This window comes from Vicia villosa, unplaced genomic scaffold (assembly GCF_029867415.1).
Source record: "Vicia villosa cultivar HV-30 ecotype Madison, WI unplaced genomic scaffold, Vvil1.0 ctg.003107F_1_1, whole genome shotgun sequence".
Lineage (NCBI taxonomy): Eukaryota > Viridiplantae > Streptophyta > Magnoliopsida > Fabales > Fabaceae > Vicia > Vicia villosa.
The window spans coordinates 51,545-123,633 of NW_026706115.1; the positions used below are offsets into that span (position 1 = coordinate 51,545).

Consider the following 72,089-nt stretch of genomic DNA (forward strand, 5'->3'; position numbering starts at 1 on the left):
TGTACATACTTGTTGGTGATAACTATATTGAGTTATGTGAGACGATGTGGTTCATCGGATCGGTGATGTGTAAGTATATCATATGTTTGTGCATTCATTCATACCTCATTTAATAACTGAATCCCGGTGACGTATGGATTAGTGGTGGAAATAATTCCCATTGTGTTGAATTTGTGTCGGTAGGGTCGTATCTCGGTGATGTTTAGATCGGTCGGGTGGATTAAGTCCACGGTTTATTGGTACCACATGCATAGTGTCAATTGGTCCATATGCATATTGATATAACATGGTTGAATGAGTTTCAGTGTTATATTTTGGTGATGTAATTATTGGTATGGTTACTTGATGATTGTATGAAAATCGGAATATAATGCAATTTGGGTGAATGGTATGCTATGATGTTATGTTGCTTATGAATGCATAATATTTATTAATCGTGAATGAGACTCACCCTTACTTGTTGGCATTTTTCAGATTGAGGAGTAGCGGCATTAGTGCTCGGTGAGGATGACTCGTAGAGTTTATCAGTTATTTTGGATTGTGTCGGTCATGCTATGATCTTGTAACACTAGGGGAACGCTAGTATAGAGGCTTGATTATAACCCTATCTATTTATTTTGGATTTATTTTGAGGGATATTCATAGATGATGTTATGCTTATCCGTTAAAGAATGTTCCGCTGTGTAGAAACATGATTATGCCAATTTAATGATTTGTTCATAAGTGTGGCATGACCATTGAGTTATGATCAATTGATTTATTTTAATTGTGGCACCCTGGTTTAAATGTTTTACTCTGATTTTTATATAATTGTCGCGGGATTTAGAAGGGTGTTACACATGTGAATTATCAGATCTGGACTTTAATTTGAAAACCAAAGCCTTGATACACACACAAGCACTTGGCAATGCTAGCAGCTTCCCTCCACATTGAATGTAAAAGAAAGGGCTTCATCTCTTACTGGAGGCCACCCTTTTTATTTTCAGAAATATCCATTACATCGTTTACTAAACTCGATAGCACGTTGCCGACTTTCAACATTGTGTCACCAATAATATTTTTTCAGGCATCATGTTACCTTCTTGAAACAACGAAAGCTTACCGACAATGGAATGTATAGGCCTCCTCGCTCCATGGCTCATCACCGTCAGAAATGACTTCCTAGGCTGGCTTGCCATCATAGCATTCTTTTGAGACTAATTATTACAATGGTTGGTTTTTCTCTTCGAGTTTCTGTCTCATTAAGTGAGCCTCTTCGAGAACTGACGCATGAGAAAGTGCTACAACCACCTGATCAGTAACTACCATAACTATATTCATCTCTGAACCCGTCCAAATCCGACCGTTCGAAGTCAGAAGAACCAAAACAAGTATCACATAACATGTATCGACCAACTCCGGCATTCCACCTTTGAAATTCGAAACATTAAGCATCGACATACGAATATCCGCGACAACACCAACTCCTCAACACCACAGCCACTACTCGCAGATCCTAACTTAGATCCCGACCTCAAAATCCTAACCCCCCTTTAGTTTTTCTAATCTCTTACACATCAAGATCATTCACAGGAATATAATTATGATGAAAACTCTTACTAGAATCCGGTTTTAATTCACGAGCCAAATACATCTCTCTTCTATCATTATTCGGCACCCAAACAGCAGAATTATGCAAATCCAATGGAAAGCTCAAAAAGAGTACTATACAAAATAGTATGTTTATCAAGAGACTTCCTAATCTCCCTAGTAAGCATCCTAACATGCCAACTAGCTTCATAATCCCAACCTCTTGACCCAACTCAATCATATTCTGCCTCAGAAATAGTAATGGAAAGCAACAAAGGAAAAGAAGAAGGACCGTGATAAGAATAAGCATTGAGTAAATGAGTCAAACCACATAAAACTATGAATTGAAGAAACAACAACTTGAAAGGAACATTTGAATGACTAACAAAGTAAATAAGTTCAGTTTTATTGAAAAATAAGCAACTGCAATTAAAAAATCGCTGACTTTTTAACCAACAAAGATAGTGTGTATACCGATAACCGTTTCTTCATCATCATAGTTACAGTGATCATATTCCAAATCGGTAGCAGAAGGATAAAACGTAAGATTCAAAATCGATAGCAACAAAATAAAAGTTTTCAAAGAAAAACAGAACCTTATTAGAAAATGATCCAAATCCAATGAAGTAGATCGCACACAAAGCTAGAGATGAATCCTTCACAAACCCAATTATGCAAATATTGAATTGTTCTTGGGTTTGAACAAAAGTTTTAAACTTTTTAATTACCATGTGGCATACTGCACACGAGAGAGAGAGAGAGAGAGAGAGAGAGAGAGAGAGAGAGATGAAAGACAGGAAAAAAATATAAATGAAAAGTGGGACCCATATAGTTGCAGATTTTACTACCTCGTATTGTTCAAGGTTTCTGTGAATGAATAATGCTTTTACTTTTTATTATAAATCTAAGGAATTGTTTTCTAAATTTTACTTTTACAGATATTAAATAAAATCAAATAATAAAAAAAACAAGGCATATAAATACATAAGTGAAATTATTTAATTAACCTAAATTATTTAAGTTACTTAACAATTTTTAAATATAAGATAATAAAAATTTTTAAGTTGTGTTGGGATTGACGATTGACATAATTGATTTTAATCGACTTAAGATTATCAGAATTGATTTATATTTGAATATATTTATGTATAATTTAGTTGAAAAATAAATTTTAATATAAAATTTCGTGTTTTGGACATAGAAGCTACAAATTCTAACGAATAAATTCTAATTATGAAAAATCAAATATTTATTAAATAATACAATTGTTTAGTTTTAGGTGTAATTTGAAAATTATTAAATTTCAAACAAAAATTTTTGTTGAAATAATTTTAAATTATCTCAAAACTTATACAACCAATCATTTATTTTTTTATTTAATTAAAATTAAATAAAATTCTATTGCTATTTTGTCCGTTATCGATTTTTTTTAGGAGGTAAAAGCCACTTTAAACTTGCTCAATTATAATTCATTTAAACGTTTGTTCTATCTTTCAAGAAGCAGTAAAAAATTCAATACCAAAAGTCTCACTTCTATGATCAATAAACAATCGTGGAATATTTAACCAAGAATTTCATTTCAAGAGTCTTCTCAACTCCGAATGATATGGGGAAGCCCATCCTTTTGATTGTTAATGTCAGAAAAATGCACGATGATACTATGCTCTACCTTTGGGATGGAACAGATGTTTGCAATGCTTGCCTTCGTTCTTCACATTTCACAGCAACTCTTAGAAGATGTGATGTACTACATTTGTTATTCTTCAAAGTAATCGATACTACATGCAGCTGAGTCTCCAAGAATCAAGAACCTTAATGTTTTTTATTAAACCACGAGCGTAAGGAACGATCAAAACTACAACAGAGTCGCCACCAATCTTTTTGTCTGCCGATTGTTGTGTCTCAACCCTGTCACGGTCGGCCAAAAATCAAACCACGAGCGTAAAGAACGATCAAAGAACCCACTAGAAAAAAGAGAATGGATAAGATTGTTATCGGAACCAAATTAGGGTTCAGAAGTCGGTTATGCAAGTGGATGTGTTAGCATACTTCACATCCATCGTAGTTTATGAGATCCATTTAGTTAGCTTTGTGAATGGGTGTTAGTGTGTTTGTTCGAGTTCTTCTAATTATTATGAGAAAAGAGAAAGAAAGGGTTTTTTTTTATTATGCTCTCCAAGACATTGTATCTTGTGCCTACGTATTCCCTCGTGCAATGGAAAAGTCAGAACAATCGTAGTTCGAGGTATTAAGAACCACGAAAATTTGGTGATTGATTTTAGAAGGGATGTTTAGAGAACATTTTAAGCATAGTTGTACTCCTAGCCCCCAAGATATTCAAAAGGATGTGCTTTCAATTGCCACTTGTTATCCAAATTGATAAAAATGATATTTGCAAACTGAAGCGAGTTCAATTGTCACTTGTTGTACTTGTTTAATTAATGTGTTTTAATTCAAAAGATCAAGGTATTCAAGAGGTGTGCTCCAATTGTCACTTGATATTTTGATTTAATTAAGAAAAAAGTTTTTGTGAAAGGATTTGAAATGCACTCGATATTGGATTGAATATTGAGTATTTGATTAGATATGATAAGAAAGTAAATAAATAAAAGAAGAGCAATAAAAATTATTACATCACGATAAGGATGGGGTTACAAATGTTCAAAAGAAGATAATGGTAAGCAATAAACACACAAGCTCATACAAGGTGGCGTGATGGCATGAAAAAAATTGAAGTTCTAAATATACATCTAGATGAGAAAATATTTATAGATTTTTAATTATCAAAATAAAATAAAAATGAAAATATTAATTAAGTTAAATATAATATTTAAAGAAATTAATTAATAATAAAATTAATTTAATCAAATAAAAATATTAAAAATAAGTAACAAAATATTTTTTTTTTCTTTTTTCTTGACAATATTTTTTCACTCTAGAAAAAAAAAACTAATTTACAAAATACTATATTCTTTATAAGAAAAGATATTTTATATTGGAGATAAGTTTACCTAACTTTTTAAATTTGGTAGATAAGAATTCACCATTTTTTTAGTTTACCTAATTTTTAAAATTTGGTAGATAAGAATTCACCATTTTTTAGTTTACCTAACTTTTTAAATTTGGTAGATAAGAATTCACCATTTTCTTATTTACAACCACTAGACAAGTGTTAGGCAAAGAAAAATATCATGTCTCATTCAGGGCCGGTCCTTTGAATTTGGGTGCCTTGGGCGAATAAAAAAGTGGTGCCCCTATAATTTGTTTTAACAATAAATACGTAAGGATAAAAGAAATAATTGGATAAAAAACACATTTTCATTTGACATTGTGTAAAAAGAATACAAGTATGAATCTTTGAATCAATGTTTATACTACATTAAAACATAAACCACTATAAAGAGAGTTATTCTTCTTCTTCTTGACCTGGTCTTTTTTCCTATAAAAAAATTGACCAAACCTTTAAAATTATTTAAATATCATCCTCTTAGCATTTTGTTGTTCCAAAATTATTAATAATTTGGTCATAATCAAGGTTCTTCAAAAAAAAATTAATTGAAATCAACGCAAGACTATTTAATCTATCTTGTGACATAATAGATCTCAAATAAGATTTTAATAATTTTAATTTAGAAAAACTTCTTTCAACAGATGCATCACTGACAGGAATTGTCAATATTATTCTATAAGCTATGCATGCATTTGGAAAACAATTAAAAGTCTTTAAAAAACTCAATTTCATATAGCTTGATTTTGATTCAACTATTAAAATTTCTCTAATAACTTTCAATTCTTCAAACAAAATTTCACCATCAAGATCAACAGCTTAATCAAGATTTGACACAGATAGAAGATTTCTAATCTATCAAATAACATTATAAATAATATAAAATATTCTCTATATCATTATTTTAATTTTAGTGCCTCAATTAAATTCTTTAGTTGTTAAAATTATGGATTTATTAATTGATTTTATTTTAGGAGAATTAATTGATTTTATTCTACTCTATATTTGATTAATGGAAAATTACATTCTTTTATTAATTTTGATTTTGTAGTACTTCTATAATTTTGTTAACCAATATATATTTTTTAATATATATATATATATATATATTTGAATAAAAAAAATTTTTGGTGCCCCTGAAATTATGGGGCCCTGGGCTCCCGCCCCGCGAGCCCATGCTCAGGGCCACCCCTGGTCTCATTTTTCACACCTACTTCTTCATTTCTCAATGAGCCTGTTTGAATTACTTTTCAAAAACTGTTTTTTAGTTTTAAAAATTAAAAAACTAAAAACTTGTTTGATTATGAAGTTTTGTAAATCTATTTTCAAAAATTGTTTGTAGTTTTATTGTTTTAAAAACTAAAATACTGAAATAGCTATAATGAGTTTTGATTTTCAATTTTTTAATTTTAGTTTTTGTAAAAGATATGGAAAAACATTTTTCATTAACTACATAATCGTAATATTCCTCCATTTGAAAATAGTAAAATACATTTTCTTGCAGTAGTTTTAAAGAAATTTAGTGCATGCTTTATTCCCAATGGCAATGCTTCATAGTTTTTTAAAAAATAGAACGACTTCAGATTTTTAAATAATAATACAATAATATTCTCTTTTTTTAAGAAGAATAATATTCGTTCATACAAAAAGTATTATATAGTATTATTATTCAAAAAAATTAAGACAATACTATATTAAAAATCAAATTGTATTATGTAGTGAAAAATATTTGCTAAATTATTTTTATCTTTTTTCTTTAACATAATGAACAATTTATTAAAAATATATGTAATCATAATCAAATTAAAAAAATCAAGGCTTTATTATAAAACATATTTTAAAAACATTCTTATCAAACAAGTTTTTTTTATTTTTCATCTCTAAAATAGTTTTCCAAAACACAATCACCAAACATGTTTTTTTTTCCTTTTCTTAAAAACAATTTTTTAAAACAGTTTCTTAAACTAATTTTAAAAATTAAAAACGAAAACTCTTTCAAACGAGCTGATCATGTCTCATTTCTCACACGTACTTCTTCATTGAACATACATAAATTTGAAACTTCTCTAAAATCTCATCCTAACTATCTCATTCTTTCTCTCTTAGGCTATATGCTACAAACAATACTGAGTAGACAAAGCAAAATAATGAGATAACAACATAACACATGGTGCAAGCTAACCTGTGGTGACGAATCTAGGCGTTGTTTTTAATGGTTGAAATGGTGAGATATTATGGTGAAGTTGGAATTTTTTAGACAAGCGTTTGATTTTATTGGAGTTATTCTGAGTATTGGTAAAAGAGTAAAACATGTTGGGTGCAATCGACTTCCAATGGTTCTTGCGGATAGTACCGGACATGTAAGGCTCATGTTATGGCATGAATTTTCAGATTTAAGTCTTCAAGTTTATGATGTTTTGGTGTGTCAGATAGTTAGGGTGTCTGAAGACATAAAAATGCTATGTCTAACTATTGTTCCCATTAGCCAGATTTGGGTTAATGAACCCTCTGACGAAGCAAAAAACTTGGGTCAATGGAATGATCTAAATGTATGTTTGATTTACTTTTTTTATTTTATGAATACATGTTGTTTGTTTTACTTGGTTTGTGATATTGAGCAAATTGTCAAGGGTTGATCCTCCTAGGTTTAAAAGTGTTTGTATGGCTTGCTCAACTTATCATAGTATTCTAAATAGAAATGTTCATTATTCACCTTGTTTGGGTTTCAATTACATCTATTAGATTTTCTTCTTAATTCTTTGATAAGATCCACAAAATAAAGTAGTGTATTATAGTTCTAAATTTTGAACCTGTCACAAAACAGTAACATTTGAATATTTGATTGTGATTATGATGATAACGGTTATAGTTGCAATCACATTGTATTGTGACTGCAGACACCAAACACAGTTAAATTGTATCTGAATCACAACCGTAATGCATCAATCACATTCATGGTCGCAACACAATCACAAGTCAAAACTTGCACAGTCAAAAGACTCAATCACAGCTACAACTACAAAACAAACCGAAGTTCTCTATACCATTTTAAGGAATTTAAGAAGTTTGAGGCATTACAAACTATATTAACAGTTTTTCACCTGCACGATGCAGGACTGTCTAAGTTCGTTTACTATCTGATCCTTCATTTGGTCTTCTGCATTTGCTATAAGAGTTATGATCAAAGGCCAGTTAGGCCCATTGAACTTCTTGATCCTAGTCGTGACTTCGAAACCATCCATTTCAGGCATGTGAATATTCAATATAATTATTTTGAAAGCGTTACCGCTAGAGCTAGTTACAACACTCAGGCCCTCAAATCCTGACGAAACAAAAGTTACTTGACAACCAAGCTTCTAGAGTAGCTTCTTCGTTTCGATCTTGTTTAAACCGTCTTAATCTGCTCACAAAATCTTGAGGCCTCAAAACTGTGAATTTGAATAATCTTTAGGTGCAAGCACGTATCTTTCGAATGATGGTCCTGTCTGAAACTTTAGAAAAAGTGACACGCCTTGTGTCAAACCCTGAGAGTCTGTTAATATCAATATATTTCCTTGCATTATCTCCATAATATTCCACGACGTACCAACTTCCTGCAAATGTTGAAGCTCAGACCCTCCTTAGATTCACTGTTTTGATCAGCCTCCTACCTTTCGTCAAAGTTTATCCGCCAGACTGAGAACTACCAGTAATGTGAAAATCAAATTTTATGTTTACATACTCGACAGGGCTGCTTGATCTCCACACACCAAATTTTTTGTCATCCTTAGGACAACCTTCATTTTCAAGATAAACCCGAAAAATGAAATTCCCTCTGTCACATGTCTTTAACAAATATCCAATAATATGCATGATTACTTGAAAAGTCCTTGCTTTCTGATCCTAGTCGCGACTTCAAAACCATCCAGTTCAGGCATGTGAATTACCAGATTTGGAGTTTAATTTGAAAACCAAAGCCTTGATACACACACAAGCACTTGGCAATGCTAGCAGCTTCCCTCAACATTGAATTTAGAAGGAAACTCATTTTGAAAGTCAATTTTTAATTATTCATGCATCATTTCATTTAAGTTCATTCGATTTTAAAAAAACAATAAAGTCAAAGTTTCAAAAGTCCAAATACTTGAAAATGCAATTTCAATTTAGTCCTTTTGTTTTTTTTTTTATTTTATTTCATTTAAATATCACATATGAAATATATTTTTAATTCAAAATTGACATTCAAATAGATTGATTTTCAAGTTTATTTCAATATGATTCAAAGTATTTGTAATCCAAATTTCATGTGCCAATTTTAAGCTTCTTGAGCCATATTGAAAATCAATTTCAAGAGTTCTCAAGACATTTTCAAGTCTTTTAAAAGCAAATTCAACTGTTATTTTTTTAAGCACTTCCAAGCCATATTTTACAAGTCAAATTTGAGCCATATTTTTAGGACCACATACACACCATAGTCCGCGTTTTTCACTATACAGTAAAACACAAATTGCATTCCAAATTCTTAACAAAATTTCAGTAAAACTCAAATTTAAACATTACACTCAAAATTAAAATTGCAATTCATTTCTCATTACAACAAAACTGTTGGTTCTATATTTTATGATTGGCAAATTTTTGTAAAACAAATAATATGAAAGAAAAGATAGGACATATTTGCTATTGAACAGGTACAGAAGATGTCCTACAAGATGTCATAACATGTTGAGTTAAAGATCTTCAACATCTGGAACAACATGTCGTTTGAAGAAGCGCGGGACAACATGCCTGCTAAGTTGGAAGATTCAATCTGTTTTGAATAATGCAGAATATTGAAAGGCATAAAATTAAAGGTCGAAAGAATCAAGAAGAATATTGAAGAATAAATACTTTCTATAATTGGATGCAATTTAGAAAGATTTGATTGAAGACCTATTTTTTAGCAGTAGTTGTTACTAATTTGTAACAACAATTTTGTTGCAATTAGAAGCTCAAATCCAGTTGAGAATATGTTATAAATAGAAGAATTGTAACCTAGAAATTTAGGCCATCAGAGAATAGAGACGATGTAATCATTAGGGCTAGGTCAGGTAAACCTCCCAGTCAGTGGGAAGGTTACCATTGTGATCCTTGAAGCCTGTAGGCAAGAGGAGTATTGTTCTTGAAGGAAGCTTTAAAGCAACTTCAAGATAGGAATCTGAAGAATGAAAATAATAGGAGGAGAGAAGGATATTAAGTCGTTGATATAGCTCCTGGGACTGGAAACTGTACAACACCACTGCGATGGTTGGGAGTTAACAGAGGTTCTCATGTCTTAGATGGGGAATTCTAAGATAAAGATGTCATTGGATAGGTACTAGGTAGACCGGAGGTTGTTTACATAAAATAGTACTATTGATAGTGAATCTTCTTCCTGGCTTGGTATGCCCCCAGAGTAGGTGTGATTTCACCGAACTTGGTTAACAATTTTTGCGTTGTTTGTTTATTTTCCGATTACAACATCTATACATTGTTGCCTGAATGTTGGATCAAATGTCCTGGCATCCTGTGTGACATCTGAAGTCTGACTTACCAGAATTTGGTATCAGAGCAGACATCTTATTCTATCTTTCATACCCCAATTTTTGCCCCGCGCATTTCATTCACTTTTGACTTGTCCCATTTTATTTCATGTGTATTCATCGTTTAAACATCGCATCGTTGCATATTATAAAAAAATTGAATTCTATTAAAGCTAGCGAAAATAGCTTGTTTTTTGTATCTTTGCATATTTCTTAATTCTCATTTCTCTTTTATACAAAAATCTCAAAAATATAGTCTTCATTTGATTTTTTTTATTATTCTTTTTTTAATTTTATGTCTTTTATTTCAATATTTATTCTTTGTCTGAATTTTAATCTTAATTCAATTTGAAAGAATCTTTTTAGTTGTCTTTCATTTTTACATTTTTTATGTCACTAACCAATATTTTTTAGTTTTCTTAATTAAAATCTCAAAAGAATCATTAATTAGTTGTCTTAATTAAAATTCAATTCCTTTTTTAGTTTTCTTAATTAAAATCTCAAAAGAATCATTAATTAGTTGTCTTAATTAAAATTCAATTCCTTTTTTAGTTTTCTTAATTAAAATCTCAAAAGAATCATTAATTAGTTGTCTTAATTAAAATTCAATTCCTTTTTTAGTTTTCTTTCATTTTTACATTTTTTATGTCACTAACCAATATTTTTTTTACTATTATTATTATTATTATTATTATTATTATTATTATTATTATTATTATTATTATTATTATTATTATTATTATTATTATTATTATTATTATTATTATTATTATTATTATTATTATTAGTTTTTTTTTCTAATGCCCAAATAACTTTCAAATCAAAAAAACTAATAAGATTGAATCTTAATTTCAAGTCCATAGAATAAGTACAAATATTTGTACACTCAAAACCGTGACCCTGCAACCTCCATACTCATTCAACCACCTTCACATCCACCCTCAAATCTTCACTCATCAACGACCCTTCAAATCTTCACAAACCCAACGCTTCAGCACAATTCTCTCACGCAACAATCACACAACAGACATCATTCAAGCCCATTGCCAAGACTCACAGGGGAAAAGACGAAGGGAATCGAAGAAGAGAAGTTTGTAACGTATCTGATTCTCTTTTCGTGTTTGTGTTCAATTTCTGCACTTAATTACCTTCTTGTAACTGTAATCGCATGACATATTGAATTGGGGCTTTAGGGTTCATGTGGGGTTCGGTTTACTCTGTTTGATTGCTTAGTTTACGATTAATTGTTGATTGTTTTCCCCCTTATCTGTGCTTGCTGAACGTGTTTTGTCGGACGAGATTGAGAGATGTAGAACCGAGTGAGAGCAAGAACAAGAGTGCAATGATTTCTTTTTTTTTTTTTTTCAGATTTAGGGTTCTTCACTAAACCCATTTTTGGGAAGTGGTCATGGGTCGACCCAGTTTCGGCCCAGCTGGCCTTTATTTATATTTTCTGGTATTTTTCTTTATTCTGATTCTTGGGCCTCACACTCCAAATTTGGACTACACCCCCACTGGCCCAATTCAGTTTTCTTTTTTAGGTTCTTTATTTTAACATGTTAGTTTTCTTTTAGGAGTAAAATGATTTAAATTTATTTTTAAGGAGTCATTTAAATGTCAGTATATACATTTTCTTATAAAAAGACCAAAAATATTTTTTTCTTTAGATGTATGTTTAGGTTTTCTAATCAAAAATAGCTTTTTAATCGAATCGAGTTTTTGAGTTTTAATGGATGAAGAAGGGTTTGTACGTACTTGTATAAATTGTTCTAAAACGTTTAGGCGATGGCTGTTAAGCCATTGTTTGAATGTTTATACTCCATTAAAAAACTCCTCAAGCTCGACTTAGCTCACCTTTTTTACAAAACGCTTTTAATAATCGAATTGAGTTTTGTCTATAATGGATGAAGAAGGGTTTTTACGTACTTGTACAAATTGTTCTAAAACATTTAGGCGATGGTCGTTGAGCCTTTGTTTAGATGTTTGGATTCCATTAAAGACTCCTCAAAACTTGATTTGTCTCACCTTCTTTTATAAAAAATATCTTTTGATAATTGAATCAAGTTAGTTGATAATGGATGAAGAAGGGTTTGTACGTACTTTTACTAGTTGTTCTTTAAGCATTTAGGCGATGGCCATTAAGCCATTGTTCAAATTTTTAGACTTCATTAAAGACTTCTTGAACTTGATTTAGTTCACCTTTCTTTACAAAACGCTTTCTTTTTACAATCGAATTAAAATTAGTCTATAATGGATAATAAAGAAGGGTTTGTACGTACTTGTACAAGTTGTTCTTTAAGAGTTTAGGCGATGGTCGTTAAGCCATTGTTTGAATGCGTAGACTCCATTAAAGATTCCATAAAACTCGATTTAGCAGATACTCTTTCAAGTATTTTAAGCAATAGCCGTCAAGATTTTGTTTAAATGCTTGAATCCAATTAAAGATCTTTCAAACTTAACTTGTCTTACCCTTTTACAAAACAATTTCAATCCATTAAATCATTTCTTTTTCTCGCCCAAGTGCGAATCTATTCCATCACCAAGAGGGGTTTGTACGTACTTGTACAAGTTTCTCTTTAAAAAGCATTTAGGCGTTGGCCGTTAAGCCTTTGTTTGAATGCTTGTATTCTCTTAATAAACAATTTCATTAACACCTTTTGTCATCATTTCCAAATCCTTTTTTCATAAACGAGACACTTAGTCAATTTCAAATGCAATTATACTTCCACATGTGAAGATCAAATGTTTTCCACTCGAATGCGATGATGGCCAAAATCTCGTCTTACTCTTGATTTAGTTATCCATTCTTGTAGTGATGCAAACAAACTCTTATCCATGTGCGCGTAGTATTGTTTGAATGCGATCGAGTACCTCTCGCTAAAATCAACCAACAAACTTCCGTGGTTCTTTACCTCGAACTACGATTGCTCTGACTTTCCCATTGCACGAGAGAATACGTAGGCACAAGATACAAATGTCTTGGCAAGCACAATAATAAAATAAAAAAATTTGTTCGTTTCTTTTTTCCAACCTAATAAAGAACGCAAGTAGATATTAAGCTAACAATCGATCTCAAGATTAACTAAATGGGTCCCATTGAGTACGATGGAGGTAAGGGGTGCTAATACCTTCCCCTTGCTTAACCGATTCCCAAACCCTAATTTGGTTGCGATGACCATCTTATCCATTTCTTTTTATTTGTGGGTTTTATCAATATTTCCCCTTTTACTTTGGAATAAATAAATTTGGTGGTGACTCTGTTCTTTTTGCGCCCATCAAAGTGCGAATTTTTTAGGCCGGCCGCTACACTATCTCTGGATGAGATCCCGGGAAGATACTTTTTGGTTAGATCAAGATATTGATACATGGTACCTTGAAGAGGAGGATGGAATATGTTGTGTAAGGCGAGTGGTAGCCTTACTCTGTTAGTGATTGATTTATTTTCAAACCTAATTTGGTATTCCTGGAATGATGTGTATGTGCAAGGGCTGAGGACTACTAAGGAGATAATGAGATGTGTAGTTCCGCTGTATTGTATCTGATGTAAGCCTAGGTGTTCTGTGATGATGACGGTTGTTCAAGACTATTTCAGCTAACTCAGTGAAGTGGCCAAAGATACTTGAGGATCATCTCTCAAGTTTCTTCTTGAAGAACCAACTCAATTCTTGAAAAATGATATGTCTACAAGTATCCATGTTACTCATATTAGCAAAGATAGAACAAAAGGTTCTACCTTGTGTGAGAAGGTAAATTTGTTGTCATAAGGATAAATACTTTGACGAGAGACTTAGTTCTTGTCTGGAGCTTCTTTGAAATTCAAATATCTGTGTTCAGAAAAGTGCTATAACGAAACTTCATATGGGGTTACTCATGTCCTAAAAAATGACTTGACATCATAATGGGTGGTTGATTCTTGAAGATTCTGACCATTAGGATGGTGATCTGGCATTTTACGACTATATGAGTGTCAGAACAATTCCGAAATTGACATGCTATTTGGTGACATTGTAAGTTGTCTACCACTTAGCTTGGTTTATTTCTGATTCAAGCTGGAACATAATTTTTGAATATGAAGGTCAGGTTCATATCTCAAAGAACATTATGTCAGGTGGAAGTTGACCTGGTCATAATGAATGATTAGTTGTGAGTGAGCTTTTATGTCCCTAGCAAGGGGTTAGGCACAAATTACTATGGAGGCTCCTCCAAAGCCATAGTATAGACCATCCACAAGATTTTGAGAGTGATGTCGAATTTGAGGTTGGAGCATCATTTCAAATATGTATCTCTGTTTTCATCCAGGAAAGTATAAGTGTCTCCTAGGGAAGCTTAAGATCAAAGGAGATCAACATTTAGAAAGCATGTCTATGATGAATTTATGTGTAACAAGGTGATCGACCTACAGAGGATGTGAGACTCTAAAAGGTAATGTTTCAAATATTGTTATAACATCAAGGATGGAGTTGTCTGGGAATAAAAAGGAGATCTTGGCACTTGGTAGTACCAGAAGTGGCAGTTCTGATGATAGTGGCAGTTTGGATCTTGTGTAGCAAGTTAGCTAGGAGCATTTATTATGGAATATGTGAAAAGTTCCTAATCAAGTGTATCTGGTGTGGAGGTTATTTTGTATATATTTTTTGTCCGTTTAGAGTCATTTTTTTGGAAACCTAGACTTACTCTTAGCTTTCTAGGATTTTTTTAGGAGAAAACTTAGACTTCCTCTTAGTTTCTTAGGGTTTGCTTGTTCTTGTTTTAAGTTTTTTTTTTGTCTTTTTATTTTTCTCTTATTACCTTGTGTCATGTTTAGACTAAAGAGGGGGAGAAAAGAATGTTACTGAGGCTAGTTTTGTGTTGACATACAGTTGACATTAGACTTGTATTTTGTTTGTTATTCGAGTCTGTCGTTTTTTCATCTTGCAATACTGGTTGAGTATGGCATTATGAAATTCCATAATTTTGGAGTCCATCGTTGTAGTTGGTTTGTGAGAATGTTCCAACTTTATGAATTTGTGCTATCCAAAGGATTGTGGGAGGTTGTTGCAAGAGTTTCCAATCCGCATGTTTGTTATTCAGAGTTATGAAGTTGTTACGAGAGTTTTGAGAGAATCATGCTTCGTGTCTCATCATATCGACTGGAGATGGTTAAATCTTGAAAAAAAAAACTTAATAGGAGGCAACGTCTGACCAGATGTCAGGTCATGTTTGAGGACATGTCTCTCTGAGTCAAGTTCAAGCAGAGAATAGGAATCTTGGAAAGGAACATTTTCGAAGATAATCTTAAAGCCTAATCAGGAGGGAGTTGTAACACCCCATTTCTACCCGGCAAATATAATGCGGAAAATATCAAAGTATTTAAAAATTTCTTGACAAACAAATGAGGCGTCACATATTCATTTAACAACAAATCACATCATCGCATTTAGCGGATACATAGCACTTTCTTTGATCAATAAAACAAATACTCAACATATAATACTCTTCACAACAAGGTAACTTCTCACAAAATCTGCTTCGATGAGACACCAACGTCCAAGCATATTACAAAATCTGCTTCGTAGTCACTTAGCATCACACAATTGTCAAATGTCTTTCCATCTCCAAAATTACTTCTATAATCGTACTTCACAATTCATCTCATTATATTTCCGACGCTTTTCGACAGCATACCAGACTATCTCTTACAACAGAAACCCCTTCGAGAAGCAAGACTTCTCCCCCACTTATCGTCAAACCAATTCCTAAAATCAAGACAAACAAGTACCGACAGTGTTCACACACTTGTCGCGTACCAAGGGATAGACAACAATTAGACAAGATTGGCCAGAAAGACCGACCTGCTCTGATACCACTAATGTAACACCCCATTTCTAGCCGGCAAATATAATGCGGAAAATATCAGAGTATTTAAAAATTTCTTGACAAACAAATGAGGCGTCACATATTCATTTAACAACAAATCACATCATCGCATTTAGCAGATACATAACACTTTCTTTGATCAATAAAACAAATACTCAACATATAATACTCTTCACAACAAGGTAACTTCTTTTATTTGAATATAAAGGAATCATAGTTCTCAATCTTTGAATCAAATAACATCTTATTCAACTAAGATAAAACAATAAACAACAACAGTCGTAAACATCATAAATCCCCCCCCCCCCCCGAGTGCTACGTAACGGAGCGACAACCGACTCGGTTAACGACAACTAAATCTTCATACTCGAACACCTGCACGTTACCAATATAAAGGCAACGACGGACAAGAGAAAAGGGTGAGATATCAAATCATATAAGTGAGTGCATGATAAATTGTATATTAGGATCCATGCATATATAGTCATCACATCTCAAGTATTAATATTGCTATACACTTCATGCTTTCACTAATTCACAAATATCACATACTTTACATCTCACAACAAGTCACCATAGATCATATTCACATCAATTACATATAAATCTCATTCATTTACTTTGCAAGCTAATTCACCATACATCACATATAAGTCACACAAGACATGTTCAGTTAATCGCATTCGCAAGTATTGATATCCTCATACTATTCATAAAATCATCAATCCACATTCTCACATACATTCATCATTTAACAAGTCACAGAATACATTCGCGATATAGTCACAAATATGAATCATATAAGACACATGGGACATGACTCATGTATATGCACGTGGTACCAATCGGAGCTTCAGCCCCCGTCACCAATTGCCATTTGGCCCGTCATGTTTGCCATAGTTTTCAGGCCGTCATGTTTGCCATAGTTTTCAGGCCGTCATGTTTGCCATAGTTTTCAGGCCGTCACAGAGTATGCATATGGAATGTGACTCGATAAACAAGACAACACAACATACTCATCAAAATCGCATATCGTCACGAGGCATAAGCCTATATCACAATCACATTACCATTTATTCGAGGTAATTCACGTCACCATAATATTCCACCTTCATTTAGTCACAAAATCATCATCACAAATATATATAACATCACGTATTACAATTCATCACAAACATTGTCATGTTTCGACACATCGACACAATTACTCCGTTTCACGAATTAACGAAGTCATCACAACAAATGGACACATTAAGCCAATTCAAGGATAGTCTTATAACCCTATATAAATTAGTCTTTGGTTTAATCACTAATCTATTATAACTAACCGGGATTATTCACATAGTATCAATTAATTAATCGGATATATTTCGCGTCGCTGCCGGTTATCTAATCTCCGGTTAAATCCTTAATATTCACGACTTTACGAATTTTCGGGTTATACTCCCAAGTCACAAAACATAACTCAACTGATTAGTTCGGATACAATTCTATTCTTTACCGGTTATTCGATTCGTTCGGTTAAATTCTCAAGATACCGTTATTTACCGACAAACCGAATAATTAATCTAAGTCTAAGTGTTTTTCAATTAAAGAAACTAATTGAGATTAATCCAACCATTAATTTAATCAACCGACTAATATCGCAATTCTGACAAAATAACACCACCACGTTAATGTACTAATTTAACTTAGCTACCACGTCAATTTTTATCAAATTTCGGATAACTAATTATACCGCTTAATTCGGCTATTTCGATCAAATGAGACTGTTTTGTATTTTATTATAACTACCCTACTGTTGTTACTAACCAATGGTTCCATTGTTATCATGTACTGCTAGTGTTAATATATAATAATTCTATCTAACATTTATTACCATATATACATCACACTAAGTAAAAGAAACTAGTGTAGTTAGTGCATATGTGAATATGCCAAGAAAGTAACATACAGCACACGAGGATTGCATCAAAACGAAATGATGGAGTAGCCTAATGACCGGCACCTTACTACTAGCGTCATGGACAAACCCCTTTGCCTACGGTCGTGGTCTATAAACCCCAATATCCAGTCACGGTTTTATAACACAAGATTAAGCATCATTCAATTATCCAACAAGCAATAACAATTAACAAACAGCAATGAATAGAATTTAAGTTTCGGTACATAACAACACAGCAAAATATTAACCTAATCCTTAATCCCCAACATACAATTGTTCATAAGCCCCATTATAGGAAGAGAACACCACCCTTACCTTATCAATGGAAACAACTCAATGGGTCTCTATTTGCATCTTCAATTTGGCACCATGGATGAAAATCCCTAAGCTTCTTCTTCTTCTCCATAGTTTTGCCTCTTTCTCCTCTATTCTTGTTTCTTCATTATGACAACTCCCCTCTTTCCAAATCTCTAAAACCCTAATATAAAACCAATTGGGCTTAGTGTTTAAACTTTCTCTTTATTTAATATTCTCCAAAATTAATTTAGGCCCAATGAGATATACAACTCAAATAATCAATTATATCACCTTTAATAATATTCCATCAATATAATAATTCCAACTTATAAATAATATTATTCTTAATATTATTTTCCGACTTCAATTTAATAATTCCAAATGTGCTCTTAAATAACACCGACAATCTAAATTCGACCAATATATCATATTTCCGGTCTAATCTTAATTAATCAGAAAATTCCCAAAACTTCAAATATTATTCCAATAATATTTCTAATACTGAAAATATTAAAACTCTTGATTAAATATCGATCCGCTATCCCGAACTAATACCGACTAAATCGTCTCAAAATACGAAAACTTCACTAAACACTCTGAACATCTAGATTAAGTGAATAATCAAATTTCCGGGCGTTACAGGAGTTCCCAAGACTATGCATGCACTATCTTAGGAAATTGATTCTTCCAGAAGAATTGGTCCACAATCAGAAAAAGGTAGTAACAAAGGAATCTTGGAATTGGAATAATTTTCAGATTGACTATGCACGTGGATGTGTTATCTGGTCTAAAGAAACAGTTCAATTGTGTTAAAAACTTTCAATGATATTGGACGATACACATTGGGTTGTACGGTTTTGTTCATTGAATAACGCCTTCTTTGACCGCTTAAAGTGTCATGCTTACAAGGATCGTTACTTCCTAAGCCTACAATCAGCCTATTTATAGAGTCTTCGACATTCATCTGTTCAAAATGTGCCGAAGTGTGAATCTCTATGAGGTTCTTATGTGTCTAGGAAACCTGTTCTTAGGTTTGGTTTGGTGATGGCCTTAGTTATCAATTTTTGGCCAAAAAGGGGGAGAATGGGTGTGTTACTCAGATACTCATTCAGGTGTTGGTACTTACATCTGATATCCAAACATGTCAGAAAACAATGCTTTACCTTAAGACTGTATGGTATCTGATTGTGACTTGTGATCTAAGTTATGAATAATTCTTGTGACCTGTTATATGAGTTACATCATTTATGTACTCAGTATTACATATCATGCAAGTAGTTCTTCGATTAAGGGGGGATAGTTGTGTATCTTCTTCCTCATGTACACCAAATGACTTCAGGAGTTTCTATCTAACAATCTTGAGGTTGTTGTTCCTTGCTGTTCAAGATCTGGAGCAGATGAAGCTGAATCAGAGTGCTTGTTCAAGATGTCGAACAAGATGTTTTGACAACACAGGAGTTGAAGATGCTTCTGGTTCCAAACTGGACCTTTCTTTCCGTAATATAAAAGAAGTGGTCTTGAAAGGTGAAGCTGCTACTGATGACATTCTTGAAAGTTGAAGCTGTTGCTAATGACATTGTCGGGTGTTATTTGTTTTAGCCAAAAATATGCCAAAGGGGAGATTGTTGGTTCTGTATTTTATGATTGGCAGATTTTTGTAAAACAAATAATATGAAAGAAAATATATGACATATTTTCTATTGAACAGGTGAAGAAGATGTCCGACAAGATGTCATAACATGTTGAGTTGAAGATCTTCAACATTTGGAACAACATGTCATTTGAAGAAGCGCAAGACATCATGCCTGCTGAGTTGGAAGATTCAGTCTGTTTTGATTAATGCATTATATTCAGAGAATATTATACATTCTTTGAAAGGCGTAAAATTAAAGGTCGAAAGAACAATAAGAATATTGAAGAATAAATACTTTCTTTAATTGGATGCAATTTAGAAAGATTTGATTGAAGACCTGTTTTTTAGCAGTAGTTGTTACTGATTTGTAACAGTAATTATGCTGCAGTTAGAAGCCCAAATCCAGTTGGGAATATGTTATAAATAGAAGCATTGTAACCAAGAAATTTAGGTCAACCGTGAATAGAAACAATGTAATCATTAGGGCTAGGTCAGGTAAACCTCCCAGCTTGTGGAAAGGTTACCATTGTGATCCTCGAAGCCTATAGGCAAGAGGAGTATTGTTATTGAAGGAAGCTTTGAAGCAACTTCAAGATAGGAATATGAAGAATGAAAAGAATATAAGGACAGAAGGAGATTAATTCGTTGATATAGTTCCTGGGACTAGAAACTATACAACACCATTGCGATGGTTGGGAGTGAGCAGAAGTTCTCATGTCTTAGATGGGGGATTCTAAGATAAAGATGTCATTGGGTAGGGACTAGGTAGACCAGAGGTTGTTTACCTGTAAACTGGAGGTTGTTTACATAAAATAGTACTACTGATAGTGAATCTCCTTCCTGACTTGGTATGTCTCCAGAGTAGGTGTGATTTCACCGAACTGGGCTAACAATTATTGCGTTGTTAATTGTTTTTTTATTACTACATATATACCTTGCTTCCTGAGTGTTGGATCATATGTCCTGGCATCCTGTGTGACATCTGAAGTCTGACTTACCAGAATTTCAAAAATAATTCTGACAATCCATTTCATCTCAACCTCTCTTTCAACTGCAAATGCAGTATCACTTGGATTTAAATGCAAAGCACAATGATGACCATCCCACACTAGAGAAACTACCTGTAACACAAACACAATGCCTTGCACAAAGGTTGACAAAGGCACATCAAACACACTATCATTTTTACATACTCTGTAAGATTTTCGATTACGATTTTTTTTAATAATATCATTAACTTTATTTATACCAAAAAACGTTTCAAAACGAGTAGATCCACAAATCCAGGAAAAATTCAAAGTTTTCTAATTAATACATTTTTTTCATAACATTGACATGTTTTCTAATCTTCCGATGCATAATGCCTCTCATTACAATGTTATATTGAATTCTCTCCTTAAGATCAACATCTATCGAATTTTGAGAGAAGATTTTACCATTTTTGTTCGTCCATATCTCGTACATGGTCTCCACTATAGGAATCTTAAGCAGGTGACTTTTCCCACCTTTCTTCACAGTTTCCCTAATCAACCACAAACATTCTTTGCTCCATGCTTCTGGTTTCCTCTTAATATGCATGCAAACAAGAGTCTCACCCCAAATTTGACTTGTCAGCTTACACTCGAAAAAAAGGTGTTCCATAGATTCCTCTTTGTCACAGAAGCAACATGTTGTTTCATTGATAAATCCTAACCTTACCAGCCTATCTTTAGTTAGAAGTTTTCCATTCAAAGCCATCCCAAGGTTGAAAGTTGCTCTTATACAATCTAATAGTCACGGTTAATTGATCTTTAGAAAAACCAGCAAGTCCCCTCATTCTGTCTTGTTCCTCAACCTGCACACCTCCAAAAAATAGTTTACACTTGTCAGGATTGGATTTTAGACCAATGGCCTCAGAGAATCAATGGAACTCCCTCGTCATAACCTCCACTGAAGTAGTATCACTATCACCCCTAGCAAACAACATTAAATCATCACCAAATGAAATGTTACTATGTTAGTAATATGGAGTTTTCCACATTTTGGATGAAAGTTAAAGTCAGGGATGTCCTTTAGCCTATTAAGACACCTATGAAGGTATACCATGATTAGAACAAAGAGAAAATGGGAGACAGAGTCTCCTTGTCTTAACCCCTTCTTTGCCTTTACTAATTCAGTGTATTGGCCATTGATAGAGAATTTATAAGAGACTGAGGTAACACATATCATAATCCATTGGGTGAATTTTTTAGGGAAAAATTTCCAATTTTAGAGAGGAGGCAAGAAAAAAAGAGATTTTGACCTACCTGAGTTGCAGAAGTCACCGAAGAAGGTGACCGGCACCGGACTAGCTCCGGCGAGGTTAGTTTCTTCCGTTTTCGCATATTTCGTGATACCAATTTGTTCTTCTTGCTGTAAGGAACGAAAGTCCTAACACAATTGCATGAAATTCCTCAAGATTTCCATTTAATTCCATTTTAAAGCTCTAGGGTTTCTCTATAAAAACTAAAATTAAATGCTGGTTGTTGAGATTTTGTGAGTTTGAGACATGGATTCGAATTTAGTGAATGAAAATCGACATGATGGTAACTTGATTGATCGTTGTTGTTTGAATTTCGTATGGTTGAGTTTTTCTATGGAAGCGGTTATGGCGATAGAGAGTGAGAGAAAAAGATGATGAGGATTTGGGAGAGAGAGAGAGAGAGCTGAATTTGTTTTTTTTTTCTTTTCTTTTTTCCATTCATTTAGTAGTAGAACTAACTGATTTGCTAATTAAAATTAATCAATTTGATTAATCATTGGAATTAATTTTTAAATCGATTAATCTTGATAATTAGTCCTAATTAATTGATTTGATCAATTTAATTTTTCTATTTATCATCCACTTATCTAATTGTTACTCCCTCTGGTCTCATTTATAAGCAAAAATTTAATTTTTAGATTCATTCAACAATCAATGTATTTAGTCTATTATTAGACTAAATACATTGATTGTTGAATGAATCTAAAAATTAAATGTTTGCTTATAATTGAGACCGGAGGGAGTATGTGCTTCATTTTTCTATTTAGTTTTAGTTTTTAATAAGTTTGTTAGCTTAATTGAATTACTTAACAATTTGACATCCTAAAGTTAATCTTTTCAAAACTATTTTTCTTTTTTTTTTTTTGACAAAACTATTTTTCTTTTCAAAACTATTTTTCTAAATCAAACTCAATCGAACTTAATGCAAATGCTTGATTCGACGTCAGTTATCTTTTTCTTCATTTATTCAAGGTGAATTCTTATCTACCCAACTCAAAAAGTTGGGTAAGGTTATCTCCTTTGTAAAATGCATTGAAAACAACAAACATTTGTAGTATTTTAATAAATAATTAAATATATTAAATGAAATTGAATCATATGATTGGTTGGAGGTAGACTACCCAACTTTTTGTGATGAGTAGAGAAGTTGTCCCCTTTATTCAAATCTTTTCATAACTAATTAGCACTTGATATTTATTACTAATCACTATTTTACATTTTCAGTAAACTGATACAACAAGAAGCAGGGTGTAAATTTGAGTGGTGGACTTAATGACTTACTAAATATAACCGTCCATTTAATTGTTTGTAACGTAATTAATAAGTACTTGTAATTGCTTTATGATATTTGACTATTCAATTTATATAACATAATAAATTGTTGGTTTATCATTAGACGATAGTATTTATTTTACCATGTCAATGCATGTCTAGTAGACTCTGGAAAAAGAGAATCTTTGATAATTAATTTATATGAAAACAATTAGTGCAAAACCAACTAGTGCAAAACAAAAACAAAGGAAAAACCGCAATGCTAAAAAAATATCAATCTCCAAACAAGTCACGAGAACTTCAAAGCACCACCCAACAAAAAATCAACTTTATAGTTCCGACCGTCAGACCCATCAACAACAGATCACATACCCAAATTAAGAGCAATGAAATCTTTGGAACACGTCAAAACTCTTGAACCGCTAGTAGGTAATAACACATGTTTCAATTCACAATGATTTAGTTGCATTCATGTGAATTCTTGTCCACAATTGTTGAATCACATATTACGTACACCTTTTCCATTCTGCATGCTTTAGTAGTAACCAAAAATGTTGCGAGCATCACTCCTTGTTAAATGTTTAAACTCCTGCATTAGACCCATAGTAAGTGCAACAAAATATATAATCCTTAATCAATCAAAATACAAATAACACAAACTTATAAACTTTCAAGATAAGTTAATCAATGATCATAATATTTATGTGCATACATAAATATCATAATAAAATAGAATTGAACAAACTTACACAAACATATCGTTGCAATATTCAAGAATATACATTGTTTTAAGGGTGTCCGAATGATCAAATGCTTTGCCAGTAGAACCGAAAGACCGAAGATTATTAGAGTAAATTCTAAGACTTTTTGGAGGACACTGTAAAGAATCAATCACAACATCTTGAAGCTCCTCAACATTAACAACTATCTCTTTAAAGTGCAACACAATAAGTTCCAAACTTTTAAGAGATTTATTCTCAATCTTGTGCAATTAATCCCTCCCATCCACGATAAACCAAACTTTTCCAAACCAACACAAATTTTCAAAAATTTATTGATGGTATTTTCAATTTCGTGCAACTTTCAAAAGCATGTAATATTGAATCTTCGAGTCGGTAATTATTTAACACAAGTGAATTCAAATTCGAAAATAGGTTCGGCTTGAAATAATCCTTCTTAATTTTATCTTGCTTAATACAATGTAAACTTAAAGAGATTAAATTTTTTCTCTCCACACAAAACTCTATCCAAGTGCTCAAAACTCCACAACCAAGACACCAAGGAACATGTCTGAAAGAACAACTAATCAAATCACCTTTGTGTTGTTGCAATGTATTGTCACTATTACATTTTTGGTCTACGGCCACGCTAAAATTTTCCACAACTCAGAAACTGTGGCCATATATATGATATGGCCAGGGTTTTCAAAGCGTAGAATTATGTTATAAAATATTGAATCCAGAGTGTGAAACTGTGGCCTTTACTTCAATTGTCACGGTTAGACAACTGCAGATATTTTTAGCCGCAAAGAAAAATCGCGACCTTATAATTTTGACTACAAACTGTGGCCCAAGTCCAAAAAATTAAACCCGCCAGATTTTCCGTCTTTTTTTTTTTAATTTCCTTCTTCTTAATTAATTTCTTTTATAATTTTTTTAATTAAAAAACATTAAAAATGTAAATACAAGTTCTCATTTGTCTAACCTAATTTTTCCGCTCCCTCAGCCGTCTCCTTCCTCAACCGAATTACGCTCTCTCCTTCCTCAAATCGGTCCTCTCTCTCACGATCTCTGCGTCGTCTCCTTCCTCAACCGAATTACGCTCTCTCCTTCTTCAAATCGGTCCTCTCTCTCACGATCTCTGCGCCGTCTCCTTCCTCAACCGAATCCTCTCTTTCCTTCCTCACGCTCTCTGCGCCGTTTCCTTCTCAGAACATTGTAATCTCTCCATCTTCAAGTATGTGCTTCCATTCACCGACAAGATTTCTATGCTTTATCACAGAAATAAAAAAAGGTTTGGAATTAGTTTATGTCATTTCTACAAATTTTTGATCTAGAGTTAGGATTTGTTTTAAGATTTGTGTTTCTGTTAAAATGATGAAGATTTAGAATTTGTTTAAGATTTGTGTTAAAATTAAAATGATATAGGGTTTAAATATTTTGAACTATGAGGTTTGTGTTTTAGAGTTTTAGTGTTTGTTTCAGGATGGTGTTTTTAACTAATTTTTCCAATTGATGAATCTGAAGGTATTAAACAAGAGCTGCAAACTGAATGTATCTAGAAGGTTCCAATTGATTGTTCTTTGATTTTTGCAGGACACTTCAACCAAGTGTTGGTGGGAAGTTCTTGATATGAGAACTATCTAGTTAAGCAATTTTTCTTAAGTTTTCCTGGTATATTGTTGGCTCTTGTTATTTCTAAAGTGACAAATTTTGTTTTATTGATCTTTGACTATGAACTTCATGTGTCAATTCTTATGTTAATAAATAAATAACAGTGATTAATCTCTCTATCTCTGTTCAGAAACAAAAAATTGAGCGGTTATTTAACCAGGAGGCACAGTGGGACCCACAAAAAGGCTCCTTCTATGTCCAAAAGGATCGAAAATGGAACCGCCAGCGAACCTTCCAGCAAACCTTCTCCTCCTCCTTCCTTCGAGTAATCACTTTCTCCTCATTTCAATCTTCTTCAATTTATTATTTTCATCGTTATTAGCAGATTTAGTTTTAATTTTATTGTAGTTTTTGTTTTTGTTAATTTGTTTTTTCAATCTAGAGCTTTGTCAGTAAAATTGGCTTGATACCTTTCTCATTATTATTTCTTGTATAAATAGAGTTTACAGGGCTATACAAGTAATTAAACTAAATAATTACATTTAACCTAATTCCTATTCACATCCCCCCTCAAATTGATGCTGCTTGTCAATGAGCATCAATTTGCTAACAAGAAACTGATGACGCGGATGCGGAACAGCCTTTGTAAGAATATCAGCAACCTGCAACTGAGTACTGACATGAGGAAGTGATATTATTCGGTCATCATACGCGTCACGGATGGAGTGACAATCAACTTCGATATGTTTGGTGCGTTCATGAAAAACAGGATTCACAACGATTTGGATGGCACTTGTATTGTCGGCATAAAGTGAAGTTGGCTCTATTTGAGGGAATCCAAGTTCAGCCAAAAGACCACGAAGTCAAATTATTTCAGAACAAGCAGCAGACATGGCACGATACTCAGATTCAGTAGAAGATTTAGAGACTCTCGCTTGTTTCTTACTTTCCCATGAGATCAATGAAGAGCCAAGAAACATGCACCAACCAGTGACAGATCGTCAAGTATCAGGACACCCTGCCCAATCAGCATCACTATAAGCACTCAATTTAGGAGCAACTCCAGTAGGAAAGAATACACCACGATGAGAGCTTCCCTTCAAGTAACGAATTATACGACGAACCGCAACTAAGTGAAGATGGCGAGGAGAATGCATGAATTGACTTACTTGTTGAACATCAAAAGCTATGTCAGGGCGAGTAATAGTCAAGTAGTTGAGGCTACCCACGAGTTGTCGATACAATAAGGGATCAGGCAAAAGATCACCATCATCACGATGATATTTAACATTAACCTCAAGAGGAGTATCTACTGGATTAGCTGATTCGAGACCAGCCATAGAAATCAAATCTGTAGCATACTTGTGTTGATGGAGAAATATGCCCTTGGATGTAGAGTGAACCTCAAGACCAAGAAAATAATGTAGATTACCCAGATCTTTCATGTGAAAGGAAGCTTGTAATTGTTGCTTAAGTCGTTGAATGGACGCATGATCAGAACCAGTAATAACCATATCATCAACATACAAAATAAGCAGAACAATACCCGCAGATGTGCTATGAATAAATAAAGAGGAATCATACTGACTCTGAGTAAAGGCGAATCCAAGTAGAGTGGAGCGAAATTTCTCGTACCATGCTCTAGGTGCTTGTTTCAAACCATATAAAGAGCGTTTGAGCTTGCACACGCCTTTAGATGAAGAGAATAAACCTTGAGGTGGAGTCATATAAATATCTTCTGTCAGGTCACCATGAAGAAAAGCATTTTTCACATCCATTTGGTGAAGAGACCACCCACTAGAAGCAGCTATAGAGATGATCGTCCGAACAGTTGTCATTTTGGCAACCGGTGCAAATGTTTCATCATAATCAATTCCATATTCCTGCTTGTTTCCTAAAGCAACCAAACGAGCCTTGTAACGGTTGAGGGACCCATCAGAATTCAATTTCACAGAATATACCCATTTGCAACCTATAGGTTTGACGTCAGGAGGACAAGAGACAATATCCCATGTGAAATTCTCTTGAAGAGCTTGAAGCTCTTCATTCATGGCTTTTATCCATCGTACATCTTTAACAGCCTGTGAATAACAAGTAGGAATAGATATGCTAGAGAGTGAGGCAGTCAGAGATGTATGTGAGGAATCATACCTGTCTGGTGAATATCTATCTGGTGCACGAGATATTCGACCAGAACGCCGTGGTTCAACTGGTACAGGATCAGGTGGCGGTTCAGCATCGGAAAGGGGTGTGGGAACCTGTTGTCTGTGTTTTCTGACATATACATGACCTGGTTTATAACGTTCTATAGATTGAGGCATAATAGAAAACTTAGGAAGAGTAACAATATCATTAATGGCGGGAGAAACACACGGAAACATAAACTGATTATCAAAAAATGTCACATTCCTGGAAATGCGAAAACGATGGTTAGTGACATCATAACACACAAATCCCTTATGAGAATGACTATACCCCATAAATGCACATTGAACAGACTGCGCTCCAAGCTTATGCCTTTCAAATGGAGGTAAGTGAACAAAACACACACACCCAAAGGTATGTAAAGCACTATAATCAGGATGAATTTTAAAAAGACGAAAGAAAGGAGAATCAAGATCAATAACCGTAGAAGGAAGACGATTTATCAAGAAGACAGCCGTGGAAAGAGCCTCCACCCAAAATCGGGATGGCACAGAAGCTTGGAGAAGTAAGGTGCGAGTTACATCAAGTAAATGATGATTCTTACGTTCTGCCATACCATTTTGTTGAGGGGTATTGGGACAAGACCGTTGAGACAAGATGCCTTTTTGTTGTAGGTATTCCTGAAACTCATTAGACATGTACTCACCACCAGAGTCAGAGCGAAAAATTTTAACACTTGCTTGAAATTGAGTTTCAACATATGTCAAATATTTCTTAAACATAGAAAAGACTTCAGATTTAGAGCGGAGAAAATATATCCAAGTAAAACGACTATAATCATCTATAAATGTGACAAAATATTTATAGTGAGCATGAGAAACTACAGGAGACATTCCCCATACATCACTATGGATCATCTCTAAACAATTTGAAGCACGGTGAGCACTAGACGGAAAAGGAAGTGTTTTACTTTTAGCCAATTTGCAAACAGAACATGAAATAGAGGCATTAGAAATAACATTTTTATTTCCCAATAAACCAGTTTTACATAAATGAGACAAGACAGAAGAGTTTGGATGACCCAATTTTCTATGCCAATCCTCATAAGAATTCAAAACATTATTAGAAGCAAGAGATAATTGATTAGAAATAAACTGGAGTGGAAACAATCTTCCCACTTTAGGCCCCTTCGCGATCACCTTCCCCGACACCTTCTCCTGCACAAGACAACCAACACGAGAAAAGTTAACATTACAATTGTTATCCACCAATTGACCAACCGACAATAAGTTGGAAGCAAGTCCGGGTGATACAAGCACTTCACGAAAGTTAGAGTTTAAGTCACCAACATCAGTGATAGAGAGTTTATGACCATTAGCAATTTGAATTTGCTGATTACCATTATAGGAATGTAAATTATGCAAGTATTCAGAGGAACCCGTCATGTGATTGGATGCACCAGAATCAAGAAACCATGGTTGAGAATCATTAGAAGACTTACCATGAATTCCCAAGGCTGAAAGAGCAGAAAGTACCATTTGTTGAATCATTTCAGGTTGCAGAACACCCCCATTAGATTCATTAGTAACAGAAGGGCCAGCTGTAGAATATGTATTTGCATGAAGTGCCTGCACTGAACGTTGTGTTGGTCGTGGAGGACGTGTGGAACAATCAGATATAATATAACCTTGCTGCTTGCAATAATTGCAGAACTTTTTATTGCAACTCCGGGAAATGTAGCCAAATTGTTTACAAGAGAAGCATTGAACCTGTCTCATATCACGACCTTTACTTCTATTCTGAGCAGCAAATGCAACCACTGTAGGCTCAGAAACAACAACTTCATGAGACATGGTTCCTTGAGTAGCAAGTCGTTGTTCCTCTCGGAGAAGTTCACCAACACATGTATCTAAAGAAGGAACGGGATTCCTGTTCAGCAAAGCGCCTCTAACCACTTCAAATTCTGGACGAAGTTTCATAAGAAATTGATCTCGCCTACTAGTGTTGTAGACCTCTTGGACATCCGCAAGAGAACTCTTGGGAACATTCACATGTATAATCGCAGAGTGTTCTGTCCACAAATTCAAAAAACCAGAGTATTATTCTTGAACTGACATATTACCTTGTTTGTAATTGGCTATTTCGAGCTCTAATTGGAAACGCTTGGCCGCATTGTCCTGATTGTAAATACGCTTTAAATAGTTCCACATTTCTTGAGCAGTGGAAAAAGATTGCAAATTATTAATCATCTGGGGATCAATAGTACCGAGAATCCAAGTGATAATTTGAGCATCTTTGGTTTCCCAGGCATCTAAATTAGTTGTCTCTAACGGTGCCATAGAGATATCATCCAAGTGATTCCATAATCCCTTCCCTTTGACATACATTCTCAACTGAAATTCCCAAGCGGAATAATTTTTGCCGGTAAAACGAACACAAAAACTATCTTTTTCTTTTTGTGAAGCCATGATATAAGACTAAATAAAACTTTCAAAATATATTTCTATGACTGAAAACAATAGAAGTATTTGTTTAACGTGAACAGAATGAAGGAAAAAAAAAGAGGCTGAAGCTTGCTAAAGTGGCTGAATAGTAACCCTTGCCTAGTAGCACCGAATTGAACAGTATAGCAATAGGTAACCTTGTCGCTAGCACCGAACCGAAACCGTTGAATCTTCAATATGCTAGTACCAAGAATACCAACAACAGACAATCGACAGTCGACAATCACATTAACCGATTGCGATAATCATAAGACCAAGATCGCAAGGTATCAAGGGAAATCGCAAAGACAAAATCACGGGACGGCAAAAACGCAAAATCAAAAGCAGTTACAGGTTTGATTTCCAAAGAACTGTTTCGAAAAACCAACGACGAACAAGATTTCGAGAGCGAGGAACGAGATTTCAAGAGCGACCCAGTGGGGTGTCGCTGTTTAGCCAAGGTAACAAGATTTAGGTTTGATCGAACCTTCTGATACCATGTCAGTAAAATTGGCTTGATACCTTTCTCATTATTATTTCTTGTATAAATAGAGTTTACAGGGCTATACAAGTAATTACACTAAATAATTACATTTAACCTAATTCCTATTCACAGGCTTTTGAATTTTGATGAACAGTTTGTTAATTAAGTTTAGTTAATTGTTTTGGTGTAATTGTTGTTGTTAATGGAATGATTTAGGTCAGTGATAACACGAAAACGTATCGTATATTTAGCTTAATTTACATGCATTATTATTCTATTTTATTTCGGTTTTATTATTTTATTTTGTATTATGCCGGTATTTCTATTTTTTTTCAGGAATTTATTTAATCGGAGCTCCCAAAAGAAATAGTCGGAAAAAGGACTTAAAATGGAAGAGAAATTGCTTAAAAGGACATTTAAATAAGGAGGTGCAAATAGAAGAAGGAAAGAGGCCCAAAGCAATGCTGAAGCAAGAAGCCCATATGCACAAGAGTGAGTTGCACGTGACGTGGGGCATCCTGAGGTCCACGCCGGTCGGCGCACCCCCCTCTCTGCCGTTCGGCACCCCCCTTAATATTGGTATGTGACGTTAGTCACACACCCAAGCCCAGAAGACGCAGCTTTCCAACTCTCCCCCATTTTCTCCTCCGAAAGAACAGCAACAGCTACGGAATGTGATCAAACCCAAGAATCTGCAACTCTATAAATACCCCTCAAGAATCATTGAGAGGGTGACGCAATTTTTACCCTACTGCCGTCAATTATTTCTTCTACAATTTCCAGATTTTGTTCTTATTTCCTACCCGCTCCCGGCAATAGATTTCCACACCGGAAACTCTATTGCGATTTAGTTTTCTTTGTCAGCCTCAGATTTAGTTTTAGTTTTAGCGTCGAATTTAATTTTCAGAACTCAATTTCAGTACCAGATTCAAGAACCAGTGCTGCTCTGTTTCAAATTCAGTTTGCTATATTAATTCAGGTTTATTTATTTGCATTTAATTATCATTGTCAGTTTATGTTAGTTTATAGAATTATGCCTGGATCATTATTTACATGTTATATCTATCATGTTCCGTTTATTAAAACAATGTCCGGCTAAATACCTTTTATCGGTATGTAAGGTCACGTAACCGAGGGAGTCGAGTAACAGTGTTGATGTAGTTTATTAATTGAATTTATTTGTCTGGCTGATATTTCTAAACGCTTAATTAAATTGTTTTGTAACGAGAGTTAAAAACAATAGAAGTTAGGATCAATAAAAACGAGTGTTTGAGATTTTAACTGGACCTTAGAAATTAGGCGTTAACCTTAAATACAGCGAGAGTGCTTTAAGGGTAATTAGTTTTCATTGGTTTTCAAAAATCACTTTAAACTTTAATTGATACAGCGAGAGCGCTCACTTAGGTTTAATAGTGAAATCATAATCAATAAACACGAGAGTGTGAGAGGAGGGTTTTTAAACTAATAATTTCTACAGAAAGGTGATTTTAAATTACGATCCGCATCGATGGCTTACTAGATCCCCGAAGTCCGACCATTGCATACCGATATTATTATCCTAGATTTAATTTAATAATATTTCTTTTTAATTCCCGTCTGATCAATAATCAATCAAATATTAGCCTTAGATTTACGTAGTAGCGATTAACTACACTAGGTCGATTCTTAGTCCCTGTGGGTTCGATATCTTTTAAAACTACGTGATAGACTATGCACTTGCAGTCATAATCACAGACATACCCCACTATTGCGATCAAGTTTTTGGCGCTGTTGCCGGGGACTAATTTAGTCGACAATCGTAATTAACTGTTACGTTGTAGAGACTAAGGCAAACTCAATTATTCTAATTCCCTTTGTGCATGCCAAGTACTCGCTCTCGAAGTGAAGACTTAGCGCTGCCAATTCCCGAACCGGAGCGTTCTATCACTGTATCACGTTGATTACGACGTACTCGCATTCTTGTTCCTACTCCTACTTCTGAACCAGTTGAAGAATCAACCATGGGAAAACAGCTGCGTCCTCTCAAATCTTACGCTATTCCTTCGCAAGCTGAACCTCACAATAGCATTGCTGCTCCTGCTATTGAGGCGAATAATTTCGAGCTAAAACCATCGTTGTTGTCAGCTGTACAACAAAACCAATTTTCTGAAAATGCGACGGATGATCCTAATCTTCAGTTGTCAGTGTTCTTGCAATATGCAGACACTGTAAAAGCAAATGGTGTCATTTCGGAAGCTATCCGACTGCACCTTTTTCCTTTTTCACTGAGGGATAGAGCTAGAGCTTGGCTCCAGTCTTTACCCGCCAACTCTGTCACGACCTGGAATGAACTTAAGAAAGTCTTCCTGGCGCGTTATTTTCCACCTAGTAAGACCGACATGCTAAGAGCCCAGATCAATGGGTTTAGACAAAAAGACAACGAGTCTTTATTCGAAGCGTGGGAGAGATACAAAGACATGCTTAGACTTTGTCCACACCATGGTTTAGAACAATGGTTAATCATCCATACCTTCTACAATGGTCTCCTCTACAATACGAGACTTACGATTGACGCCGCCGCAGGTGGCGCACTGATGGATAAAGAATATGCTGATGCCTACGCACTTATCGAAAGTATGGCTCAAAACCATTATCAATGGGGAAGCGAGAGAGCTCAATTAGAGAAAACGTCTGGAGAGAAATCTTTAATGAAGAGTGGGATGTACGAGATAAGTAGCCTCGACCGCATTAACGCCAAAGTCGATGCCCTAACTCAGAAGATTGAAAACCTCACTATAGCACCTGTAGCCGCCGTGGCTGCTGTTTCCCCAAATTGCGAAATATGCGGGATGTCTGGACATGCTGCCCCGAGTGCCAACTTTTGGCAGGAGTTTCCCCCAAACCAGTAAACTATGCTCAAGGAAACCCCTACTCAAACACGTATAACCCAAGATGGAAGAATCACCCTAATTTCTCGTACAAGAACAATAATGCTTTGTACGCACCTGGTCAAGAACCCAGTGTACCACCTGGATATCAAAAGGCACCATTCGCTGCTCCTAACGCGCCTAGGAAGTCTAACTTAGAAATAATGATGGAAAATTTCATAGCCACTCAAACTCAGACTAATAAAGATTTCATAAACCAGAACGTGCACACTAATGAGCAAATCAAATAGTTAGTGACTAAAGTAGACGCATTGGCCACTCACAACAAGATGCTCGAGACACAAATCTCTCAAGTGGCACAGCAACAAGCACCTACTTCCGCACCTGTTGGGACATTTCCAGGACAGCCACAACCAAACCCAAAAGGACACGCTCATGCTATTATTCCGCGAAGTGGTAGAGAGATGGATGAACCAACTAACCCTAGGCTTAAAAACCCTGCTATGTTCCAAAGCCCTCGGAAGACAACTGAGGAGGAAAGTAGACCCAAGGATAAACCAAGTGATCCGAAAGAGAGAGAGGACAAAGAAAGCGAGACGGAGGAGAAAGAAGCGCCATACATACCTCCACCACCTTATAAACCACCTATCCCGTACCCTCAAAGACTTGAGAAATCTAAAAACATAGGGCAATTCAAGAAATTTGTCGAACTTCTTAAACAGTTAAACATCCCAATTCTGTTTACAGAAGCCATTACCCAAATGCCCTCATATGCTAAGTTCCTAAAAGAAATCCTATCGAATAAGAAGAAATTAGAAGACAACGAGACCATAACACTCACTGCTGAATGTAGTGAAATAATTCAAAATAAAATGCCTCCTAAGCTGAAAGACCCAGGAAGTTTCTCCATACCCTGTTATATAGGAAAATTTGTCATAGACAAAGCTTTATGCGACTTAGGAGCTAGTATTAGCCTAATGCCTTTGTCCATTTGTGAGAAACTAAACATGGGAGATCTAAGACCAACCAAGATGTCAATACAACTTGCAGACCGATCTGTCAAGTATCCTGTAGGTGTTCTTGAAAATGTACCCGTCCGCATCGGACAATTCTACATCCCTACGGATTTCATAATTATGGACATAAAGGAAGACGTCAATACTCCTATAATTTTAGGAAGACCTTTTCTTGCTACCGCTGGAGTCATTATAGACGTAAAGAAAGGCAAGTTGACATTCGAAGTAGGTGAGGAGAAGGTCGAGTTTATTCTAACACAATTCCTTCAAGCCCCAGCTATAGAAGATACATGTTATCTGGTGGATGTTATTGATGAATGTATAAGAGATATGGGACTATCAGAAGAATCTTACTCTGAAGTCATAAAGATTTCGATGCCCCTGATTTTCGAAGATGACAATTGGCGTCCGGAATATCGAGATGATAGTTTAAGCGAATGCTTAGCTTTAACACCCAACCCTATCCCTTGCCCAAAGAAACCAGCCTTGGACCTTAAACCATTACCCAAGACTCTTAGGTATGAATATCTAGACGAGGAGCTCAAAAGACCAGTAATAGTCAACACAGAGCTAGGAGCCACAGAGACTGAGAAGCTATTATAAGTTTTAAGAAAGTATCCATCTGCGTTAGGATATAACATTGCTGATCTGAAAGGAATAAGTCCTTCCATATGTATGCATCGCATCATGTTGGAAGAAGATTGCAAAACCTCTAGGGAGCATCAAAGAAGGATTAACCCTATCCTGAGCACAGTAGTTAAAGATGAAGTTACCAAACTTCTGAATGCTGGAATTATATATCCAATTTCCGATAGTCAGTGGGTAAGTCCGGTCCATTGTGTACCAAAGAAGGGAGGCATAACAGTTACGGTAAACAAGTCAGGCGAATCTATAGCCGAAAGAAAGGTGACTGGAGCAAGGATGTGTATTGACTATCGTAAGTTAAACAAAGCCACGAGGAAGGACCATTTCCCTCTTCCCTTTATTGACCAAATGCTCGAACGCTTAGCAAAGCATTCCAATTACTGCTACCTGGATGGTTACTCAGGATTCTTTCAAATCCCAATTCACCCCGATGACCAAGAGAAAACAACCTTCACGTGCCCTTATGGAACATTCGCTTATAGACGAATGCCTTTCGGATTATGCAATGCCCCTGCGACATTTCAGAGATGCATGATGTCAATTTTCGCTGATTACATAGACAACATCATGGAAGTCTTTATGGACGACTTCTCTGTGTGTGGGGAAGATTTCGAAGGATGTCTCTCAAATCTAGAAAAAGTATTGGATAGATGTGTACAAGTTAACCTCGTCCTAAACTGGGAAAAGTGTCACTTTATGATTAAACAAGGGATTGTACTTGGACACGTAGTCTCCGAAAGAGGAATAGAAGTCGATAAAGCAAAGATCGAAGTAATAGAAAATCTCCAACCCCCAAAAACAGTTAGAGAGATACGAAGCTTCTTAGGTCATGCAGGTTTCTACAGAAGATTCATAAAGGACTTTTCTAAGATCTCTAAACCTCTGACCAACCTCCTAATGAAAGACGTTGAGTTTAATTTCAACGATGAATGTCTAGAAGCCTTTGAAGAACTAAAGACAGCCCTTATATCCGCACCCATAATGCAACCACTCGACTGGAATTTACCATTTGAAATTATGTGTGATGCAAGCGACTATGCTGTAGGAGCTGTCTTAGGCCAAAGGAAAGATAAGAAACTCCACGCAATATACTATGCAAGTAGGACCTTAGACCCTGCGCAAATGAATTACGCCACAACCGAAAAGGAACTCCTGGCCGTGGTCTTCGCGTTAGATAAGTTTCGTTCCTATCTGATAGGAGCGAAGATAATAGTTTACACCGACCATGCAGCCATTAGGTATCTACTAGCTAAACAAGATGCAAAACCTAGACTATTAAGGTGGATCCTACTACTACAAGAATTTGATTTGGAAATCAAAGATAAAAAAGGGAACGAAAACGTTGTAGCGGACCATTTATCCAGGATGGAAGGTATTAAGACAGAAGAAACACCAATCAACGATGATTTCTCCTATGAACACTTAATAGCACATTTAGAATCTGAAAGCAACACGTTGGAACAACTTAAAGCGCAAACCGTTAAGACACTAAGCACCGGAACCACACTGCCATGGTATGCCGATTTCGTCAACTACCTAGCGGCGAGAGTGCTTCCGCCCGACATGACTTATCAACAAAAGAAGAAGTTCTTCCATGACCTTAAACAGTACTATTGGGATGAAACCTTATTATTCAAGAGAGGCGCTGATGGGATATTCCGCCGATGTGTTTCGGAAGAAGAAATAGAAAGCATAATACGTCATTTCCATGATGCCCCCTATGGTGGGCATGTTAGCACATCAAAGACATGCACTAAGATTCTGCAAGCAGGTCTCTTTTAGCCAAACCTGTGGAAGGATGTCCACATCGCTATTAGAAACTGCGACCGATGTCAGCGTACTGGAAACATATCTAGGCGAGATGAAATGCCACAAAAGGGCATTTTAGAAGTAGAAATCTTTGATGTGTGGGGAATCGATTTTATGGGACCTTTCCCATATTCCTTTGAAAATAACTACATACTTGTCGCAGTCCATTACGTATCTAAATGGATAGAAGTTGTAGCCTTACCCACAAACGTTGCACAAGTAGTTATTAGGCTATTCAAAAATATAATCTTTCCAAGATTTGGTGTACCAAGATTAGTCATTAGCGACGGAGGATCCCACTTCATATCTAGAATTTTCGAAAAACTCTTAGTGAAATATGGAGTCCGACACCGTGTAGCAACACCTTACCACCCACAAACTGGTGGACAAGTCGAAGTCTCGAATAGACAAATTAAGCAAATACTTGAAAGGACTGTTGCCACATCTAGGAAGGATTGGTCAACTAAGTTACACGAAGCACTGTGGGCGTATATAATCGCCTACAAGACACCAATAGGAACCACGCCCTTCAAATTAGTATACGGTAAATCTTGTCATCTACCGGTAGAACTAGAGCATAAAGCCTACAGGGCATTAAAAACCTTAAACCTAAGTTACACCGCCGCAGGAGAAAGAAGGCTATTGGATATCAGCGAGTTGGAAGAAATTAGATTAGATGCTTACGAGAATGTTAAGATTTACAAAGAAAGAACAAAGAAGTGGCACGATAAACGCATCTCAAGGAAGGAATTCAATGAAGGAGATGTGGTGCTACTGTTTAATTCTCGACTTAAGCTATTCCCAGGAAAACTTCGTTCAAGATGGTCTAGTCCATTCGAATTTACCAAAGTATATCTGAGTGGCGCTATCAAAATTAAAGGAAAATTGAGCGATAGCTTCGTTGTAGAGTCAATCGTCGAGTCGTAGAACTAACCGTCGGTTCGTCGAGCTTGCGACGTTAAACAAAGCGTTTTCGTGGGAGACAACCCGCCTTTTAACTTTAATTTTCTATTAAGTTATTTTAATTTTAAAAATGTTTTATTAAAATTTATCTTCTTTTCTTTCTGCACTCTTACTTCAAAATACTAACTCTTTGTTTTAAATGTTACTAACTTAAAACTTTTCTTTCTGATTTTATAAAAAATTCCAGGGTACTAACCACTTTTCTGACTTTAGAGATGGATTTCACTGATGACATGGTAGTTACTTTTGGGAGTGAGGATCAGCAAAGACGATATGAGATTCTGGCACAGCGTGAGATGGGTCTCACCGCTTTCTCGCATGATGCGACTCTGAAAGTTCTAGGTATCCGGGAAAGTGTGCATTTTATGCTTCATAAGATTGGATGGGAGGATCTCCTTACCACCCGTACACCCACTTTCCGCAACCTGACCTTAGAGTTTCTGAGTTCCCTCCGATATGAGCCTAGACTTGGATTAGGTTTTAACAGAGGAAGAGTTTCATTCAGATGGTTTGGATTCACCTACCGCTTCACCACCCGTCAGTTGGCCGAGTTATTAGGATATCCCACAGGCATCGACGCCTTGATAGAAGTCGATGATGAGTACTTCCCTGATAACATTATTGACTACTTTTGGAGTACCATATCTGGTAGAAACCAAAATGATCTACGACTCTCTTCAGAAATCCAAAATCCCGCCATTAGGTATTTCCAGATGATTCTAGCTTTCACACTTCTTGGAAAACCTTTAGGCGATACTTCGGTGACTAAGGATGAGCTAGGCATTATGATGTGTGTTTTCCAAGCCAGACCGGTTATGGGAGTCTCCTTTATGCTTGCTAGGATGGCCACTCTCGACCGTGCTTTATCTTTGAGAGGGTCGCTTGCTAGATTGATTCCTTATGGAGGATTCAAATCCATGGACATGGAGTTTTGCTTCAACAAGAGCCTGGTTAGCAACTACGAGTCTCCGCCTTATCAGCTTCTCGTGAACTATGAGCCAGATAATCACTTTGCTCTACCTTGCATTAGGTTCACAAGTGTTCACAAGAAAGAAAATTGGATTTATGACTTGGAAGGACAGGGTGAAAATGACTTCGAGGAAGAAGAAAGTGATTCGAGGATACCGAATGGATACTATGACATTGATACTACACCTGATGAGGATGTGCCTATGGTTGACCACACTGCTGCTATAGAGACCCTTCGGAACGACGTTGCTGTACTTCTTACCGATTTAGGGAGACTCCGAGGAGATTTCCACGGATTTATGGATTTGGTCACGGCAAATCTTGACAGTTTTCATCAACACTTTCAGTCCATCCCGCCTCCGAAAAGTGGCTAATTGAAGACCGCTAATTTTTATTTCTAACTCTTACATTTAGACAATGAGGACATCGTCTAGTTTAAGTGTCGGGGAAGGGAATGCTTAGTTAGGATTTACCGCTTTAGAAGTTTTAAATTTTTAGTTTTTCAAATTTCAGCATTTTAATTAGTTAGTATTTCTATTTTTAGAACAAAATTTTAATTTTCGGTTTTTGATTCTAATAAAATTCAGCATTTTCTTTATTCTGTTTTGATATTTTTTCTGCTATATGTTCTCTCTGCTAAAGTTATACTGTGTGTGCATTGTTAGAAATTAGTGTTTCTAAAAATATATCTGCTAAAGATTGCTCTATTAGAAATAAATTGCACTGCTATTAGCTTTATCTGTTAGGCACAACATGCATTTTCTGTCTGCTACCTATACTACTGCACTGCTTTGAATTCAACTGGTATAGGATAGAGCTATTATCTGCTACTGATAACTTTATATGCACCCAATTAAATACTTTGACTACTAGTCAAAGATATTTCTACCAAAATAATGTTGGTCCACTAAGAATGCATGCATTCTGGTCAAAAAGCTTTTGGAATCTCTGTGCAACACACAGACACGCAAACAGACGCACATGCATGTACAAGCATGCTTGCCGTCCGTGAGAATGGGCCCCACGCCGGTCGGCGTGACCTCCCTCCTTCCGTTCGGCGCCATCTTTAAATGCAGAGGAGGTGCATTTGTTCGTTCCAAGCCAGAAGCAACCAGTTTCTCTGCTATTTCAAACTTCTCAGTGCTGAATTAATTCCCATTTTCAACTTCAATTCAAACCTCACCTTAATTCCATTCAACACTCAATCTACTCATTCATTCTCTGCTATATATATTGTACCACTGCCACAAACAGAACCATAAACCACAAGTATTTTTCTGCTATTTCTTCTACAATTTCTTTCACACTTCCAGCAGAAAATTTACTTATGGCTAACCTCAACAACCAAAACGAAGAAGAGTTCCCCGGTGTTATTTTCCGAATTGGAGAAGCGGGATAAATTCAACAAAACCGATACCAACATTTCTCTCAGAGAGGGGTGGAAGCATCAAGGTTCGCTCATATCGATAGCTTGCGAAGTTTGGGGCTGTACGAAACCAGTGTGCAAATATTACTCCAACAAACGGGTTTATCATTCGTGAGCACACTCGACTACCCCACATACGAAGCGTTAACCTTGGAGTTCCTAAGCTCTTACGTTTACAACACACCCACCGACGCTTCTCACAACCTTATCGGAACTGCTACCTTCCGACTATTCAACCGAGAATACACCATGAATCAAGCAAGCATTAGTGCTCTTTTTTGGTTCCCACGTGTTGAAGGAGCCAACTATAGAATTCTGCCCGAGCTTGACTGGCAAAGAGCCTCAAATGATACTTGGCGTCGAATATCCGGTAATGATAATGTCGCTCCCGACATGCGCTTCTCTTTGCAAATTCATAACCCGGGTATGCGTTACTTCCACCGCATTTTAGCAAATACCATCTTTGGAATAACCAACATCAACAAAGTAAATAGTAAGGAGTTATACTTCTTTTATTGTGCCTTCGCCAATCGTAGAATCAATGCCAGCACTTTCCTTATGTCTCACATTCAAGCTCTCGTATCAAGAGAAGGAAACACACCATTCTGTGTAGGATGGGTTGTCACTGGTATAGCTCGAGCCCTCGACCTGAATGTTAGGCTCGAAAATTTACCTTCTCTACCGCCCGTTTTTATGGATATCAATTACTGCAGAGCTGGTCGCCTTATCAAATCAAGACCAGACGGAAGGTATAACCTCATGGTGTGAAACAGGGAAATTCGTAGTGTTATACTGCCAAACATTGAGATCACTAGGATAGACCGCAGAGCCAACTGGATCTATGATCTTGACGCACCTGCTCCTGGTGAGAACGTGGAAGATAATCAAAATAATGCAGATAATGTGGATGAGGTCGAACAAGAAATGGATCAAGGAGAGCCCCAGCCTGATGAAAACCCCCAACCCAATCCTGAAAATGTTGCTGGACCATTTGTACCTCCACCCCAAAGAAGGAATCAACCAGTCACACTGGATGATGTGTATAGAGAGATGATACGCAACCACGAGGAAGAAACTCAGTGTCATCAAAGGATTGAGGCGGGTCAGAACGAAATGATGACGCTGATGCGTGAAATGCAAAGAGATCAGCACGACTATGTGTACTGGAATAATCGTAGCATTGCAGACCTCACTGAAGAAATGCAATGTTTGACATATCGTGTTGAAGGCTTACATGAGTATGTGTACCATGCTGGGATAGTTCCGCCTAGAGACGGCGATGAAGGTCGAAGAGGAGGAAGAGCACGAACCCGAGGAAGAGAAAACAAGTAATGAGTTTTCACCGTTTCTACCACACAAGGTCGCAATGAGGACAAAGCAACGCTTAAGTGTGGGGGGGGGGGGGGGGAAGCTTGATGCTTTTCACTTTATTATTTTCGGTAGTTTTTAAAATTTTAGTATTTAATTTCCAGTACTTTTAGTTATTTCCCCTTAAAAAATTGTTTAGTTTCCTGTCATTTCAACCCATGAACTCTAAGTTTAATATATGCGAGTATTTTCCGTTTGTCGAATTCTTCGCCTACTTGAACCATAAACCTTTTTACTTTATACGCATAGCTTGACACGCTCGAAAATTACAAGAATACAACAATTTATGATATGATAGAACCGAAGCACTAGCAAACAAAATCGCTACAGTCTTGACACTCTAGAACTCTGATTTATGCAAGACTCAATTTAAGTACCTATTATTTCAAAGTCTTTAATCTCCAAGCTTTAAAGTAGCTTCGAGTAGTTTATCCAGCAGTCGGCACCGTCTTAAACACAAACTACGTAGAGAGCCGATGAATATAAGTGAATGATCCTGAAAATTTTCAGTAAAGAATTTAAAGGATTGCTCCGACTAAGCTAGGTGACCCTCACCCAGTCATTTAACCTAAAGGATGTATATCTCGCAAACAATAAGGAAACCTATTGTCAGTTGGTTCAAAAGTATCTAATATTGAACTTGGTAGGGCGAATTACGGTTCGATCCCCCGCAGCTTACAATTGGTTAAAGAAGTGGGTACCATATAAATGTGTCAGAGCCCCGTGCTAATAAGGATCAGAGTCACTAACCGGTTACTCTACTATGTGCGTATGAAGATAAAGGGCTTAATGTGATTGTGATAGAATGAAAACAAGCAAAATCTAGCGAAAGGGTCTAGATGAGCTGTAATAGCATGATTTAAATTGGTCTGCATAAGCCGGAGTTGTCTAGTGTCGCTACTGTATCTTTAGTGTTTATATTAGGCTTTCGTGTCTCTAACAAAGTATCGCTGCGACGAGTACAAATCGAGATGATTGTCATGCATATGTAAAATCTTTTTCATGATTGTTTGCTTGAGGGCAAGCAAAGTTCAAGTGTGGGGGAGTTTGATAACACGAAAACGTATCGTATATTTAGCTTAATTTACATGCATTATTATTCTATTTTATTTTGGTTTTATTATTTTATTTTGTATTATGCCGGTATTTCTATTTGTTTTCAGGAATTTATTTAATCGGAGCTCGCAAAAGAAATAGTCGGAAAAAGGACTTAAAATGGAAGAGAAATTGTTTAAAAGGACATTTAAATAAGGAGGTGCAAATAGAAGAAGGAAAGAGGCCCAAAGCAATGCTGAAGCAAGAAGCGCATATGCGCAAGAGTGAGTTGCACGTGACGTGGGGCACCCTGAGGTCCACGCCGGTCGGCGCACCCCCCTCTCTGCCGTTCGGCACCCCCCTTAATATTGGTGTGTGACGTTAGTCACACACCTAGGCCCAGAAAACACAGCTTTCCAACTCTCCGCCATTTTCTCCTCCAAAAGAACAACAACAGCTACCGAACGTGATCAAACCCAAGAATCTGCAACTCTATAAATACCCCTCAAGAATCATTGAGAGGGTGACGCAATTTTTACCCTACTGCCGTCAATTATTTCTTCTGCAATTTCCAGATTCTGTTCTTATTTCCTACCCGCTCCCGGCAATAGATTTCCACACCGGAAACTCTATTGCGATTTAGTTTTCTTTGTCAACCTCAGATTTAGTTTTAGTTTTAGCGTCGAATTTAATTTTCAAAACTCAATTTCAGTACCGGATTCAAGAACCAGTGCTGCTCTGTTTCAAATTCAGTTTGCTATATTAATTCAGGTTTATTAATTTGCATTTAATTATCATTTTCAGTTTATGTTAGTTTATAGAATTATGCATGGATCATTATTTACATGTTATATCTATCCTGTTCCGTTTATTAAAACAATGTCTGGCTAAATACCTTTTATCGGTATGTAAGGTCACGTAACCGAGGGAGTCGAGTAACACTATCGATGTAGTATATTAATTGAATTTATTTGTCTGGCTGATATTTCTAAACGCTTAATTAAACTGTTTTGTAACGAGAGTTAAAAACAATAGAAGTTAGGATCAATAAAAACGAGAGTTTGAGATTTTAACTAGACCTTAGAAATTAGGCATTAACCTTAAATACAGCGAGAGCGCTTTAAGGGTAATTAGTTTTCATTGGTTTTCAAAAATCACTTTGAACTTTAATTGATACAGCGAGAGCGCTCACTTAGGTTTAATAGTGAAATCATAATCAATAAACACGAGAGTGTGAGAGGGGGGTTTTTAAACTAATAATTTCTACAGAAAAGTGATTTTAAATTACGATCCGCATCGATGGCTTACTAGATCCCCGAAGTCCGACCATTGCATACCGATATTATTATCCTAGATTTAATTTAATAATATTTCTTTTTAATTCCCGTATAATCAATAATCAATCAAATATTAGCCTTAGATTTACGTAGTAGCGATTAACTACACTAGGTCGATTCTTAGTCCCTGTGGGTTCGATATCTTTTAAAACTATGCGATAGACAGTGCACTCGCAGTCATAATCACAGACATACCCCACTGTCGCGATCAGTCTGATGGAGGGGAAAGGACGGTTAAGAAGCTTAGGATTACCAAAGCCCTCACTATATCTGAGGGGACATCAGTTTCAGATGCGTGTCGGCGAATGGCAGCGCGGCGCGTTGATGCTGTTTTGCTGCCTGATTCAAATGCTTTGTTATCGGGAATTATGACTGACAAGGTTTGTGAATTTTCTGTGTGAATGTGTGTTTATTGAGTGAGTGTAGTGCATAATATAGTTTGAGATTTAGTTTTCATGTATAATGCAAGGATGTGTGTGTTGTGTTTAGGACATTGCTAGTAGAGTTATTGCCGAGGGTTTGCGGCCGGACCAAACAATGGTGTCAAAAGTAATGACTCGGAATACTTTGTTTGTGACATCAGATACACTGGCCATTGAAGCCCTTCAAAAGATGGTCGAAGGTTAGCTTCATTCGTTAATATCAGTGTTATTATTTGATTTTAGGTGTGTAAGTCAAACTAGGATGTCGTATATTCATGTTATTGTCACGAGTTTTAGTTATTGCGGTGCTTAATAGAGTTTTCAAGCTGATAAAACTATTTGTGTCTGCATACATAAATTGATTGCATTAACAGTTTGTGTCTTCAAATTCCTATTATTTTTCGTTTTAAAGGTTTCTAGTTTAGTTAAGAAAATTCTACTAGTTCTCAATAGTTAATGTTGTATTTCAATTTTCATATCTCTTGAATGATTGAACTGGATGTATTGAATGATTGCTTATGTCATGATCTTTGCGAAACTGTTTGATTATGTGCTAGCTTGGTGAAGAATCATCTTCATTAGACGAGTTTTTGTTTTTGCTTATTAGACTGTTCAAAAACATTATTCTCACCCACTTGGAAAATCTATTTATAAGGAACTGATGTATTTTTTTCTTTTGTAAAAATGCCACATCTTTCACTTTCTAAAGAGATGTTTCGCTCCTATTAAACAAGGATTCAAGACACAGGAGTATTGTTTCTTCCATTTACATTACAGGTGAAGGATACAAACATTTACATTACTATATATATATATATATATATATATATATATATATATATATATATATATATATATATATATATATATATATATATATATATATATATTACAGGATATATATCAAAGTTGCTGTATCTTTTGTTTATTACCTCTTTGTATCTTTTGTGTACTCTGACATACACCCTTATGATCTAATATAATGTGCACTTGAATGGTGAAAAGTATAATTGGGGATTTAAAAGGTTTTAATTTCTATGCTGAGGTTTGGACACAGTGACTAGATTTTATTTTTCCACCTATTATTTTGATTTTGATTTGTATGATTCTTGTTACACATGAAAGTTTTTATTTCTTACAAGTACTTCTAACTCATACAAATCGATAGTTTTTATTTCTTACAAGTACTTTTAACTCTTACAAATGGAAGAATAAGTTCTTCATTATTATTTTCAAACCTATTAATTTCCATATTTGATATTTTGTTCCAATATTAATTTTTTTTTATGCCAAGTGCTATGGATGATGAGATTAACAATTTTACAGTTATCCCTGTCTGATAAACCTGATGCTGGAATTGTATTTTCTGACCCGCCTTATGCTGCCAATCTTATTGGCCATATTTCAATACTTTGTTAATGGTTAAAGTTTCTTTTCTTGACTTAACTATCATTACATGTTTTATAGGATTAATGTTTAATTTCATCTATATTGTTGTAGTGTATGTTGCAGTTTTGAAATATCTATGTCTGATAAATCTGATGCTTTAGTTATATATTCTTACAAGCATTCTTAATATGCAATTTAGTTGCATTGGGTATAATTGATGGCTTTGTTAGCTTAAGATTATTATTTAATTATTTGTTTAATATATTTTATTTGTGAAGTATTTTAAGAGAAGAAGAGAAATCTTGTTCCAGACTTGAATGATCTTACTGGAGAAGGAAATATTGATAGTGGGATTAAAAGAGCTTGCTTTTTTAAAGGTGTTGTTCAAAGTCCATAAGTTTTTCTCATGTTTATTTATAGCTAAAAGTTCAGCCATAAGTTTTTTGTGGTCTTGTTTAGATTTCATTAAATTTTCTATATACTTTTTTATAAGCATTTTTATAAGTTCATGTTCAGCCATAAGTTCTTATGTGGTTTTGTGTGGTCTTGTTCAGCCATAAGTTCATGTTCTATATGCTTTTTTATAAGCATTTTCTTCTACATGCTTTAAAACATATCAGACTAAAATATATTTCATATGTACTAGTAACATTCTGATTCAGTACACCTTTTGGATGTCACCAGATATTAATTCACCAGGGGATCCTAAGTTTATGGAAGCATTTGGTATGTTCTCCCCCACCTATTAGTTGCCCAAGTGTTCCTTTGTGCAAATGGGGTTTCATATGGATTTGTTTCAACATTTGAAAACTCTTGATCAACTCTTGTTTCAACTCTTGATCGACATTTAAAAACCACCTTGGTTTCTAAAATACATATAAAAAACATAAGCTTATAAATGAGCCTCTAAAGTTGTAATATGCTGAATGATGTTTGGAATGATGTTTATTGCAGATTGGAGACGAAGAAAATTGTGATGAAGATAAGGAAGAAGTTTGTGATCATGAAGATGTGGAAGAAGGTTGTCCTGAAGACGTGGAATAAGAACAAGGAAATGATCAAGAAGAATATTAAGAAGTTGTGTTTTATATTATCTAGCTAGCTAGTTCTTAGAACTTTTGTTGTTATTTTGGGATGACTCTTTGAGAGAAACTTGTGTTTAATTTAGCTCTTGTTTTAAATCCCATGGTTGTTTTGAATTTGGGATGTCATAAAAACTTAGTATCCAACTTATTAGTGGCACTACAAAAAAAACTTACTTTTGACGTTAATGTTAATTTGCTTGTTATTAATTAGATTCTAATCATCAATATTATTGTTAATTTTATATTGATATATATATATATATATATATATATATATATATATATATATATAATGATACAGAAATAAATTGTGGCAAGATAAATTATTTAGAATGCATAACGTATAACTACAGTTATAAATCTGTGGTCATAACAAAATCGTGGCTATATCTTGAACCAAAACTGTATGTTAAACGTTAAATTGAAACCGTGGCTTTACCATATGGCCAAAGTTCTGTAATCATGGCAAATATAAACTACGATCTTAATCAAACTACCTAAACCGTGGCCTATAAAAGCCACGGTTGTAAAAAAACGTGGTATATACTAAAAAACCGTGGACTATACTTTAAGCCACGACCGCATATCCCACAGTTGAAATTTCGTGGCCAAACCGTGGCCTCAGCGTTACGCCACGGTTATTTTGCATATAGCCTCGGTTTCTTGGGCGTGGCAGGAGACCTTTTTTTTTTTAGTGTGTTAATGATTTGCGCATATTTCCTACCATCTATTCTAGGTGCTATTAGTTGACTACAATCAAAATCAAAGTGTGAAAGATTTTTCCATAAATGTGTCCAACGTTTCGATAAAAGGCTTGTTCTAAAAGTTTCTCTAATGGAAAGAAAGATATTATAAAAAGAAAAGTATGATCCGGTAGATTACTTATGATGTCTTGCACTTCAAGGTTGTTTCTTGGTTTCTTCTACATAGCTTTTTTCTGCAATTAATCACAATTTCCAAAATATCAATGTGACTCTAGGTTTTGATCTTACAGTATTTTTGTAATATATGAACATTTAGTGATAAAACACAGGCTAAATAGATGTGTGTACCTGGAATGAAATTTGATTGATACCTTCAAAGAATACAGTGAAAATTCAAATAAAACCTAACATAATATATATATATATATATATATATATATATATATATATATATCATATGAGAATGACAATTTTATATCAGAACATGAGAATGAATCTGAACCATTAAATTTTAAAATAAATGGTCGAGATTATGTGTCAATATTTTTTTCTCTCTCCTCCATTATTAAAATAAATTATGGAGGAGAGAGAAAAAAAGATTGACACATAATCTCGACCATTAATTTTAAAATCTAATGGTTCAGATTCATTCTCATGTTCTCCTATAAAAATGTAATTCTCATATGATACGCCCTCTATATATAAAATGACATTTTGCAGTAACTATCCACTTTGTCACTATCATTCTCCTTGCAACAATATATAACAACTAAAAAAAATTGGCATTTGCAGTAACTATCCACTTTGTCACTATCATTCTCCTTACAGCAGCCTAAATGATTCTCCTATTGAACGCACCCTTCAAAAGATACAAAAGTTAAATCAATATAAGAAATATATTGTATGTTATTTATTTCAGATTAGGAATATATAATACCAGTCCTCTAACTATTCTCACACTATATACCACTTAAACGAGTTCGGTTTTCTGCATTAAATGTCTTATGATAGTGTCATACCATAATTTTTGACCCTAAGATCATACATCATTTGCATCTCAATCATTAATCGAGCACCTATATTAGTTTAACTTATTTTAACTTATTTTATCATTAATCAAGCTCTTTTTAGTTTCGAGGTTGTGATTTATAATGTAATGTTTTTCTCTTGGAGTTGGTTGGGTAGAATAAGGGGTTGTTCTTTATTACCCTCTTTTTATGAGTGGTACAAGTATCATATGGATTGTTTCCACAACTTGTAATTCGGTGTTTTGGTGTAAGGGTTGCACCCCTAGTGCGATTTCCTAATATTATTTGCTTTTTAAAAAAAACAAAAATCCAAAAATAAGCATTTTGTTTCTTTTGTTTGTGTTTCACAGGTAAGAGATCGAGCAAGAACCAAAAGCAGTTCAAAAAAGATTTTTTTGAGAATTTTGCTGAGGAAATCGATTTACCGATATGGGAAATCAATTTCCATGGACGAAATTTGAAAGAAAAAAAAGGGAAGCATGACACCATTTTGGCACAAATCACCTTTTCTTGATTATTCATTATCATTACCAATATTCCACCTCATCACCATAATTAATTTCTTTCACTAACCTCATTTTACCAATTAAATTCAAATTAATTACTTTCAGTGATTGTTCTTGAAGTTTGTTCAAAGTTTGTTCAAGAATTGGTAAATCTCTACATCCATTTCCATATTCCAAGATGTGATCCATTATTGTTTGTGTGTGATGCACCTTTGGTGCTATATTGTTTCTATTTGATGGTGAATTGATGGAAATTTCGTGTACAATACGATCTAAGTTCACAAGGTGTTTGTTGTTATGTTTAAACAAAGTTTTATGCTTCCTAATGTTGTTCTTTTGAAAACTGTGCTCAGGAAATTGATTTCCTGTAGAGGTAAATCAATTTCCACACTCTATTTTACGCCAGATTTGAAAAACTGCATTCAGTAAATTGATTTCCTACAAAGGTAAATCAATTTCCACACTCAGGAAATTGATTTCCTTCAGAGGTAAATCAATTTCCTGGCAGCATTTTGCTTTTTTTCCCTTTTAAACTTGTTTTTGGTTCTAATTCTTCTCATACTCCATTCTTTTGATATTTTCTTTGAATCACAAGTTTAAAGGTCTAAATCCTCTTCAAAGTCAATGGACTTAGGGCGTCGATAGGATGAAGAGCCAAATTCGCAATATTAAGTGATTGAACTTGAAGATGGAAGAAACTTTTGAATGTGATTCCATCTTTTACTTCTTTTTATTTTGATCGATGAAAGTCTTCAATATCTTGAGAATTCTTATGGATTCTTGATAAAGACGAGATCTCTACCTATTTTCTTTTCGTGCGGTATTGCTTTTGGAGAACGGTCTATATATCGTTTCTCTCGCATGCATTAGCACATAAATTGTTGACCGGTCTCGTTGTAGGGTGACTTCTACATAAGTCACTTGGCAATCTACTTAACATAGCGTAACATTTCGTGTCCCAATTAAAAAGATCCAATATGGAAGAGAATTGTATGCGGTTGATTTAAGACTTATGGAAGTTTATTGTGTAGTCACTATGATCTTATCAAGCTTCTGAGAAACTTTCATTAAATTTAAATCCGAGATCATCCTTTACTCACCATCGATCTTCATTACTAACACTTTGATGATATACTTGACAAGTTTCAAGATGGTCATCTTTAACAATTAACAATTAACTTTAATTTCCGCATTATATTATATTGTTCTTTAAATTTTTTTATGCTTTATTTTATCATTCATCATGTTTATGTTTCCGCTATTTTCTCTTTGTCCATTTGGACGCTTTGTTTATGTTTCCGCTATTTTCTCTTTGTCCATTTGGACGCTTTTTTTATGTTCCCGCTATTTTCTCTTTGTCCATTTGGACGTTTTGTTTATGTTTCCGCTATTTTCTCTTTGTCCATTTGGACATTTTATTTCCGCCATTTTCCTTTTGTCCATTTGGAATATCCTCTATTTTTGTGCTAAAATATTAATAAACAACTTAAAACGATTAAAAACACCTAAGGCTCTTTATGGACTATTGGTTACTATCCCAAGCATTTTGGAGTCCTGGACCTTTTGGACTTAGTACCTCTGGACCCTATTATTCTGCTATTATTCTGTATGACATTGAATTGTTGTCTGTTTGTGTGCGAATGTATTTTCTCGAAGCCCTTGATGGTTAATTCCAAGGCCTCGTGATAAGGATTTTGCTCATATACAGACGTTACTCTGCCCAATTTTTGTTAGAATTGTATGATGCGTTCTAGTCGTGCTAAAGACAATAAGTTCATCTGGATCCCCAAGTGGTAATACGTTGGTTTAGTGTTGGTAGTCCAAAGAATAATCTACTTTGACTCTTAATGTCAAGTGTTGGCTTCTTTTTGGTTAGATCGTTCTTTTCCTTAAATTTTATTTTATGCTTTAGGTTAGCCCCTTCATCTCCTCCCCTTCTTAGATTTTCAAAATCTCCTCCCTTTTTTCCAAAATCTTATGTTTGCAAACCTTTTTATATATATCTTTCTTTAAAAATATCTTTTCCCTTGTTGGCGTTTTCGTTCAAAAGTTTAGACACGATTCATTATTGTAGTGAGTTGTGATACCCCACGATTTTGAAATTGATTGATATGATGGAATCTTTTCCACGTGAGAGAGCTAGTGGCATACTTGTTGATTTTATCCAAGTTAGGAGCCCTTCTCTCATTTGTGATGCAAAGAATCCATTGGTTCTCATGATCAAGATCAATGGCTGAGTATTCTTTCTGACGATGATCAAGTGTTTATTCCTTTTTAAACATCTTCCCTTTTTTAAGCGGAACTAGATTAGCTTTGACTTCTCCATTGCACAGAGGAAGTATGTAGGCACAAGATGTAATGTCTTGCCGAGCTTATTTTAAAAATCAAACAAACCTTTCTTTCACACACAATATCTTTAAATAAACACATATTTTCAAAAAGGTTCATAGGGAGTACCACAAATATGAGGGGTGCTTAAAACCTTCCTCTTGTATAATCAACACCCGTACCTAAGATCTCTTTTTATTTTAAAAAAAAAACTTTGGGTTTATTTTTCTCTTTTCCCATTTCCTTTGGAAACAATAAAGCGCGGTGGCGACTTTCACTGAAATAGTGAGTCGAGTAAAACAATGGTTTCAATCTCAGATTTTCCCCACTACAAATAGTTACATGGAAAGCATCGCAAAATTAAATGAATTATCCATTTTTCATCAATGTTAAAACCAATAATATGTTAAAACAGTATGACAAGTTGGTTATGCCTTCAAACAAATGATGATTATCATTTGACACAAGAAGACTAAACTCGGAAACTTATACTAATACAATACTCATAGTCCTATGATGCAAACAAATAAATATGAAAAGCAATCTTCAAGGAGATTCTGAGATACTTTATGATAAGAAACTAATCCTATGAGATGAGCTAATATACTCAATTATATCAAGATACCATAAAATATCTTTATATTTCTAACATACCAAAGCTTACTAAGCTTAAGCTTGTTATTAATAATATAACTTCAAATTGAAAATCAGTAGACTAGATCACTGCTGGAATAATAGTCAAGACCAAATTGTTGTTGGGACAAACTAGTGTCACACTGTAAGTACGAGAAAAAACATCGGCCAAACTATAATTGAAACAGAACCAATTCCAAATTGCAACTAAGTTAGAACAAATACCAAAGCACAACCAAGATGACTAGTAGCACACTATAACACAAACAAACAATATGTTAAAACATCATGACAAGTTGGTTACGCCTTCAAACTTTCCCTTAAACTAACACAAACACCATTAATCCTAGAGGAATACCGACAATTAAGGAATAAGCATTAAAGAAAGATAATATCTCACATTTATAAGTCTCTTTTGTCTTCAATCCTCATAAAAAGTGACATAAGTGTTATCTCCATTAGATGCGCTTTGCAAAAATATTATGAAAAATCAAGCTAGAAGTTTTAAAAATAAACTTAAAGTTAATCACAGTAATCATGGTTTTGATGTCATCATACATAACATTCCTATCCTATGATTTTTGAAGGAGTGGAAGTTCAAGAAAGAAGGTTCATTTTGAAACTCTTTGGAAAAAGAACATAGTTTCGACGCGCAATCAAACTCCTATATCTAGCTCCAAAGACACTAGCAAGGGATGGAGTGTGAAGAAAATAATATGGTTATTATTTGATGATGAAGATGATGACACTAGAGTGTGTGAAAATTTTAGATCGGATCATGAGTTAGAGTTCTTTTATAAGATATTTGATGATTAGTCATCAATGTTTGATTTGAAGGTTATTGTTTGTTTATAATTCCCATCATCGCGGTCAAACTTAGAACTTAGATTGATTAGGAAATATGATCAAATTGTGAAGGTTGATCCTCCTAGGTTTAAAAGTGTTTGTATGGCTTACTTAGCTTATCATAGTATTCTAAATGTTAATAATGATTACTGGAATTTAATAGGTAAAATTTGATTTTGAAATTACTGCAAATGTTCATTATTCACCTTGTTTGGTTTTCAATTACATCTATTAGATTTTATTCTTAATTCTTGGATAAAATCAACAAAATAAAACAATGTATTATAGTTCTAAATTTTGAACCTGTCACAACAACAGTAACATTTGAATCTTCGATTGCAATTGTGATGATAATGAATGCATAGGCCTCCTTGTTCCATGTCCATCATAACATTCTTTTGAGATTGACTATTGTAACGGTCGGTTTTTCTCTTCGAGTTTTTGTCTCATTAAGTGAGACTCTTCGAGAACTGACGCATGAGAAAATGCTACAGCCACCTGATCAGCAACTACCACAACTATATCCATCTTCAGACCCGTCTAAATCCTACCGTTCAAAGTCGGAAGAATCAAAACAAGTATCCCATAACATGTATCGACCTACTCCGACATCCCACCTTTGAAATTCGAAACATTAAGCATCGGCATACAAATATTCGCGACAACACCAACTCCTCAACACCACAACCACTACTCGTAGATCCTAACTTAGATCTCAGCCTCAAAATCCTAACCCCCTTTAGTTTTTCTGATCTATTACACATCAGGATCATTCACAGGAATAAAATTATGACGAAAACTCTCACCAGAATTCGATTTTAATTCACGAGTTAAATACATCTCTCATTTATCATTATTCGGCACCTAAACAGCATAATTATGCAAATCTAAATCCTTGTAAAGCTCAAAAAGAGTACTATCAAAAATAGTATGTTTATCAAGAGACTTCCTAATCTCCCTAGTAAGCATCCTAGCATTCCAACTAGATTCATAATCCCAACCTCTTGACCCAACTCCATCACATTCTGCCTCAGAAGCAGTAATGGAAAGCAACAAATGAAAAGAAGGAGGACCATGATAAGAATAAGCATTGAGTAAATGAGCCAAACGAAATAAAACTGTGAATTGAAGAAACAACAACTAGGAAAGAACATTTGAACGACTAACAAAGTAAAAGAGTTCAATTGGGATTGAAAAATAAGCAACTGCAATTAAAAAATTGCTGACTTTTTGACCAACAAGAATAGTGTGTATACTGATAACCATTTCTTCATCATCACAGTTACAATGATCATATTCAGAATCGGTAGCAGAAGCATAAAATGTAAGATTCAAAATCGATAACAACAAAATAAAAGTTTTCAAAGAAAAATAGATCACACACAAAGCTAGAGACGAATCATTCACAAACTCAATTCTGCAAATATTGAATTGTTCTTGGGTTTGAGCAAAAGCTTGCAAATTTTTTATTACCACGTGGCATACTACATGAGAGAGAGAGAGGGGGAGAACCAAAAAAGACATAGGAAAAATTAAAAAGGAAAAAAATATAGAAATGAAAAGTGGGACCCATGTAGTTGTAGATTTTACTACCTCGTACTGTTCAAGGTTTCGGTGAATGAATTGTGCTTTAACTTTTTATTATAAATCTAAGGAATTGTTTTCTAAATTTTACTTTTACAAATATTAAATAAAATCAAATAATAAATAAATAAAATAAATAAGTCATATAAATACATAAGTGAAATTAATTAATTAACCTAAATTATTTAAGTTACTTAACAATTTTTAAATATAAGATAATAAAAAAAATTTAAGTTGTGTTGGGATTGACAATTGACATAAAAAATTTGTATTTTGGAGATAGAAGCTACAAATTCTAACGAATAAATTCTAATTATGAAAAATCAAATATTTATTAAATAATACAATTGTTTAGTTTTATGTGTAATTTGAAAATTATTAAATTTCAAACAAATTTTTTTGTTGAAATAATTTTAAATTATCTCAAAACGTATACAACCAATCATTTATTTTTTATTTAATTAAAAAGAAATAAAATTCTATTGCTATTTTTGCCGTTATCAACTTTTTTAGGAGGTAAAAACCACTTTAAACTTGCTCAACTATAATTTATTTAAACGGTTATTCTATCTTTTAAGAAACAGAAAAAAATTCAATACCAAAAGTCTCACTGCTTTAGGAGAGGTGATGTACTCCATTTGATCATCGTACTCGATGAGATCTTGTTTGAGTTCTTCTAATTATTACGAGAAATGAGAAAGAAAGGGATTTTTATTATTTTTATTATTATGCACGTAGTTCGAGATATTAAGAACTACGATAGTTTGTTCATTAATTTTAAAAGGGATGTTTGGAGAACAATTTAAGCATAGTTGTACTCCTAGCACTCAAGATATTTAAAGATACTCAAAAGGATGTGCTTTCAATTGTCACTTGTTATCCAAATTGATAAACAAAATTATATTTGCAAACTCTTAGTAAAGGAAGCGACTCAAATTGTCACTTTGTTGTCACTTAATCTTTTGTGAAAGGATTTGAAATGGACTCGATATTGAATCGAGTATTGAGTATTTGATTAGAAATAATAAGAAAGTAAATAAATAAGAGAATAACGATAAAAATTATTACATCACAATAAGAATGGGGTACAAATGTTCAAAAGAAGCTAATGGTAAGCAATAAACACACAAGCTCATACAAGGTGGCGTACACAAGTGGAGATGGTATGAAAAAAATTGAAGTTCTAAATATACATCTAGATGAGAAAATATTTTTAGATTTTTAATTATCAAAATAAAATAAAAATGTGAATATTAATTAAGTTAAATATAAAAATTTAAAGAAATTAATTAATAATTTAATTAATTTAATCAAATAAAAATATTAAAAATAAGTAACAAAATATATTTTTTCTCTTTTCTTGACAATACTTTTTTCTCTAGAAAAAAAACTAATTTACAAAATACTATATTCTTTATAAGAAAGACATTTTATATTGGAGGTAATTTACCTAATTTTTTAATTTTTTTTTAAAAAGTTGGATAGATTCAACATTTTTTATTTACAACCACTAGCCCATTATGGCTTAGAAGTAAAACACATGATAAACCAAAAAGACATGATGTCTCATTTCTATTAGGCAAAGAAAAAGTAAAACACATGATAAACCAAATAGACATGATGTATCATTTCTGTTAGGCAAAGGAAAAGTAAAACACATAATAAACCAAAAAGAAAAGACATGATGTCTCATTTCTGTTAGGAAAAGAAAAAGTAAAACACATGATAAATCAAAAAGACATCATGTCTCATTTCTGTTAGGAAAAGAAAAAGTAAAACACATGATAAACTAAAAAGACATCATGTCTGATTTCTCACACCTACTTCTTCATTCACAAAGAACATAAATAAATTTGAAATCTCATCCAACCATCTCATTCTTTCTCTCTTAGGCTATATGCTACAAACAATACTCACATTTAAATAAACACCGTGATAAAAGTAGACAAAGCAAAATAATAGGAGATATTATGGTGTAGTGTGATATACCATGGAAGGATAGTATTGCATGGTTGTTTAGGAAAGGTGGACCATGATGGTTGGTTGGGGAAAAAATGGAATCAGAGAGATCTGAAACTTGCTGCGGTGGTATTGGCTAATGTGGCTCTATCTATTCAATGCCCATGCAACAGTATATCAGTATATGAGCCAGTTTGTTTCAGCTTTTAAAAAATGGATTTTTTCTTTGTATTTTTGAAAATAGATTTTTTAAAGAGAAAATGGGTGATGCACTGACAGTGTAAAAAAGTTTTACACTGTCAACCAATCACAACCATGAATCAGGATAAATCAGACTTTAATTTTTAAAAAATTTATATGACATGGCAAAACGATTTGTTTCTATTGGATGACACTGTAAAACTTTTTTACACTGTCAGTGCACTACCTTTAACCTCTTTTTTAAAACCGTTTTTCAAAATATTACAAGTTTTTTTATATTCGTTTTTTCTAAAATGAAACACTTAATTTGACATTCTATAACATAAATATACATAATTGAAGACCAAAATTTAGTCAAAATTATAATTTTTTCAAAAAGTTGTATTTCAAAAATGATTTTTATGAAAATCTATTTGAAATAGCTTCAAAATTAAGTGATTTTTTAAAATTTTAATATCCAAATTTTTTCCCCATAAATAGATGAAAAACCTAAAATCACATTTTAAGAATAACTATTCAAACAAAATTTTCATTTGAAACTTTTATAAAAAGTTTCTTTGTAAAAAAATTTTTCACAAAATTTTACAACACTATAAAAATCATTTTTAAAAAAAGTCAAAACAAAGCCATCCAAAGGTTGAAAGTTGCTCTTATACAATCTAATAGTCATGGTTAATTGATCTTTAGAAAAACCAGTAAGTCCCCTGATTTTGTCTTTTTCCTCACCCTACACACCTCCAAAAAATAATAGTTTACACTTGTCAGGATTGGATTTTAGACCAATGGCCTCAGAATCAATGGAACTCCCTCGTCATAACCTCCACTGAAGTAGTATCACTATCACCCCTAGCAAACAACATTAAATCATCAGCAAATGAAATGTTACTATGTTAGTAATATGGAGTTTTCCACATTTTGGATGAAAGTTAAAGTCAGGGATGTCCTTTAGCCTATTAAGACACCTATGAAGGTATACCATGATTAGAACCATGGTTTTAAAGCTCTAGGGTTTCTCTATGAAAACTAAAATTAAATGCTGGTTGTTGAGATTTTGTGAGTTTGAGACATGGATTCGAATTTAGTGAATGAAAATTGATATAATGGTAACTTGATTGATCGTTGTTGTTTGAATTTCGTATGGTTGAGGTTTTCTATGGAAGCTGTTATGGCGATGGAGAGTGAGAGAAAAAGATGATGAGAATTTAGGAGAGAGAAAGTTGAATTTATTTGATCTCACACTCTTTCTTTTTCTCTTCTATTTTCCATTCAATAAATTTGTTTTCAATTTAGATTAAATTTTTTCATTTAGTAGAACTAGTTGATTAATATTATTTTAATTAATTAATTTTGCTAATTAAAATTAATCAATTTGATTAATCATTTGAATTAATTTTTAAATTGATTAATCTTGATAATTAGTCCTAATTAATTGATTTGATCAATTTAATTTTTCTATTTAACCATCATCCACTTATTTAATTGTTATGTGCTTCATTTATCCCCATGTGCCAAGTGCACCCCTTATCGTAACTTCTCACATTATTTCGTTTTGATTCTTTTAAGTTTGTTAGCTTAATTGAATTAATTAATAATTTAACATCTTAAAATTAATCTTTTCAAAATATAAAAACGTTTGATCCAACGTCAAACTATTTTTATAAATCAAAAACTCAATTGAACTTAATGCAAATACTAGATTCAACGTCAGGCACTACGCCGTACAAGGGCTTTTACAGCGTTTTTTTGGGCTTTTAGAACGCTTAAAAATGCTGCCTATGCTAGCGTTGCCGTAGGTAAAGACAGCGCTTTTTGGTACGCCAAGAGCGCTCTCGTAGCATCCCCTAAAGCAACGCTTTTTCCAGAAAAGCGCTCTCGTAGCATCCCCTATAGCAGCACTTTTTTTAGAAAAGCGCTCTCGTAGCATCTCCTATAGTTGCACTTTTTCTAGAAAAACGCTCTCGTAGCATCCCCTATAGCAGCGCTTTTTCCAGAAAAGCGCTCTCGTCTTACACAAATTCAAGTAAATATCCAGCATTATTATTTACTCATATTAGCAACCAAAAACAACAATATCATCATCATTTTCGCCAACATTCATGAGTTGTATACAAGCAAGTGATATAACATCAAAACCAAACAAATTCCCTGCATTATAGCAATTAACATTCAGCACCTACAACAACTCCCAACCATATTAAAACAACCAAATCAACTTCAAAAACTTCCACAAGCAATTACACAAACACCTAGTATGTTAACTACCAATGCTACTCTTTTCTATCAATTAATTCTCAGCACTATCAAGACTCAATTACTCATTAGCATCATCCATAATCATCAAATAACTATCACATTTCCACAATTATATTCACCAATTCAAATAATCAACTAAACTAGACTTAATTAAGTTTCATCATCGATAGCAATTTAAATTAGCAGCAAGAACAACAATACTGTCACCACATCCAGTTCATGTCATCAATTTATAATCACAGCATCATCATTATCAAAATTTAAACCACACCATAATACCTAAACCATATCGATAACAGGTAAACTCACTGAAATGCAGCGAAACTCGTCGGGAACAAACTCAGAGCGAGGAGGATAATGTGAGCACGCTTCGTGGTGGCCGGAAATCGTCACGTCTTCGTGGTGGCCGGAACAAATTTGCAGATGCGGAGGAAGGATGGAAGGGAGTATCGGTCGGAGTTTAGTCGCAGAGGGAGTAACATTTTTTTCCAATTGAAGACGTGGTGGTGGTGGAATCATAGAGGTGATAGTTGGTGGTGGTAGAGGTGGTGGTGTGGTGCTGTTCACGAATTAGGGTTCTGAGAGGCAAAGAACGCGTGTGTTTGTTAGTTTTGTTTAAAAAATTTTAATTTTAAATGGGCTTCGCCAGCGCTTTTACTAAAGCGCTTTCATACCCCCCTATAGCAGCGCTTTTACTACAGCGCTTTCATACCCCCCTTTACCAGCGCTTTTATTAAAGCACTTTCATACCCCCCCCCCCCCTTACCAGTGCTTGTATTAAAGCGCTTTCTTAAATCACCCCTATAGCAGCGCTTTCTAAAAGCGCTGTCATAACCCCCCCCCCCCCCTTTACCAGTGCATTTTTCTCTTGTTTTTTAGTTTTGTTTTTAGCGAGTCCTATAGCAGCGCTTTTCCTAAAAGCGCTTTCGTAGATGCGCTGCTAAAAGACAAATTTGGCGTAGTGAGGTATCATTTTCTTCATTCATTCAAGTCTTTTCATAATTAATTAACACTTAATATTTATTACTAATCACTATTTTTTAAACATGTTCAATTGCATTGCAACCATCCATTAACATTATTTTGTAGACGATTAAGATAAAAGTTATTTATTAATAAGAATCAAATAGTCACGGTTAATTGATTGTGTAACTCTTTACATATTCGATGTATTACCAACTTTTCTTTTATAAGAGAGAGAATAAATTATACTCTCTCCGTTTTTTATTATAAGTCGTTTTGGAAAAAAAATTGTATTTTAATATAAGTCGCTTTACAATTCCAATGAATAATTAATGCTATTTTTCATATTATATCCTTAAATATTTATTATTCTCTCTCCTTTCAATTATATAAATTTATCTTCCACATGTCATTAATGAAGGATAATTTTGTAAAAACCTTCATAATTTATCATTTTCATACAACAATTATTATTTTTCTTAATATTTGTGAAAAGTCTAAAACGACTTATAATAAAAAACGGAGGGAGTAACTGTTAAAAGAAAATCACAATTATACAACAAATCACTATTTATATTTTAACAGCATTAGCACATCACTTATTCACTGTTCTGCTGCTGTTTGTATTATGTTTAAATCATTTTTATATTTAGCACACATTCAGGTCCTCTAAGTTATTTAATTGTAACATATTGGTCTTTTAAGATTTTTTTTAACAACTTGGTGTTTTAGATGATTTCAGCCTTCTTTTTCTCTCATTTTAAACATTTAGAAATATTGATTGATATATTTTTGGTTGCACTTCGTCATTTTTATACCACTCAAAATAATTACATCCACAATTAACACATTTTATTTGTTAAAATATACACATAAATATATCTCACAAAATTTTTAACATAAAAAATTTAAAGTAAGACCAAAATCAATTAAAAATTCTTTTAAATTATGCACATTAAAAAAACGAATAAATAACTTAAATTAAAACAAAAATTAAACAAAAAGTATATGATTAGATTTTGACGCATGTATGTGTTAAAAGAGCGCATAACCCAACATACATTTATTATCTTGATTTTAATTCTATTAATTGCATCTAAATAATATTATTCTTAAGGTAACATACAATAAAAACCTCATAAAAAAATATCCACACTTTTTTTTTGTCTGCACATTAAAAAAACAGACAAACGGACATGAGAGTGCACGTTTAATTGGTAAGATAATAAAGTTTGTATTGTGGGCATGATCTAAAATTATTTATATAACATGATAAATTTATTTTACCATTCAATGGATGTCTATTAGACTCCGAAGTTAAAGATGGAAAAAGAGAATCTTTGATAATTAATTTATAAGAAAACAATTAGTGCAAAACCAACTAGTGCAAAACAAAAACAAAGGAAAAAAACCGCAATGCTAAAAAAATATCAATCTCCAAACAAGTCACGAGAACATCAAAGCACCATCCAACAAAAAATCAACTATAGTTCCGACCGCCAGACCCATCAACAACAGATCACAGGTGAATTTTTGTCCACAATTATTGAATCACATATTTTCCATTCTGCATGCTTTAGTAGTAACCAAAAATGTTGCGAGCATCACTCCTTGTTAAATGTTTAAACTCCTGCATTAGACCTAGGGGTGGAAATAGGCCAGACCGACTAACAGGGGCCTACGGCCCAGCCTACATAGGCCTAGGTTAGGTCAGACTTTTTAGATAAATAGAAAAGGTCTAGGCTTTTTTATAAGCCTATTTAGCTAAAAAGACTAGGCCACAAGCCACATAAAAAGCCTTTTAAGCCTAAGAGGCCGGCCTATTTAAATATATATGAATAATTTTATTATTATTATATTATATTTTTTACTTTGAATTAAAAATATAAAAATAAATTTTAGTTATCTTGAAGAAATTATGAAAATAAGATGAAAAGAATCTTATGAACAATGTCATAAGTTGTTTCGATAAGTTCTCTCAAACAAATAATATCAAAAAATTGATGCTACTAGGTAAACTCAAATAAACTAATGCAAGCAAACATTTAATCTCATTGATCTTTTAATTTGTTAGTTTATATAAAGACGAGTTGAATGACTTATTTATAAATGTTCAAATGAAATAGGCTTTTAAGTAGGCTAATAGGCTAATCAGGCCTTCAAAAAGGCCAGACTCAGGCCAAAAAAATAAGCCTATGATAGACTATAGGCCAGACTTAGGCTTTGAATATTATAGCAGACCAGGCTCAGGCTTGGCAAAGCCTAGCTCGGCCCAGCCTATTCCCACCCCTAAATTTAGACCCATAGTAAGTGCAACAAAATATATAATCCTTAATCAATCAAAATACAAATAACACAAACTTATAAACTTTCAAGACAAGTTAATCAATGATCATAATATTTATGTGCATACATAAATATCATAATAAAATAGAATTGAACAAAACTTACACAAACATATCGTTGCAATATTCAAGAACATACATTGTTTTAAGGGTGTCCGAATGATCAAATGCTTTGCCAGTAGAACCGAAAGACCGAAGATTATTAGAGTAAATTCTAAGACTTTTTGGAGGACACTGTAAAGAATCAATCACAACATCTTGAAGCTCCTCAACATTAACAACTATCTCTTTAAAGTGCAACACAATAAGTTCCAAACTTTTAAGAGATTTATTCTCAATCTTGATGCAATTAATCCCTCCCATCCACGACAAACCAAACTTTTCCAAACCAACACAAATTTTCAAAAATTTATTGATGGTACTATCTGACAGAGAGAACATATACAACTTCAAAATTTTCAATTTCTAGCAACTTTCAAAAGCATGTAATATTGAATCTTTGAGTCGGTAATTATTTAACATAAGTGAATTCAAATTCGAAAATAGGTTCGGCTTGAAATAATCCTTCTTAATTTTATCTTGTTTAATACAATGTAAACTTAAAGAGCTTAAATTTTTTCTCTCCACACAAAACTCTATACAAGTGTTCAAAACTCCAAAACCAAGACACCAAGGAACATGTCTGAAATAACAACTAATCAAATCACCTTTGTGTTGTTGCAATGTATTGTTAATGATTTGAACATATTTTCTACCATCTGTTCTAGGTGCTATTAGTTGACTACAATCAAAATCAAAGTGCGAAAGATTTTTCCAAAAATGTGTCCAACGTTTCGATAAAAGGCTTGTTCTAAAAGTTTCTCTAATGGAAAGAAAGATATAATAAAAAGCAAAATATGATCCGATAGATTACTTATGATGTCTTGCACTTCAAGGTTGTTTCTTGGTTTCTTCTACATAGCTTTTTTCCTCAATCAATCACAATTTCCAAAATATCAATGTGACTCTAGGTTTTGATCTTACAGTATTATATTTCTATAATATATGAACATTTAGTGATAAAACACAAGCTAAATAGATGTGTACCTGAAATGAAATTTGGTTGATACCTTCAAAGACTACAGTGAAAATTCAAATAAAACCTAACATATATATATATATATATATATATATATATATATATATATATATATATATATATATATATATATATATATATATATATATATATATATATATATATATATATATATATATACATATATATCATATGAGAATGACAATTTTATATCAGAACATGAGAATGAATCTGAACTATCAAATTTTAAAATAAATGGTCGAGATTATGTGTCAATATATTTTTCTCTATCCTCCATTATTAAAATAAATGATGGAGGAGAGAGAAAAAAAGATTGACACATAATCTCGATCATTAATTTTAAAATCTAATGGTTCAGATTCATTCTCATGTTCTCCTATAAAAATGTAATTCTCATATGATACGTCCTCTATATATAAAATGACATTTTGCAGTAACTATCCACTTTGTCACTATCATTCTCGTTGCAACAATATATAAAAACTAAAAAAAATTGGCATTTGCAGTAACTATCCACTTTGTTACTATCATTCTCCTTGCAGCAGCCTAAATGATTCTCCTATTGAACGCACCCTTCAAAAGATACAAAAGTTAAATCAATATAAGAAATATATTGTATGTTATTTATTTCAGATTAGGAATATATAATACTAGTTCTCTAACTATTCTCACACTATATACCACTTAAACGAGTTCGGTTTTCTGCATTAAATGTCTTATGATAGTGTCATACTATAATTTTTGACCCTAAGATCATACATCATTTGCATCTCAATCATTAATCAAGCACCTATATTAGTTTAACTTATTTTATACTAACAAAAATCCAAAAATATGCATTTTGTTTCTTTTGTTTGTGCTTCACAGGTAAGAGATCGAGCATGAACCAAAGCAGTTCAAAAAAGATTTTTTTGAGAATTTTGCTGAGGAAATCGATTTACCTATATGGGAAATCAATTTTCATGGACGAAATTTGAAAGAAAAAAAAGAGGGAAGCACGACACCATTTTGGAACCAATCACCTTTTCTTGATTATTCATTATCATTACCAATATTCCACCTCATCACCATAATTAATTTCTTTCACTAACCTCATTTTACCAATTAAATTCAAATTAATTACCTTGGGTGATAGTTCTTGAAGTTTGTTCAAAGTTTGTTCAAGAATTGGTAAATCTCTACATCCATTTCCATATTCCAAGATGTGATCCATTATTGTTTGTGTGTGATGCACCTTTGGTGCTATATTGTTTCTATTTGATGGTGAATTGATGAAAATTTCGTGTACAATATGATCCAAGTTCACAAGGTGTTTGTTGTTATGTTTAAACAAAGTTTTATGCTTCCTAATGCTGTTTTTCTGAAAACTGTGCTCAGGAAATTGATTTCCTGTAGAGGTAAATCGATTTCCACACTCTATTTTACGCTAGATTTGAAAAACTGCATTCAGTAAATCGATTTCCTACAAAGGTAAATCAATTTCCACACTCAGGAAATTGATTTCCTACAGAGGTAAATCAATTTCCTGGCAGCATTTTGCTTTTTTTCCCTTTTAAACTTGTTTTTGGTTCTAATTCTTCTCATACTCAATTCTTTTGATATTTTCTTTGAATCACAAGTTTACAGGTCTAAATCCTCTTCAAAGTCAATGGACTTAGGGCGTCGATAGGATGAAAATCTGAATTCGCAATATTAAGTGATTGAACTTGAAGATGGAAGGAACTTTTGAGTGTGATTCCATCTTTTACTTCTTTTTATTTTGATCGATAAAAGTCTTCAATATCTTGAGAATTCTTATGGATTCTTGATAAAGACGAGATCGCTACCTATTTTCTTTTCCTGCGGTATTGCTTTTGGAGAACGATCTATATATCGTTTCTCTCGCATGCATTAGCACATAAATTGTTGACCGGCCTCGCTGTAGGGTGACTTCTACATAAGTCACTTGGCAATCTACTTAACATAGCGCAACATTTCGTGTCCCAATTAAAAAGATCCAATATGGCAGAGAATTGTATGCGGTTGATTTAAGACTTATGGAAGTTTATTGTGTAGTCGCTATGATCTTATCAAGCTTCTGATAAACTTTCATTAAATTTAAATCCGATATCATCCTTTACTCACCATCGATCTTCATTACTAACACTTTGTTGATATACTTGACAAGTTTCAAGATGGTCATCTTTAACAATTAACAATTAACTTTGATTTCCACATCATATTATATTGTTCTTTATATTTTTTTATGCTTTATTTTATCATTCATCATGTTTATGTTTCCGCTATTTTCTCTTTGTCCATTTGGACGCTTTGTTTATGTTTCCGCTATTTTCTCTTTGTCCATTTGGACGCTTTGTTTATGTTCCCACTACTTTCTCTTTGTCCATTTGGACGCTTTGTTTATGTTTCCGCTATTTTTTCTTTGTCCATTTGAACATTTTATTTCCGCCATTTTCCTTTTGTCCATTTGGAATATCCTCTTTTTTTGTGCTAAAATATTAATAAACAACTTAAAACGATAAAAAACACCTAAGGCTCTTTATGGACTATTGGTTACTATCCCAAGCATTTTGGAGTCTTGGACCTTTTGGACTTATTACCTTTGGACCCTATTATTCTGCTATTATTTTGTCTGACATTAGATTGTTGTCTATTTGTGTGCGAATGTATTTTCTCGAAGCCCTTGGTGGTTAATTCCAAGGCGTCGTGATAAGGATTTTGCTCATATAAAGATGTTACTCTGCCCGATTTTTGTTAGAATTGTATGATGCGTTCAAGTCGTGCTAAAGACAATAAGTTCATCTGGATCCCCAAGTGGTAATACGTTGGTTTAGTGTTGGTAGTCCAAAGAATAATCTACTTTGACTCTTAATGTCAAGTGTTGGCTTCTTTTTGGTTAGATCGTTCTTTTCCTTAACTTTTATTTTATGCTTTAAGTTAGCCCCTTCATCTCCTCCCCTTCTTAGATTTTCAAAATCTCCTCCCTTTTTCCCAAAATCTTATGTTTGCAAACCTTTTTTTTATATATTTTCTTTAAAAATATCTTTGCCCTTGTTGGCATTTTCGTTCAAAAGTTTAGACACGATTCATTATTGTAGTGAGTTGTGATACCCCACGATTTTGAAATTGATTGATATGATGGAATATTTTCCACGTGAGAGAGCTAGTGGCATACATGTTGATTTTATCCAAGTTAGGAGCCCTTCTCTCATTTGTGATACAAAGAATCCATCGGTTCTCATGATCAAGATCAATGGCTGAGTATTCTTTCTGACGACGATAAAGTGTTTATTCCTTTTTAAACATCTTCCCTTTTTTAAGCGGAACTAGATTAGCTTTGACTTCTCCATTGCACATAGGAAGTATGTAGGCACAAGATGTAATGTCTTGCCGAGCTTATTTTAAAAATCAAACAAACCTTTCTTTCGCACACAATATCTTTAAATAAACACAGATTTTCAAAAAGGTTCATAGGGAGTACCCAAATATGAGGGGTGCTTAAAATCTTCCCCTTGTATAATCAACACCCGTACCTAAGATCTCTTTTTATTTTAAAAACAAACTTTGGGTTTATTTTGCTCTTTACCCATTTCCTTTAGAAACAATAAAGCGCGGTGGCGACTTTCACTGAAATAATGAGTCGAGTTAAACAATGGCTTCGATCTCTGATTTTCCCCGCTACAGATAGTTACATGGAAAGCATCGCAAAATTAAATGAATTATCCATTTTTCATCAATGTTAAAACCAATAATATGTTAAAACAGTATGACAAGTTGGTTATGCATTCAAAATAATGATGATTATCATTTGACACAAGAAGACTAAACTCGGAGACTTATACTAATACAATACTCATAGTCCTATGATGCAAACAAATAAATTTGAAAAGCAATCTTCAAGGAGATTCTGAGATACTTTATGATAGGAAACTAATCCTATGAGATGATCTTATATACTCAATTATATCAAGATACCATAAAATATTTTTATATTTCTAACATACCAAAGCTTACTAAGCTTAAGCTTGTTATTAATAATATAACTTCAAATTAAAAATCAGTAGACTAGATCACTGCTGTAATAATAGTCGATACCAAATTTCTGTTGGGACAACTAGTGTCACACTGTAAGTACGAGAAAAAACATCGGCCAAACTATAATTGAAACAGAACCAATTCCAAATTGCAACTAAGTTAGAACAAATACCAAAGCACAACTGAGATAACTAGTAGCACACTGTAACACAAACAAACAATATGTTAAAATAGCATGACAAGTTGGTTACGCCTTCAAACTTTCCCTTAAACTAACACAAACACCATTAATCCTAGAGGAATACCGACAATTAAGGAGTAAGCATTAAAGAAAGATAATATCTCACATTTATAAGTCTCTTTTGTCTTCAATCCTCATAAAAAGCGACATAAGTGTTATCTCCATTAGATGCGCTTTGCAAAAATATTCTGAAAAATCAAGCTAGAAGTTTTAAAAATAAACTTAAAGTTAATAACAGTAATCATGGTTTTGATGTCATCATACATAACATTCCTATCCTATGATTTTTGAAGGAGTGGAAGTTCAAGAAAGAAGGTTCATTTTGAAACTCTTTAGAAAAAGAACATAGTTTCGACGCGCAATCAAACTCCTCAATCTAGCTCCAAAGACACTAGTAAGGGATGGAGTGTGAAGAAAATAAGATGGTTATTATTTGATGATGAAGATAATGACACTAGAGTGTGTGAAAATTTTAGATTGGATCATGAGTTAGAGTTCTTCTATAAGTTATTTGATGATTAGTCATCAATGTTTAATTTGAAGGTTATTGTTTGTTTATAATTCCCATCATCACGGTCAAACTTAGAACTTAGATTGATTAGGAAATTTGAGAAAATTGTGAAGGTTGATCCTCCTAGGTTTAAAAGTGTTTGTATGGCTTACTTAGCTTATCATAGTGTTCTAAATGTTAATAATGATTACTGGAATTTAATAGGTAGAATTTGATTTTGAAATTACTGCAAATGTTCATTATTCACCTTGTTTTGTTTTCAATTACATCTATTAGATTTTATTCTTAATTCTTGGATAAAATCAACAAAATTAAACAGTGTATTATAGTTCTAAATTTTGAACCTGTCACAACAACAATAACATTTGAATCTTCGATTGCGATTGTGATGATAATGAATGCAAAGGCCTCCTTGTTCCATGTCCATCATAACATTCTTTTGAGATTGACTATTGTAACGGTCGGTTTTTCTCTTCGAGTTTTTGTCTCATTAAGTGAGAATCTTCGAGAACTAACGCATGAGAAAGTGCTACAGCCACCTGATCAGCAACTACCACAACTATATCCATCTCCAAACCCGTCTAAATCCTACCGTTCAAAGTCGGAAGAATCAAAACAAGTATCGCATAACATGTATCGACCTACTCCGACATCCCACCTTTGAAATTCAAAACATTAAGCATCAGCATACGAATATTCGCGACAACACCAACTCCTCAACACCACAACCACTACTCGTAGATCCTAACTTAGATCCCAGCCTAAAAATCCTAACCCCCTTTAGTTTTTCTGATCTATTACACATCAGGATCATTCACATGAATAAAATTATGATGAAAACTCTTACCAGAATCCGATTTTAATTCACGAGTTAAATACATCTCTCTTTTATCATTATTCGGCACCTAAACAACATAATTATGCAAATCTAAAGCCTTGGAAAGCTCAAAAAGAGTACTATCAAAAATAGTATGTTTATCAAGATACTTCCTAATCTCCCTAGTAAGCATCTTAGTATTCCAACTAGATTCATAATCCCAACCTCTTGACCAAACTCCATCACATTCTGCCTCAGAAGCAGTAATGGAAAGCAACAAATGAAAAGAAGGAGAACCATGATAAGAATAAGCATTGAGTAAATGAGTCAAACGAAATAAAACTATGAATTGAAGAAACAACAACTTGGAAGGAACATTTGAATGACTAACTAAGTAAAAGAGTTCAATTGGGATTGAAAAATAAGCAACTGCAATTAAAAAATTGTTGACTTTTTGACCAACAAGAATATTGTGTATACTGCTAACCATTTCTTCATCATCACAGTTACAATGATCATATTCAGAATCAGTAGGAGAAGCATAAAACGTAAGATTCATAATCGATAACAACAAACTAAAAGTTTTCAAAGAAAAATAGATCACACATAAAGCTAGAGACGAATCATTCACAAACCCAATTCTGCAAATATTGAATTGTTCTTGGGTTTGAACAAAAGTTTGCAACTTTTTTATTACCACGTGGCATACTACACGAGAGAGAGAGAGAGAGAGAGAGAGAGAGAGAGAGAGAGAGAGAGAGAGAGAGAGAGAGAGAGAGAGAGAGAGAGAGAGAGAGAGAGAGAGAGAGCGGGGGGGGGGGGGGGGAGAGAACCAAAAAAGACATAGGAAAAATTAAAAAGGAAAAAAATATAGAAATGAAAAGTGGGACCCATGTAGTTGTAGATTTTACTACCTCGTACTGTTCAAGGTTTGGTGAATGAATTGTGCTTTAACTTTTTATTATAAATCTAAGGAATTGTTTTCTAAATTTTACTTTTACAAATATTAAATAAAATCAAATAATAAATAAATAAAATAAATAAGTCATATAAATACATAAGTGAAATTATTTAATTAACCTAAATTATTTAAGTTACTTAACAATTTTTAAATATAAGATAATAAAAAAATTTAAGTTGTGTTGGGATTGACGATTGACATAAAAAATTTGTATTTTGGACATACAAGCTACAAATTCTAACGACTAAATTCTAATTATGAAAAATCAAATATTTATTAAATAATACAATTGTTTAGTTTTAGGTGTAATTTGAAAATTATTAAATTTCAAACAAATTTTTTTTGTTGAAATAATTTTAAATTATCTCAAAACTTATACAACCAATCATTTATTTTTTATTTAATTAAAAAGAAATAAAATTATATTGCTATTTTTGCCGTTATCGACTTTTTTAGGAGGTAAAAGCCACTTTAAACTTGCTCAACTATAATTTATTTAAACGGTTATTCTATCTTTTAAGAAACAGAAAAAAATTCAATACCAAAAGTCTCACTTCTCATAAACTAGAAACAATAATTGAATGGGTAACCAAGAATTCCATTTGCAGAGTCTTCTCAACTTTGAATGACATGGGGCAGCCAATGCTTTTGATTGACAGCGTCAAAAAAATGCCTCTTGACTCTGTGTTGTACCTATGGGATGGAAAAAATTTATGCAATGCTTGACTTCGTTCTTCATATCTCAACGCAACTGTTAGGAAATACTTGTTGACCCTGTGTTGTACCTATGGGATGGAAAAGATTTATGCAATGCCTGGCTTCGTTCTTCACATCTCAACGCAACTCATCTCAACGCAACTCTTAGGAGAGGTGATGTACTCCATTTGATATTCTTCAGAGTAATCGATACTATATACCAGTGAGTCTTTTACAATCAAGAACCTTAATGTATTTTATTAAAAATGTCAAGATGTTAATTTGTTTATATACCAGTGAGTCTTTAACAATCAAGAACCTTATTGTTTTTTATTAAAAATTTCAAGATGTTAATTTGTTTTCATTCGTTTCAGAACCATATCTTTGTTAAAAGCGATCAAAGGACCCACGAGAGAAATGAAAATGGATAAGATGGTCATCGCAACCAAATTAGGGTTGAGGAGTCAATTTTTGCAAGGGGATGTATTAGCTTCCCTCACATCCATCGTACTCGATGAGATCCATTTAGTTAGGTTTGTGAATGAGTGTTAGCGTGTTTGTTTGAGTTCTTCTAATTATTACGAGAAAAGAGAAAGAAAAGGGGTTTTTATTATTTTTATTATTATGCTCGTAGTTCGAGATATTAAGAACTACGAAAGTTTGTTCATTGATTTTAAAAGGGATGTTTGGAGAACAATTTAAGCATAGTTGTACTCCTAGCACTTAAGATATTCAAAAGGATGTGCTTTCAATTGTCACTTGTTATCCAAATTGATAAAAAATGATATTTGCAAACTCTTAGTAAAGGAAGCGAGTCCAATTGTCACTTGTTGTCCTTGTTTAATTAATGTGTTTTAATTCAAAAGATTAAGGTATTCAAGAGGTGTGCTCCAATTGTCACTTTATCTTTTGATTTAATTAAGAAAAAGGTTTTTGTGAAAGGATTTGAAATGGACTCGATATTGAATCGAGTATTGAGTATTTGATTAGAAATAATAAGAAAGTAAATAAATAAAAGAATAGCGATAAAAATTATTACATCAAAATAAGAATGGGGTACAAATGTTCAAAAGAAGCTAATGGTAAGCAATAAACACACACGCTCATACAAGGTGGCGTACACAAGTGGAGATGGTATGAAAAAAATTGAAGTTCTAAATATACATCTAGATGAGAAAATATTTTTAGATTTTTAATTATCAAAAT

At 33.8% G+C, this 72,089-nt stretch overlaps 1 protein-coding gene, 2 non-coding genes and 1 pseudogene across 3 annotated transcripts; 2 read left to right on the top strand and 2 right to left on the bottom strand.

Annotated features, from left to right (window-relative positions):
• Nucleotides 1-33,220: 33,220 nt before the first annotated feature.
• LOC131640421 (small nucleolar RNA R71) lies at nt 33,221-33,327 on the bottom strand. The gene has a single exon (XR_009295251.1). It is a non-coding gene; the product is annotated as a small nucleolar RNA R71 (small nucleolar RNA).
• A 711-nt stretch (nt 33,328-34,038) lies between these two features.
• LOC131640413 (uncharacterized) lies at nt 34,039-35,328 on the top strand. Its single transcript, XM_058910810.1, has one exon. The coding sequence runs from the start codon at nt 34,039-34,041 to the stop codon at nt 35,326-35,328; it is 1,290 nt and encodes a 429-aa protein (XP_058766793.1).
• A 10,662-nt stretch (nt 35,329-45,990) lies between these two features.
• On the top strand, nt 45,991-46,076 carry LOC131640422 (small nucleolar RNA R38). Its single transcript, XR_009295252.1, has one exon. It is a non-coding gene; the product is annotated as a small nucleolar RNA R38 (small nucleolar RNA).
• A 6,370-nt stretch (nt 46,077-52,446) lies between these two features.
• Nucleotides 52,447-54,484, bottom strand: LOC131640415 (protein EIN4-like; annotated as a pseudogene).
• Between the last annotated feature and the right edge of the window lie 17,605 nt (nt 54,485-72,089).

Excerpts from the sequence above, each read along its gene's own strand:
- LOC131640413 (XM_058910810.1), top strand. The coding sequence starts at position 34,039 with ATGCTCGAGACACAAATCTCTCAAGTGGCACAGCAACAAGCACCTACT.